We start from the raw sequence: 72,089 nt of genomic DNA on the forward strand, positions 1-72,089 counted from the left end.
CCATTCCAGAGCATTGTTTTCGGCACTCTATTCACAATGCGAACCCATGTGATGACTGTACGAGTCTGGCAGGTGTGTACAAAAGCTCTATTCATGTAGTAGCCACTCGTACATGCAAGAGCACAAGCTTGTTGTGGTTGGTAATCTATGTAAACGCTTATAGGCACAAAACGAACCAGTACCGAAAGGGGCAACATGGGCACAGCACTGTGTAGCTACTTTCTGTCCTTCTGTCCTGGTTTCTCTGGTGGACTATAAAAGTTTACATGCAAGAGTAATACATGATATTTCATAATGCATTGTGAGTCAATTGATCTTCTTCTGTTATTTCATCATTGTGAGTCAATTCATCCTTGCAATAATAAAAAGCAGTCAAGTTGTCTCATTGCTTACATCATTGTCTTATCATTCACTGCTGCCAACAACAACAAAGGATGCCTCTAATATTGTACCAGCAATTTTTGAAACCAGCACATCTGCATAAAAGACATCTCTTTGAATGCAGTTTGTGCACTTCTTAGTGTTGCCAGTCCAATGTAACATCAACTGCATGAAATACTACAATTCCTCTTCTTTATTGTGGCCATTATGCACTTCTTATCCGTATGTTGTAAGCAACGTGGAAGTACCTTCCACAGTTAACACCGTCGGAGGTGCATCACTTCTGTGGATTGAGATTCGCCTAGACTTTATCTTTCAGATTCAACTGATCGCGCGTAACGTGAGGTCCTGAAACTTAACTCTTATTGTTTCTGCCCATGTATATTTACATGATTGTAACTTTTACTTACAGTAGTCCTTACGCATCCTCAGCAAAACATATAGCACCATCTTAATGATCACGACAGTTCAGGAAGATACTTCGGCATCGGAGACGTTATAAATAACTCAGCTGGCTGTTGGGCTAGTTGGCACATTACTTAAGATAAACTAGACGCGGAACAGCCACCGCAACAAAAAGGACAGAAGGAACAGAATGGGCATTATTAATACTTGCAATGCTGTGCAGCTCCTTATAGCGCTTCTGGACGCCGCGGGCCCTGGGAACGAAGGGCCACCGCAGCCCAAGACGGGGTCGACGCGCATACTTGTAACGATGCGGGCGTCGTCCACCGAAACGTGCGTCGCCAAATCGAACGGCCATCCGCCTGTTCTCCTGCAATAAGTATGTGCATAGCTGAAACTTCAACACCACCCGAGTGAAACGCAAGCTTACCTGACTGCACCGTCATTCCGCGCCTCGAGCTCGAGCCGTCGCCACTCCGGCGGCGGCCTGCTGCTGGGGCCCAGGCGGTAAAGGCGCTCTGTCATCGTCTGTCACGGCTCCCATCGTACCTCCGGTAGTAAGTTGCAAACCACCCTCCCCATACAGGGACGATCGGTAAAAAAATGCAACATCGCGGCCCACTGTTCGCGATCTGCCGACATAACCACAGAACACCTACACAAAACAACCAGCGAAATAACGATGTCGGCAATGTCGACGCTGGCTTGGCTCGCTCGCTTATTGGCTAAAAAAGTTACTATGGCTTTGTCGCTCATCTCCAAATATGGCGCTGAATTGCAGACGATATCGTCCGCTTCACGACTTTAAAACTAAATGCTTCAGTTTCCCTTTATTTTTTTGTTGTTGCATTTACAATTGCAGAAAGAAACTGTTACTTAATTGCGCGTTTCTTTGTATTTTATGTCCACTTCACGTCACGTTTCGCAAGCATTTCATGCGTTTGCGTCATCATTGTGTACACGTCACGCCTACGTCAAATTCGACAGAAAATGGCGGAAGTCCAGGATAGCACCCCAGGGCCGCTGCGTCATGCCTCTGCTGCAGCCTATAGATTGCGCCCGCCCGGCCAACCAAAGACGGCATCGCCGTGCTGCTGGCCGTCTTCCCTCGCTTCCCAGCTTATACTTGTAAACCTCACTGTGGCACAGCTGGGAACGAGCAAGCTGACGCAGAAGCAAAAATGGCGCACACTAACGGCGAAGTCATATCAATTCAATTTTCCCGATATGACATCAATGGCTTGCTGTCTGAGTCTATGAAAACATCTATGACACGCTTATGGAATGACCCTAATTATCGCCAAGAACGTCTTTACAGACTTGACTCTGGTCGTACTTTTCGGCTTCCATTCCGGTTAAGAAGAGACCAGGAAACATTACTACATAGATTGCGGCTAGGTGTTGCGTATACACGAACATACCTTTGCAAGATTGGGCAGGAGCGAAACCCTAACTGGGAACTATTCACCGTCTGAGACTATTCACCACATCCTGTGCGTGTGCCCTCAGTACGCGACCGAAAGACAATCAAAGTGCGTCGTAGATCGTCTGGACACCCGACCTTTTTCGGAGGAGAAGCTTTTGGGTGCTTGGGAGCATGCAGACCAGGCCCAACGAAGTTTAAAGTGCCTATTGAGATTTCTCAGCGATACAGGTTTAGACGCTCGTCTTTAGAGCATGTGCGGCATAAAGACTTGTGCGCGTGTCCTGTCCCCATGCAAGACAGTGTGTACAGTGACTCATTGTTCCATACCATAGTTACCCATCATCACACCTCCCTCTTTCTCTTTCTTTCCCCTTCCCCCTTACCGCCGTGAGGAGTAGCAGGCTAGAAACCCGCTTTCCAGGCCGACCTCTCCTCCTTCTTGTCATTAAAACATCTTCTTCTTCTTCAGCACCGTCTCTCAGCAGAATAGGAAAGGCTACGCAGAGCAAGCCAGCTAGAAAGGGAAACCAGAAAAACATTGCTTCCTTATTGGTCTGCCTCTGATCACCCGCCTAGCGAAGCAGAATGAATGGAAGCTTCGCGCAAGGATTACTAGCGCGCAATGAGCGAGTCATCCACAACTCCTTTCTCTGAAATGCGCATTAGGTAATGTCCCAGCCGTCGCTTTCACAGACGGCTTTTACGCTGGGATTGTTCGAACAAGCAATTCCAGCCAATTCAGCCCGACTCTGTAATACATTTGCGAAAGCAAGTAGAAACTAAGAAATTAAAGAAACGCTTGGTACTGGTTCCGCCACTGGTTGCTGACTGGCTGAGAGGGTTGCCACCTGCCCGGTTGCTGACCGCCCCGGCCGGTTTTTTAGCCAGTGGGCCGTTGCAACTTCAAAGATGCTAAATATTTTTCGTCACTCACCAAAACTCTCACGCAATTTTCAACCAATTTCTATCTTGTGGCCATAAAAACGCGAAGTAATTGATCCCTCCAGTTATACCGATCATTTAACTACAACTAAAAATTTACATAAGTGGTTACGTGGTTGCACCATGAGCGTAAATTATGCGCCTTCGAAGCAGTGAAAGTTACGTCAATGTATGTTCCGAAAGACTGGAAATCTCAACCTGAGAACGAGAGCTGGTTCTTGGCCTTGGACGGCATGTATTAATAATAATTGCTGCAGCTTTACGTCCCAAATGGACGGCAGATATGTAGACGGCATATATTTTTATGCCAACAGAATAGTTGGTAAGCGCAGTGTTTTTTTTTTTTTTTTGTACACATACGCATTATTTTGACTTCTGACTAGGCAAACAATGTTGCAGTGCATGACATATTGCGTGTCAAAGACTGAATATGGTGTCTTTTTTTTTAGGATAAATTCAACCACTTGTATAAATACCCCTCCCCTACCCCCGCCCCCAAAGAGACGGTTTTTTTTTTTTTTTCTAGTGGTAAGGTGGCAACCCTACTGGCTGACCTGAGCCGTTATAGCCTTCGCCGCGCTGCACGCAGTTTGGCGAGAACGGACTTCAGTTCTGTTCTCGTTTTCTTTCAAGTCTTTTCCACGTGCAAGACCGAGCGACCGTGTGAGCAGTAGCGCAAGCGCTCCACGAACGTAGCCACGTGCGACGCCCCGATATTCAACGTCTGAGCGAGGTATCCTCACAAACTTGCGTCTCCGTTAAAGCACGTGGCACAAATTCGTGTTGCAGAAATACTGCCTTCGACGAAAGCGAAGAGGGCGATATGAATTCATTATATAACGACAATGTCGGCTCATGTCGGTTGGATACGGGTCACAGTACGAAGATACGGAATGCTTCACGACGCCTACATTACGAACACTGCACAGTCATGATGGACAAATTGAAATGCGAACTGGAGAAACAACGTGAAAGTAAAAACAAAAACAAAACAAGCGGTGTGTGTTATATAAGAATGCAATTGGTGCTCCTTTAGAAAGACTGCGGCACTCGGCACGTCGATCTTTCATTGAGGCGCGCCCACACGTCTCTGATATCTAGCCCTCCGATTTCATTTTCTGGGCTCGCGCTTACGAAACTTCTCTTGCGTGACATTCGTGCGCCTATACAGCATCGCCTCACCATCATGCCGTTGTATCGTAAGTTGTATGTTCCCGAATACTGACAAAACATTCTTATACCTAAGAACAGTTTTGTGATATCTAGCGCAGGGTCTAGTTTTCATCAATATGCTTTTACGTTGTAGAACTAATCGCGATACTTGACATTGTGTTGACGAAAGCGATCGGCCGATTGCAAACAACTGTTACCAATCTTACCAACGACAAGCTAGGCGAACATCCATCATCGGGCTCGCGCTCACGAAGAAGTTCTTATGATAAAACGGTTTCCAGGAACAAACGATGACAGTCATAGGCGACATCATTGGATGCAATCGACCAATAACAAGCTTTCATATAGCACGGTTAATTCAGAAGGCTTCCTCTTAGTTAGTTACTACTAGGCAGATTGCCTTCACTAGTGGCATGTTTATTTAGCGCAGGGATTTGTCCCACACCAAAAATTCTAGCGGAAATGACCTTTTGTTAACACGAACCTAGAGGCCGAACTCACAAAGGTCTTTGTTTGCAAGTGTTCTCTGCCATTGGCTAGCTGGCTTCCCTGATGATATTTACAGTATCAGGAGTGGCTCAAATACGAGTATTTTTAGCGCAATACGTTTTTGTGAATGCGGGCCGTAGTGTTTACACGTCAATCAATCGGTGCACAAGTCACTGCTGCATGCGTCCCTGACTCTTTGATAAACGTCTTCATTTGTGCTTTAAAAGCTGGACACCGCAGCACAAAGGTTTAATCAACAAAATTGTTCATTAGCTCTGATTGCCAGCCTCGGCCTGGCGGTCCCGACGGGGCAGTCGCCCGCTGCGCACTAGGGCGCGACCCGCAGGACGTCAATAAAGTTGTTTCAGTCTATCTGATTGCCAGTGGCCGGTCACTTTTGGTCAAACACCCGTTTTGGGTTTGGAATCTGACTTTACGAGCATTCTTATTCGTAGTATGTTTTGTGAATACCCGATCTAGTGCAAAGCTGTGAGAAGTCGACGTTGACTTGTTATGGCAGGCACAGAAAAGCTTTATGTGCGGACAGTGCGTCCAGATCTTTCACCATTAGAAATAGAAATTGGCGTACTAGATGCGACTGAATCCTCCTGTGATAAGTTTATTAGTTCATACGTAGATGAAGAAATACCTGCAACCTACTCTTTGCTAATAAAACTTGAACATAGCCTTTATAAGAGGTGGGTGAGGTATTTATAATGGAACGAACATGAACGTGCGCTTTAGTGGCAACACATTGTAAGACAAGATCACACTTTTCACATGGTCGCACGCAGATGAACTTCAGGATTTTGTGTCTTCAATTGATACGTATTTTCCCAGACGTTGCGAGCGCACCTAAGTTCATCCTAAAAAAAAATAATATGCCTGTACTTAAGCAGTGAAAATTATCTTATACTCCGCTGTTCCACGTTTCTGATGAGCAATTAAATATTATTCGATGAACAATATTTACTAGATTGCAATGCAAAGCTAACGGCATACAGAAACACCAGGATTGAGAATATCGTGATGGAAACACATTTACAATGATGAAAAAAAAGAAAAAAAAAGAACCGCTAAATAAAGGACAGGCATGATGCTAACGTAAGGTGCCAGCGTAGCACTATGACGAAGCTTTAAAAGCGGAGAAAAATGGTTACGCAAGAAGTGGTTTCTTCTTTAATTCTGCCGCTGCGTTTAATTTGGGCTCGTTTTCGCATTTTCCTAACTAGATAAGCGCCAACAGCTGAATTATATAAACGCAACACGTAATTGGTTTTGACACGAGTGCCTTCCGTTTGAACAAAACGATCTAACGTGACGCATGGATCAGCGCTGTAAGGCGAGCTAGAAAAAAAAAAGAACAAGAACGAGAAATGCAAGACAAAAGAAAGAATTAAAAACGGGAAAAGAAAGAGAGTGGCGTTCAAAGACACTTTTTCCTGGGGCCGCGTTAAACCGGGCTCACAAAGGAACAGTTCTTCGCTTAGGATTGCGCGTTGCTCGGAGAACCGCTCAGTTAAGTGCGGCACATGTGCCTTACCCGCGCGCTAGTTTTAAGTGTGCGAGTACGCTAGTTGATTTAATTATCCGTTGACAACGGTTTCTTGGATTTTAATTTCATCGAGCGGTGTGTAGGCCCCACGTCTTCTTGACACCGGCAAATCTTGCAGGTTTCTTTTGATGTTGCTGCAGCTGTTGGTCGTGTCGTGTTCCCATCACTGGTCGACCAGTACATCTCCGAAGATCTTAAAGTGACATTCATTCCTGGCTACTTTAGTAAATGAAATCAAAGCTCTATTTCTCTCTCTCTCTCTCGTGACAATTACAGTAGCCACGGAGCAGAAGCCACATTCAGAAAGTGGCGACAGCGCGCTGTCGAGTGTGCTGCCTCTTCTGAAAACGAAGACCATATATTGTTATTCTTACCCGGTTCTGTTGAGCATTACGTGCATTCGTTCAGAGGCTGCAACCAGGCATGCATACAAAATGAATTGTCAGTATGGGAGTGAAATACGCGCCCGTTAGCGAGAGCCTTTCCAAAGATAGGCATCATACTTAACCAGAGTGAAGTGCACCGTAAACATTAGCAAATCAATTCAAAACAGTTCAGCTCCAACCTGTGCGACAACTTTCGGCAAAATCAAGTTCTTTAGAGTATGTCGTTAAGACGTCTTTGATTACCTATTAACATTTCGCAGTGTGGAATTAGCTATTACCACAACCCACATCATGAGTTGATGCTTGTCATATAGAAAAGATGCTGAAATTCAGGACAGGTTCATGGTTGAGACTGTCTTAAACTTCGTGTCACAGCTCGTTACGACGTCATGATGTCAGATTTCGGGAAAGCCTTCTCGATCCATAATAATTATTTCCGAATAGAGACGTTCATTATATATGCGTGCTACAGCTGGAGTAACTTTCAATTGCAACTGCGTTTCACCTAAGGTAGCATACAACGACAGCACATTTTCTAGTCGGCGAGCTGGTCGCTGTGAGAACGTAATAAAAACGTCATAGCACGTGGCTGCTTCATTGCGCACTACTTTATCAGTAAACACGCAGCGTGCACGTCACAGAGGTTATATATGCCTCGTTCGCGAATATGGTAAACAAGACGTCTCGCAAGAGCTTAGTGCCCCTAATAAAATAAAGCCGAGCGGCACGACAGTTCTTGTAATTCAACGAAAAAAAAAAAAAAACTCATGCCCCTCTTGATTCTATCGTTATAGCCTCGTGTGTGCTTTCTTGGTTAATCCAAAAAAAAAAAACATGGCTGATCCCTCCGTCATAGGAATCGGTATAACACGAAAGTGAAACGTGTCTTCATAGAAGTAGTGCTTATGATATATGAGAGCTTGTACAATGTCTATTCGTGTTTGGCAGCTATAGCACCGTTTGACGTGGATGCACCCATGTTGACAGCATGTCTCTATCGCGACGACTAACGCCCATGATCATGATAAAACAGTTGAGGTAGGTGACGGTGTGAACATATATTTGGACACAGCGAATCGTGAATCGCGCGCAAGGATGATATCAACAAGCTCATAATCAACACTGGTACCCGGTATGCACTTCTTCAAAGCGTCGTCAATTAAGGAGAGAAACGGCACGGTGTGCGCTTTCTAGTAATGGGTAGCCGACGCCTGTGCTCATGCATACATAACACACACTGCACTTCAGCAACGCGGGAGGAGGTTCGTAGCCTGAGCCGCAAACGCGTGCGTCCCGCTGGCCTCTGTCTCGCAGGCGCTGCTCTCGCTCCACCAAGGCACGACATTCGCCCGTCGAAATCGCGTCCTTTCTGCAACGCATATTGCAGCAGTTTTGTTAGTCGGTGCTCTCGCATTTGAAGCAGTCGGCGGCAGAGAAATCCCGTTCGTGCACGTGGAAGCTGCACTACTCCGATGAGCCGACGCACGCTAACACGAATCCAAAGGCAAAGAACGTAACTGCGTCAAGGGTTCCTCGGCGACGCCAGCGCGGCCAGTCTACCTCTCTGGTATCGAGACGCTTTAACCATGACCTCCGATATCACTTGCAATCTCGGAGTAAGCGCTAGTAAGTGTCGATCGTGAAGCATTACTTCTTTCCACCTCTCACAGACGGCGGCACCGCCCCGCTCCGCCCGCCGCGAAAGAGAATGTGTGAAAGATATAAGGCGCGTTCGCGCCGTGCCTAGCATCTCCCGAATTGGCTTAGTCGGTAGAGCGTCGGGCGCTTGCCGTCGCGGCCGCAACGTCGTGGGTTCGATTCCCAGCGGGGTATCTTTTTCTTGGTTTTTTTCTTTCTCACCCGTTGGCGTCCATTTTATCAACGTCATATCCGTGACGGATGTACTTGGTGGACCCCGGCATAAAACACTTTCGTGTTAAAAACGGCAGGAAGTGGAAGATGGAAGCTGCGACGAAAAAATCCGTAAACAGGCGGTGGGTGCTCGAGCCAACGTTTCGACAAGTGGACTTGTCTTCTTCAAGGCTGGAACTGATTTCCTTAGCTATCGTGTGTATATGCTTTGTGCCCTCTCCAAAAGAGGGGAGAAGGGGTGGGGAGGGGGGTGGAGAGGCCACCGCGACGACTGGGTGAGTCATAAGGAACAAAAAAAAAGGGGGGGGGGGGACGGGAGGGTGTACGTTTCGCTGAATGATTGTCAATGGAAGCACGTGGCATTTTAACAATAGTAGGTTCGAAATGCCTAGAAGAAGGGATTAACTCTCATTCGTTTTCGTTGTGTATGTACCATATCGAATAGATTCCAGAGCCCCCTTAGAAACGTTAATGCCTACTGGCTGGAGTGTATTGAACTTGTGAATAAGGTATGACTCTGTATATTTTTCTGTCTCTTGGGGACCGGAAGTTTGACTGAAGTATGTAAAGTTTGAGATCTTCGAAGTTGTGACCTGCTACATTAAAATGCTGTGCCACTGCTTTGGGTAACTTTTTCGCTGTGTCCGCGCGATGCCCGTTTAATCTAACATTAACAGGTTGTCCCGTTTCGCCAATGTACCGTTTTTGACAATATGAACATTCGATCATGTAGATAACGTTTGATAACGTCATATTGTCAAAAACGGTACATTGGCGAAACGGGACAACCTCAGCTCACCCGGCTTGCTACTCCAGGTAACATACATACTGATGACATGCACTCTCAAACAACACGTACAGTCACAGACGCTCAAATACACAAAAAAAAATTATTCAAAGGGTTTCGTTGAGGCCTGTCGACTTCAGAAACACCAGCAGCGCTTTTTTAAAGACGATAGTCTTTCTTGGGATACTTAAACGGAGAAATTTTGGTCTGTCTTTCTGTCTGTCTTTCTGTTTGTCGGCACGTCCCTCGATTCAGCCACTCGGCCAAAGTTGAACCACTTGCCCAAGGGCCAGCCTTCTTGAACTGGTACGGCTGTTCATACTTGTGAACGTTGTCGATCAAAAAGTAAATATCATGCATATCTGATGTGCAAGATCATTAGGTAAGTATCAGATGGCGTGTTCCTTTAATAGAAAATGCATACATACGTAATTTTAAGGACCCAAGTTTCTTAAGCTGCGCTGAAATTTGCCTTCCTCCGTGCCCTCCACACGAGCTCATTGTTGTGTTTCGGTTTCGGTTCTGTATTACACTGTACGAATGCCATGGGTTGGTGTTGAAAAACTTTAGATTTGAGAAGGCCAAGAAGGTGAAAAAAAATATTTAAAAAATGAAAAAGCAGCGTTGTGGGCGGCCTTCAGGCTGCCGGTTGTGGGCGCCGCTCTGGCATTCCTGTTTTACCCAGGCGACGTGTAAATAAAAGAGTGTGTGGAGAGTACTCGTTGAGTGCGGACGTTTCTTCTGCTTCAGAGCTTCGCGCCAAAACGCGTGTTCGGGCTGGCTGGCGTCCCCACCGGTCGCGTTGGTCACCGCCGGTCTTCGCCTGCTGCTGCGCCGGGACTACCAGCACGCAACACAGCACTCATGTTTCCCGACGTATTGCCAGATGGCGTCCATATCTCACACAGCGCCTCTTCTATCGTCTTTACACGACATTTGCAGCGAAGCACGCAGATACGCGGCCAATTTTTTACGCATAAACGCGCAGGCGGTCTTTTGTTAACCTGTCAATCCCTGCAGTGGTTATGCTCCACGAACGCTCGAGGCAATACGAACCGCAAAAGCATAAATGGAAGACAAAGAAACGAAGAAGAAGAAACGAGACGATTGCGCGTGCAGCACGTGCATCTTCAGCGCTGACGCCCGTACAAGGTCGTATCGGCAGCCACCTTGTTCTTCACTGTCCTTTCTACGCTACTCCACTGACGTGAGTAAACCTCAACGTTGATTTATGCCCTTTCTAGCTACCCCGTGTCGTGGCTTCGAGATCTACAACGTGCACGGTGCCCGCTACTTTCGTTGGAGGCCGTAGCTCACGTATACTTTTCATACATGCAAGGTGCGGCCGGGTGCTCCTATTGCCTCGTCCACTGGGCTCCTTCCAGACAAGCATGTGGCCAGGAGAGAACCTAACTTCGGATTTTTCCGTCTCGTCCTTCGGCCTGGCGGTGCCGCAGCTGGTCGAGGGTTCGCATCCGCATCCGCAGCAGCAGCAGCAGCTCGAGCCATCGGGCAGCAACCACGACGTGAACTGCGGCATGCTCGGCTTGTACCCGTCCTTCCTGCAGGGCTACCGCACGCACCGGTGCTACCTCATGTGCCTCTGCGTGCTCGGCATGACGCAGGGCTTCGTCGTCAACGGCCTGGTCTCCGTGGTGACGCCCACCATCGAGAAGCGCTTCCAGCTGCTGGGCATCGAAGTCGGGGCAAGTAGACGAATTTTGTCACCATTCTGAGAGGCACTTTATTGCGTCACTGTATGCGATGAATTGATGTGCAGGGACTTATAGGAAACGACAAGAAAATATATAGGTAAACTGTATTGCGCGGCTACACGCGATATATGACCCTTGTCGAAAGCTGTTGCTCCTCCGACCGAAACAGTTGCGTACTGAAGCGAGGATCGCCGCAGAGTGGTTGAATAGGAGCCGATATGGCTTCCGTTGATATCCGCGCACCGAATCTTGCAGCTCGCGTTATCATAATGGAACGAGAAGCAACGCATGCGTTGTTCATCACGCCAGCGTTGTGAATGCCAGTATTCGCGGTCGTCGAGTGAGACGTGTGTTTTACCTCTGTGCGTAGACACATCTCATTGATTTAATTAGTACGCTAATGTTAATTGCAGTATTTAAAGCTGATACAACTACGCTACTCTTTGTAGCTCATTTAATGCATTGTTGGCGCCATCGGTGCTTGTCTTTCCGGGCGAAACTGTGGATTCTTTTACGAAGCGCGTTATCTTTTCAATTATTACACTGTGACAACCGAAGATAAGTCTTCTACGTCCAAGTCTTATATGTATTCTCTTATTACGAAGAGTCACAGTACTGTCGTCAATGAGTCTTTTCTTTGCGATGGCATCATAGTATATGTAGGTATCCAGGGCCTATCAACATCGTTCTACTTCTTGCTCTTACTTTCTCATGTTCTAGTACGTAGTTAAGCCTGTCGTACTACTCGTTAACGTGTACAAGTTGCCGTATAACCTCACAATACACTAGAGGGAAATCTGGCGCTAGTGTCCATGAAAGTTGCAACGCATGGCGTTTCAGCCAGCATGGGAATGATGGGTAGTACATGGATTTCCCTAAGCTTCGTTCTTTCGGCCCCGTGTGGCCTGTATCCACATACGCAAGACGAAGTTCAGCAAAAGTTCAGCAGTCACAATTCAACACCTTGGCCCTTTTAGGCTAACCAAATCAAATCAGCTCGCGAGGTACAAAACGAGCCATTCTTTCATCCGTAACGTAAGCCAAAACACAACAACAAACCAATCCACAAGTGAGTTCGAAGCCGCAAGCACGAAGACTATAGGCAAATCCATGTACTACCCATAATTCCCGTAGTGGCTAAACGATCGCAGCGCCACAGTCCTCTCGTAAATATTGTAGGCAACTCTATGCGAGTTGCGACCCGCCCCTTGACAACGTGCTCTGTGGCACATCGTAGATGATCCAGAGCATGTTCAACGTGGCGTCATGCATCATGACAACGCCCGTCAGCTACCACGGGGGCGTCGGCCACAAGCCGGTCATAATGGGCATCGGCGCTCTCATTGTGGCCACCGGCTCCATGGTGTTCGCCTCCCCGCACTTCCTGGCGCCGCCGTACATATCGCTGGGCAGCGGTTCCACCGACGTCTGCCCCCAGCGGGGCCCAGGAAAGTGCGGCGCCCTGGCACGGTCCGGCGCAACCAGCGCCAACTCCTTCAAGTACTTCTTCATGGTACGAACAGTGCTTCGTGCACCGTGCCGCGCGCAGGGAGAAACGCGGTGTGACGTTTGCATATAGCGACACATTAATTTGTGGAGTTTCAGGAGAATGGTAAATGCAAGGTGATTAATCAAGCACGTGTTCCAATGCCTAACCGACACTAAGGGAATGGAAAAATGTGGGATAGATGGAATACAGAACGAAAAATAGATACAACAACAAAGAGCAGTTAAGGTGAACACACAGAACATGAACACGCGCTTAGTCCACAAGCGTTCGTGAAGTCCAGTCGACTTTGGGAAGCACAATCTGGAGCTTTTGTGACCTTACGCATGTAGCTATGCGTGGGCCAAGGTCTCAGGTCTTTTCGTCCGAAAATAATCTCCCATCATGCATGGGGGCGGAGTTTAGCTTCTAGAACACATCTTCGAATTTTGATGGATGCCAACTTGCGCCGCTGAGGCGTATCAATCAATCAATCAATCAATCAATCAATCAATCAATCAATCAATCAATCAATCAATCAATCAATCAATCAATCAATCAATCAATCAATCAATCAATCAATCAATCAATCAATCAATCAAAATTGATCGGCGGTAAAAAACAACTCGATCACTGAACTGAGCTTTGTTTATGGATTACCTGCACTAGCCAACAGTAGCCGAAAGTAGCCGAAATCGCCAACAGTTAACAAACACTGGTCAACGTCAGCCTTCAATTAGCTATCTTGCGCCAACATTAGCAAGGACTAGTCGACGTGAGCCATCATTTGGCCTGTAGTAAGTGAGTAAATACGGTAGTTGAATTTGATCAGGAATATTGACCGTAGCCTGTGACATGATGTGGGTGGAAGTGGCCAAGGAAGACCTATGCCTTCGAAAAAAAAAAATCCTAACAACGTGATAAGGGCGTACATTTGCATCCCATACCTTTTGTTCTTAGTTATGAGCTTTGTTCATGATGTGGGCTGAACTATACCGTAACTGGAGGGGAGAGGAGGAGGAAGAGAGGGGACAAAGAGGTCTCCTGCACGTAAATGTGGCTCCTCCTTGACGCAGGTGGGGCACGCGCTGCATGGCGTCGGCTCGTCGCCATTCTTCACCCTCGGCGTGGCTTACCTGGACCAAAACACGCCATCGGCCAGCGCGTCTATCTACATGGGTAACTACACAACCTTGGCTATACAAGCCAACGCGAGCATTACGAAGTGGCAGAACGCTCATGTTTCGAACTAATGTTAAACGCTGTCTCGCTGTGATTACAGAAGTCTAGAACTCTGCTCCAACGCGGATTGTGACTGCAAACAAAGCAGCAAAAGAATAACTGGGCGAGGAAATATTTTGCAGCACATGAGAAGAACTCGGAAACAATTTCGCTCAGCTAAAAGCGCGAAACTCGCGGAACTGTCAGTCTCTGTTCGCTGTTTTTTCTGCACTGTTTCTGACATGCCGTCATTATATTAAATGTAAGGTGTAAGGTGCAAATTCAAGCGAGATAAAGTGCGATTTTATAATGGCATCATCACTTCAAGCGATATTGTTATCTTAAAAATATTAGCTCTTCTACGCGCAGATTCAGTAACTATAAAAAAATCACGCCATCTCCCGCTAAAGAGGACCATGAGGTGATGCGAAGCAGCGTTTCAGCATGTCGATCCCGCGTTTCAGAGGGCAAGTGGAGAGGGGGAAAGGGAGAGGAATAAAAGGGAGTGGAAAAGGGGAGTAGAGGGGAAGCGGAGAGGGGAGGGAGAGGGTGTGCGTGGAGAGGGTTTGCGCATGCGCAGTAAGGGTGGTCACGCCGCACACCACCGGTTTGAACTCCGCCGTAAGATGCTTCGCATCTAATAGAGATTTGCAAAATGCCGATCTGAGATTTTTTCCCGCAGGTATATTTTACGCCACGTCCGTCCTGGGACCTGCCATGGGCTTCATCCTTGGCGGTTACTTCCTTTCGAAATACACCGACATAACCGCCGATTCTTCGAAGTGAGTTCGGCTATTCGGGACCGCGTTGTGAGCACTATGATGCAATGAATTTCGGTAGGATATGTTACATACGGGGCGCCGTCCCATATGGCGCGCCACGAAAGAAAACAAACGTTTGAACAGGGAGCGTGGGTCCGTGGCGACATGGTTGAATGGCTAGACGGAGTGAAATCTGCCGCGTTACCATTTTACCATCAGGCGTTGTGTGGTCGCGTACGTGGGCATACGTTTATCGGGTCGGGGAGCTACTATATTTTAAGTGGCCTCAGAAGTGGGCCCGTCCTAGGAATAGTACAATGCTGGACTGCACTTAAGCGGCGAGACCAACCACGCAGGTGTACGACACCAGAAAACTCGGGAAACAAGATATGAAAAGGCTTGATATATTAAAGGAATTGTGCGCATTATGGAGTACACTCGTCACACTAGTATATTCTGGTACCTTTCGAAGTTTTGCTGCGCAGTAGGGCAGAGAAGAATCAGTAACCTCGCACACCTATGGATGTATAAACTACATATAAGCAGTTAAAAAAAACGCATGAGATGTTTACGGAAATGCAATTGACGTTTGGTTTGTCATTTCGTTTTTACCTGGGACGGCTCACTACTCTGCCGTAGTGGAGTACGTGTACTCTAAATCGTCAGCCATTTTTCTGAACGCACATTCGGAAAGCTGCATACGGCTCTCCCATATATGGTACGCCGTATTATCAATCGTTCAGATTTTGTTCAAAACGCAATGACGGAACTTCATACTACTCGTGTAGAAGCTTATACAGATTTAATCCGCCGTCGTAGCATAGTTGGTGGGGGTATCGTGCTGCTCAGCTCGAGGACACGGGTTTGATCCACGGCTACGGATGCCGCATTTCGATGGGGGTGAAATGCAAAGAACAACCACGTGCTCAGATTCAGGTGCACGTGCAAGGAACCCCAGCTGGTTAAAATTAATCTCGAGTTCCCCTCCATGGCGACAAGTTTACACTGGAAAGCAGCCACTGGTCTAGAAATAGTGTGCTTGTCGTGCTAACGGTCTTCAAGTTTACAAAGCGATTTGCGGAAAGCTTCTTCGGCTTTACGTGTACGGTGTGCGAACGCCCGAGGTTGTGGCATACGTTAGCCTTGTCTGACACAGAAACTGAATAATATGCAGCAAGGGTTTGCGGACGGTAGTCAACGCCAGTCGTTTAGATGGGGCAGGTGTGTCACTAGGCATCAATGTGGGTGCGAACAGGCATCGGCGTGCGCAGAGTTCTCCTATGGGGGGGGGGGGGGGGGGGGGAGGCAGATGCAGTTTAATCGCAGACCCCCCCCCCCTCCCCCGCTCTTTCTGATTCCGTCTCACTGAGGCCCTTACGATCATACAGCAGCGTAAAGACTGAGCATTATTATGAAGGGGAGGGCAGTCAACAACCCCCCCCCCCCCCCCCCCCCCGTGACCCTTCTGTGCGCACGCCGATGTGAACATGCCACGGCTTCAATGCGGGCCCTGTGCAAATTGTATGTCTTAACGTCCAGCAAATCTGCAATTGCTTTTGTGAGTTCGTTGTTACGGCCGATTTCTGACGAAAGAACGATCAACCATCATTTTTTGCCATATTTCTATTGAGCCGTTCAATCTGTACTGAAAGGGAGTTAAGGTATAATATTGTCTTTCTTTCCCTCGTTCAGGCTAGGCATGGACCCTTCGAGTGCCAACTGGGTGGGCGCTTGGTGGCTCGGCTTCTTCTGCGCCTCCATTGTCACCTTCCTCACCGCCTTTCCCATCGCGAGCTTTCCAAGGGCGTTACCGAGTACGACAAAGACAAAAACTTTTCTATACTAACAAATTTGTTGTACTTGCCCGTGTTTCTTAATGCGTGCCAGATCAAACTGTGTGATCTAAGAATAAGATATATTTGCGAGAAAATGAGCGAACCTTTCAACTGAACGTTTCAATCGTTCATAACGCATCCTTGATAGTCTGCGCACAAGTACTTTTGGTGCTTGAGAGCTGCACATAAATGTCTCTACTGCACACCAGTGTAGGTATTAGGTAGATATTCATGTTTGCACGACTGTAAATGCATACCGCAAATTCCCACCCTTTATTGGCGCAGCTGCCGTAGAACGGGCGAGAGATCTGTCGAGGCTGCAGAAAGAGAAGGCGATGAAATCCCAGAAGCAGGCGCCGAGCGAAGCCGATGCGCAAGCTGCACCAAAGGTCCAGGCTATACCAGATGCCCGGACTACTACGCAGGCCACCGAAGCTCCTCCGGCTGTCCGTGGAGCTAGGACTACACCGGTCATCCAGGCTAGTCCGGCTATCCAGGTTACTCAGTACACACAGGCTACTCGGGGCAACCAGGTTATCCTGGACACCCAGAATAAGCCGGGTTCTCAAGACGCGCAGGGGGCAGCTGACCACGATGCCTCTCAGGATATGCAGATCGCGATGGAGCCGATTGTTGGGAAGGCGCACAACAGAAGCCTCGTAAACCACATCAAGAGGCTCATATGCAACCCTATCTTCGTCTGCCTCACGCTCGCTGCGTGCGCTGAAAGTGAGTCGACTGGCCAGCAGTTTTTCTTAGCGTTAGCAGTACTACAGGATTGACGGTTGTATTAAATAGCTGCCTTCGCACTCTAAATAAGTTGGTAGAATAGTTGGCACGTGCTCGGTGTTCCACCCCTTGGCTGCGCCATTGAGACAGGGCGTGCAAACACAGACATGTGTCTGTGTCTGCACGCCCTGTCTTTTCAACATGTACTGTAGCCCAAATAAACATGAGTCAGATTTGATAACTAGTATTGTTCTTTAGATACGACCATTTTCCCACCTATTTACATTCAGCATCAGAGTAAACTGGGGTAGCCGATATTGAAGGTCACATTTTGAGAAAAAAAAAAAAGCTCGAACTGGGCACACCACGTAATGCGTCTGATGATTACCGGTGGTCAGATAGAGTGACGGAATGGGCGCCAAAAAAACGAAAAGCGCGGCAAGCACGGAAGAAAGTTAGGTGGGCTGATTAAATTAGAAAATTTGCAGGCCAAAATCGAATCAGCTCGTCAAGACAGGGTAAATGAGAGATCATTGGTAGAGGCCTTCGGCCCGTGGTGAGCATAAACAATGGTGATAATGATGACGGATATTCATCCAACAATACCCGTTAAAGGCGTGAATATTGCAGAGACTCTGGGTTTCAGGGCGGATTGAAGTACTAACTGGCCAGCGGTTGATTTAAGCAAGGGATGTTTAAAATATTTGTGGAAATAGAAGCAGTAATGAGATCGACAGAACAGGAGTAGCTAGAGGAACACGTAGAAGTACATTGTAGAAAACAGGAAGCTTGCATGAGAGAAAGGAACGAAGACAGTACACATAAGACCATGATAGCTGGAGTAACAGATGTTTGCAACGAACAGTCTAGGTGGATTTTCTGGCCTCCACTCCGATTCAAAAGGGATACTGTTGGAAACATCATTATCGAAACCTCGGTCATGAATATATTAGTTGCTGTCTGTGCTATCGGGTCAAATTTAGTCACCATTGTCATGAACTCTGGTTGCTTATTCGCAGCGATGATCGCGTCCGGGCTCACCGGATTCGCAACGAAGATTTTCATCTCCATGTTTGGCATCTCATCTAGCCAGGCGTCCACCCTTCTAGGTGGGCTAACGCTGCACCGCGGAGAAACTGAACGTCGCAGCGACAAAACTGCTGTTCTCTGAACGCGCAGTCACCTGTTTACAGTTACCATTGCTGTTCTTACGCGTCGACACGCAGTATTTACGAAACATGCTGACTGATGTAGATTTTGTCTTATTCTACACGATCTTAAGCTTCTGTACGATGATACAATTGATACGTAGCGCCATAGCGGTATCTTTGATACAGCTAAAAGGTTAAATATGTTTTGCCAGTGTGGTAATTTTATGTCTTTATATGGTTTTTTATGTCGCCTTATTTGGTCACCGTAACGCGTTTTCGAACCTCTGTCATATAATCCTAAACGAACGCGTAAGAGGCCTCTAGATGTCGCAGCACTCGACACGCTGCTGTCTCCGATAAGTGAAATGACTTTAACAATGTCTCTTATTGCGTCATGCTAGTCATCAGCTTTATCGATTTCAAATTTCTCGAATGCGAATTACTTTTGGCACTTCTCTATAAACAAGACATTCGGTATTTTTTTGGCTGTGTTATCTTTTGCAAACTAAATGTTTTACCTCATTTAACATTTTACTCATTAGCAACCAGAAGACATTGCTCTGTATAGTTACCTTAATACGATTATCACAGCTGCCTACGTTACTTGTTTTGAGTATTTAATGATTTAGAGAGAGCTATAACTGAAGACTTGGAGTATGTTCGAGGCAGTGACATAGTGAAGAATGAAATAACGCGTCCCCACGATTCCTCGGTTGCAGTTATAATCACTTAAAACATTGTAATTTTGTTCGATAACACTTGAATGTTTTTGTACACATGTTTGTCTCTGTCTAATAAAATGATTGTTCGCAACGTATTGCAGTTCGGCGCTGTAGATTATTTCGATGGCGTTGGATCAGGTGACCTTCACAGCCTTTTGATTCCATCAGCTGTGTTCTCTCGTGCACGACAAACTGCTCTGCCTGTGACTCGATCCGCACTGCGCATGCGCACTGCAGGCATCGTATCTGTGCCGAGTGCTTGCGGGGGAACCCTGCTGGGAGGCTACGCCATTACGAAGTTGAACCTCAAGTCGTCCACGATCGTGCGCTACTGCGTCGTGCTGTCCTTCGTACCGTGGTTCACGCTCTTCGTGTTCATGCACTCCTGCCCCAGCAGTCATAGCGCACTTGTCAACATCAGCACCTGGGGCGAAGAGTAAGGATCCACTGAGCGTTGTTTCGTGATGTAAGGTCTCGTTTACGGGTGTCAAATTACGGGAGGGGTTAGAATATAACTCTCAAGCTAAATATTACTTCAAGGTCCAATGCATTCTGGACAGAAAGCGTTATGTTCGAGGGTGTTACACTTGAAGGTAGAAATATGTCTACAAACAGGTTTTGTGGATGAACTATAAACGCACGCGTTGCGATTGACCTGACAGCTATGGCAAAGCGCTGCTAGGCGCGTGCTCGGTTCCCAGCCACAGAGGCCGCATTTTGATTGGGCTGAAATACACGACATCCAGCGTACTTACATCTAGGCGCAATGAACTACAGTTTGCCAAAATTGAGTCCTTGGCCACGGCCTACCTCGCAATACCGTGCATTTGGCAGGTACAACCCTAGCATTTAGTCCCAAACTGAAATGAGTTCTTTCAAACTGATTTGATTAACACATAAACTGAAATAGGTTGTTTTAAACAGACTTAAATAACAAATATTTAGAATATGGCCATATCTTTAAGAGCGCGTAGGATCGCTTCCCATAGTCCACGCCGTTACTTTCTTAATGTGGCGATGCTGTGCGCAGCCGGACGCTCACCTTCCGCGACCTGAGGCACAGCTGCAACGGGTACTGCAACTGCTCGGGCGTCGGTTACGACCCGGTGTGTGGGAGCGATAACTTCACTTACTACTCGCCTTGCGTTGCCGGATGCGGCCACGTGAGGAACTTCCGGAAGACTAAGGTAGGCAACCAATTCCGCCTCAGAACACGCAGGTGGCTGACGTAAGCCACGACCGTTTCGCTCGTTGCTAACGTATGCGCTCTTACGGCAATGTTGCTTTCATAATAGCACACAGCCTACATTATCCGACTTCTACCAACACATCACTTAGCCAACACTAGTCATCACTAAGGCAGCACTAGCCAAAATTTGCAATGGGTACTTAGTTATATTCAGCCAATGTCGTAGGCTATTAAGTCAACGCTATCCATCATTAATGATCATTTAGTGAAATCTAATCATTTTGTGACAGGGTTCTATTCTCGACATGTCAAATTCCGCCATATTGTCAAATTTGGTAATGGCAGCATTTTCAGCCAATCAGCGAGGCTGCAGCAGTCCTCTGGACAAATCAGACTTGACTAATGGTGGAATTTAATGACATTGTCCAGAATGCAACCCATAGTCGACATTGGTCAACATTAGCCCGCATTTAACCAACACTGATCGGCAATGGCCATAATTTAGTCAACGTGACCAGCCTGCATCAGTCAATGACGCAATCTTCCTTCGTGCTGCGTCGGTGCGCAGCTGTACGCTCAGTGCACTTGCGTTCGCGGCCCGACGCTGTTCATGGCTTCCCAAGGAGAGACCAACGAGACAGGCTACTACTACATGGCCAGGCGAGACCCGTGCGCCGCCGACTGCGGCCTCATCGTGGTCTACGCCGCCGCCATATTCATCGCACTCTTCTTCACCTTCCTCCTCATCGTTCCCGCCCTGACAGCGCTGCTGCGCGCACTCGACGAGGATATTAAGTCTACCGGAATAGGCGTCAACTATGTCGCCATAAGAATACTGGGTACGTAGGCGTGGTAGCTCAGCTCCTTCTCATGTTATGGCCAATGATGAGATGCCGAGATCTTTCTGCTAGTCGCGGTAGCCAAGTATGACGAAACTCAGCCTTCTTAACTCCTCCGGTCAGTTATTTCACACAGCCAATGTCATCAACCAGAACTTTAAAGATGCTCCTTTCAATAACTTATGGAAATGTGTGAAGCGTGCAGATAGTGTCTATATATCACCTATCATGGTGCGCATGATCCACACGTGGCGTACCAAAAAGGCCAACGTTAATTGCCAGGGTTTCGGATAGGTAAATTGTTTAGGCTTGTTTAATGTTTTTACGTGAGGCTAAGCTCTTTCACAACACACATTTTTGTCGAACCTACAAGCGGGGTACGGAATATCTTGAGTGTTGCAGAACGTAGCAGCCGCACGTTGGGCAAGTGTTCCAAGTGCATGACAACCACAGAGAATCGTTGATCCTGACGTAGCGGAATGTCTACGGATCTGTTGTATTTTTAACAGGCACCATTCCGGGCCCGATATTGTTCGGTCACCTGATCGACCGCAGTTGCGTTCTGTGGGAAGGCACATGCAGCGGTGGCTCGGGCGCCTGTGCCCTCTACGAGAATTCGGCCATGGGCATGAACTTGTTCCGCATTATGCTGAGCGTCAAGTCGGCCTCCATAGTGTTCTTCTTCTGCGCCTCACTGAGCATGAGGACGAAGGTACGCCAACTCGTATCGCTTGAATTCGTGGTAAATATTCCGAATCGTGCCAAGGCCCTCTGTATCAATATGCGATCTTTTAGTCTAGTTATCTCAAGGCTTTCGCCACGAGTCACACGAAGTTGGAACTCTTCGACTGACTTGCAGCTTGGTCGGAGAATTAAAAGCTCAGCGGCTACAGCTGACCGCTCCCACGTATATTTACAGCAGCACGACGTTCTCCTGATTAGGCATACGTTACGATCTGCTTATATAGCTCACGCCTGGCTGATTTTGTCTTAGAAGCAATAAAGTAGAGTTTTCATTGAGAAGCCGTTTTCAACCGGGATTATTCGTCGTGCGTACACCCATCGACGTGGAAGAGTGAATGTCGCAACCGCGGCGATGGCACGCTTATGGTCCGTAAGGTTCATCGTTCATGACGGGCAGCCGTATTTTGCCGGTGGCCACAGAGCAGGTGGAACGAACGACCGCGGTGGCGTTCAACGTGTCTGTTTCGCATGCATGCCGCCAGTTTACTAAAGCAATGAATTGGGCTAGTTGGTGCAATATCATCTTGAAATGCGCTTAGTACAGCAGTTACGGAAGCACTTAAGAACGACGAAGAAAGAACGTACTACGTCTGCTGGATCTCTCTCTCGACCTCATTTAGTCCTTCAGTAAGTGTTATAGTAAGCGCATTTCGACATGATTGTCCCCAATGTACTCTATAAATCATATGCACGTTACAAAAACCTGCACTCCCTTTGCTATACGCGCCGACGGGTGATAAGTGGACTCAAGATTACACAAACTTGTCTATAATCGGGTGCAATAATATGAAAAGATCTGATCTGCAGAAAATGTGGCACGCGAGTGTATTTCACGTAATCGCCCTTCATTAGTGTTAGGTTTTGGCCGCTCATAAGTCGATCGTGCAGACTGGACTGGACGGGACGGCGCAGCACGGTACGTCGTACAAAGCTTCTTTCTCGGCTCTCCCCCTGCCTGGTCTTTCGCTGGGCAATTATCAAGAGAAAGCAAACGGCTTCCTTTGAGCAAGCTTGTCTACCCCGATGGCCGGCATGGGTTGCGGTCAAGCGACCGTTCTCAGAGGTCGGCGGCCCGAATGTGTGGGAAAATGAGGAGGACATCCCCTGCTCTATGCCGTCGCTCGAAGCGACAGTATGCGTGACCCCAACAACGACCGACATGTGCTTTCGCAACAATGCAAGGTCGAATGCATGGGAGGCAGGGTCACGCAAACGCCTTTTCTTTCCCGGAACCATTTAACGACTGGCCCCGCAAGTTCAACTCGATGAGTACGGGAAAATGGCGTGAATGCATCTGGGCTAAGATACCGATGTATTTCGACCGTGAGAATCCCTGAGAGCGTGGGAAGGAGAGAGAGAGCCATGATGGGAAAGAGTGCCAAAACGCCTGTCTGCGCTGTAAAGACACTGCTGTCGAGATTAAGGACAGCCCAGTAGGGAGTGGCTTAATCTGAGGATAAACAGATTGGATAACAGAAGGTTGAGGCGGACCAGCAGTGGCCACCTCCCCTTTTCTTTGTTACCGCAAGGTACTTAAGACTGGACGGAATTCGTTTCCCTTCAGTCTCGGCTGTAATCACTTAACTGATCGATCAGTAAGACACCGTACGATGCAACTTCTGTCTGGGCCGTAACCACTTAGTGGTCGAACAGTGAGACTCGGTTCTTCGTATGTAGTAACAGTGTTCTAGGCTCTAACTTAAGAAAAGTTAAGTAGAAGAGTAAGACGCTGTTGATGTCTATGTTATCATCAGTGTGCTTCGGCAAGATGTACATATGACTGTAAATATTTCGCTACAATATACCTTCAAGTGTTTATTACCTCCAACCTGCCTCCTGCTTCATCGACGTCGATCATCTCCTTGACGGGACTTCAACCCACATCAAGGAGAAAACGAACAAAGGAAAAACATAACTTACAGCAGCACGACGTTCTCCTGATTAGGCATACGTTACGATCTGCTTATATAGCTCACGCCTGGCCGATTTTGTCTTAGAAGCAATAAAGTAGAGTTTTCATTGAGAAGCCGTTTTCAACCGGGATTATTCGTCGTGCGTACACCCATCGACGTGGAAGAGTGAATGTCGCAACCGCGGCGATGGCACGCTTATAGTCCGTAAGGTTCATCGTTCATGACGGGCAGCCGTATTTTGCCGGTGGCCACGGAGCAGGTGGAACGAACGAGCGCGGTGGCGTTCAACGTGTCTGTTTCGCATGCATGCCGCCAGTTTACTAAAGCAATGAATTGGGCTAGTTGGTGCAATATCATCTTGAAATCCGCTTAGTACAGCAGTTACGGAAGCACTTAAGAACGACGAAGAAAGAACGTACTACGTCTGCTTGATCTCTCTCTCGACCCCATTTAGTCCTGTAAGTGTTATAGTAAGCGTATTTCGACATGATTGTCACCAGTGTACTCTATAAATCATATGCACGTTACAAAAACCTGCACTCCCTTTGCTATACGCGCCGACGGGTGATAAGTGGACTCAAGATTACACAAACTTGTCTATAATCGGGTGCAATAATATGAAAAGATCTGATCCGCAGAAAATGTGGCACGCGAGTGTATTTCACGTAATCGCCCTTCATTAGGTTTTTTTTATAACGCCGTGGATCGTTACAGAGCCTCTCTTCAAGCATGCCGACAGGAGGGACACCACCTCAAGCTCAAGAGGCCGAAGATAACAGGCTCTGCAAGCAACAAGGAGATGGTGGCATTGCCAGTGTAGACACCGACGTCAAGGACAAAGGGAGCATAGATGGCGGGGACGAAGTGAGGACAGAGCCCGACGAACCGAATGGACAACCATCGAGCAAAGAAAGACTTATCTCACCTGACAAGAAAGAAAAAAGAAAAAGGAAAGAGAAAAGGCGCTAATTAAACAATCAATAAAATAGACTAATGATGCCTCTCAGGCAATCGAGGTATGCATAGAAATCGAAGAATGGCGGAATCTTTTTTTCTTCCCATTTCGGTCTATATCTTGAATCTTGAATACATAAAAAAGCGGATACAGAATGGAGAAATTGTGTTAATGTTCGGCTCGTATTCGCAAGTTAATTGCGCAAAGAATCGTTCGCAAGCGAAAGGTGATAGGCTTGTGCGGCTCGACAGGCAGGTCCTGCCAGCTTGAAGCAATAAACGCGAGACGTGTGCACGCGAATGCCAGTGAAAAAGGCCGATCAGCTAAAAAATGATTAGAGATTTCCTCTAATATCTAATGAAAGGACATCCATAATGGGAGGGCAGCTTCAGCAGGTGAAATAATCTCTGTCACTACCGGACTAGGGCCTCTCTCAATAACTTCCAATTTACCCCGGCTTTCACGAGCTGATAACATTTTAAAATAAGTTTTGGCCGGAACACACAAGATGATCACAACGTGTTGATAAATGTAAAATATATGAGGTTATATATACAAAAGAATAAACACTTTCTCGTTCGACGTGCAACGATGCTTGAAAGCTTGATCCCGTGAACCAGAGATGATCACTACCCGAAGGATCTGCTTCAAATGCAGTGGCGCAATACGTACGTCATATAAAATACAGGTATTTTTACAAAGCGCTGCTAGCGAGCAATACTTTAATCAAATACGTTCCGCGAACACAGCGGACGGTTACAATCTCGAAGGCAATTCGCAATGCCCATAGACTGTCACGCCACCGAGCGGAATTCAGGAGCGTCCTCTCGAGGAGGGTTAGTAGACGACAAAATGGCGGCACTATGCAGTCGCTCCCTTGTTCGGCTGTGCTAGCCTCAGTGTTAACGCTTTGGCAAGAAAGGAACACTACGACTTTGCATGTTCCCTGCATCAGTGAACAAACCGGGCCCTCCGTGACACGAGAAATCTGATTCGTTCTTGCGAGACGCGAAGTTTTCGTAAAAATACGTGGCAACTCGCGCTTTCAATGCTAGCCCACAGTGTACACATACTATCAGCTTCGCGAGGCTTTCTGTAGCCACGTAGGTAAGTTAAATGTTATCGTCTGACATATTCAGTTGAAGCTCACCCTGTTTTACTTGCATATATAATTGGTCAGTGTTTCTTGTAGTGCATGAGTCCCATAACACTGTACGCGGGAGGGAGGTCGCGCGGGCTCGCGATGTGCTCATGTATAACGGTATAACTGAGCGATCTCAAGTTGGCGATACATTAAAATAGGGCCTCTATTCTTTGTCAGCAAAGCGCTGTTACGAATCGTGCGAGCGACGTTTCAATCATTCGAGGACGCGTCTGCTCGACGCCTTTCGTGGAGCGAACGCTTTCCATCCACGCCGTCCTTCGCCAGTGTGTTGGGTTTCATAGCCACCGCTGCGCCGCTTGTTTTTGTACGTTTGTTGATAGGTGGCAGCACACTGCAAGCGATTTGCTTGTTGACCGGTCTGAGAGCAAAACCAGCAAAACGTTCTCCGCGCCCAGACGTCTAATTGTAAACGTGGTGACGCGGAGTGGTCGAAGTCGTTCGGCGGAGGAAATTCTTCAGATTGCTTTCAGCAGTGATGTTGAAAGAAACCATTTTGACGACGAGGATTTTTCACTGGACGTAGAAGACTGTGAAAGCACCGAGAGTGACAGCGACGATGAACCACCAGCTGCTAACTCACGAGGAGCGAGTTGCACTTCACGTCCCCTCGTGCGTTAATGTTCTTTCACGTTCGTAAGTCACTTTGATTGTATTTAATGTATAATATCCTTGAGCGAGATCAAAATAAAAGCATAGTTCCTCTTGTGCATTGCATGTATCACAATTATTGTGGATATTATGGAGCGCCGCATGCTGCCAACACGCTCGAGCTCGACCAACGAAGCGAAATGGTTAGAGCGGTGGAACGTGCAGTCACGGCCACAATCCACGCCTCTCGGCGAACTTCTTCGACGTTGCGAAAAGCATACGTGTTTATTCTTTTCGATATTCATGTTTCGATCGTGCTGATCGAACCTGCAACATGCCAGTGAAGTACACACGGCTAGAGTCTCAGATGGCTGTGGCACAAGCGCTACTGAATGGCATGTTAAATGCTTGTGTTCCGCTGAAGACGTAACTCCGCGTTTTCGACAGCGCAAGTAATGACAACAGGGTATTATCACAGAACACTTTTATGTTTGCAAGCCATCATCACGCGCAGCAGCGATGGCGCTACTCGCTGGCGGCCTACTACAGCGGCAAATCCGTCAGGCAGACTCGGTACGTACTACCTCGGAGTGCCGTTCCGCTCATACGTCAATTCTAGTTCATACAGGTTTATGTAGCACGCACAGGATTTCGCAAAGCATCGTTATGCACGGTAACGGAGCTGAAACATAACCTTTCACTTCGCAGCAAATAATTAGGTGGCGAGTACTTAGCACTTTCCATGGTTTGGGAAAGTATTTTAGTCTCATATCCATTTCAGCGCAGCTCATGACTTCATCCGGTGAAAGTGGCACGGTCCGTACGTCCGCACGTCCTATCTGTTCCTATGCTAACAAACGGGTTGACCCTCCTCCTGGCGCCATATTGAAAAGCACGGCGCGCCACCTATAGTTCGTGGGCATTGCGAATACCATGCGATTCCTTACGAGACACAGGCCAGGGAAGTAATTGAGTGAAGGTCTCACGACGTGTATCGTCTTAGGGCGTTCTGAAATAAACCGTTTGGTTATATAGTCCACGGCCACACCCCACAAGTGATCCCATGGTTCCAAGATAAGCGCATTTCCGCATTGGCAACGTTTGCACGCAGAGAGAGCCATGTCGTAAGCTTCATCTTACGGACGAATGTGATCCGGAAGTGCGCAAAAAAAAAATGAAAACAGTGGAGGGAAAAATTGACGCATCTAATAAATGCACTTCCACATTGGCACGGGGAGCAGCTGGTGAAAACGAAAGCGGTAATCCTGGCAAATTTGAAGGCATTGTGTGTAAGTGCGGATGCGGCGAGCGCAGAAAATTGTTTCTTGGGGCTATGGGCTTTGCGTTGGCACGTTCTTGCTTAGCTTTTATTTTTCTGTGAAGCTTCCTGTACTTAAAATTTTCAGCCTTTTATCCGTTTCACTAAAGACCAAGCGGTCTTTGAGAAAAGGTAAAAGCGTTATCGCCTACGATAACCGTGTCCATCGCAGTGCAGTAAAGAGACTTGAAGAAAATTGCGAGATGGAATTGAAAATACAACAAATGTTTGGCCACGAGATGTATATGCTACTGCTACAGCGTATAAAAACATCTAAGCGTAAAGGATATTTGTGGATTCATAGTTGTATTTCCTGGTGCTCCGTTTTGAGGTGAAACACGATTATAATGTTGATGACGATGATGCTAAACATGTCGACTTCTGCAAATGTGTTTTTTTAAGACACGAATATATTTTATACCGGCCTTATACAGAGAATCTACCAACATGACGGAAATGACGCTAATAACAGCGCACGATACTCCCCTAGCATGCCCGTTAGATGTCTCTTAAGTCCCTTCCTGCTTCTTCGTTAAAATTTGGTCCCGTCTTCGCTTCCCGACAAAAGCATGACACGATCAAATTTGGTAGATACTTGGTTGGGGCAGAATAAAAACTGACAGGGTCCATATGCACACACCTAAGACGACTGCAAGGCGAAAGCCACCTTCTTTTCCTTCTCAGTAGATGTACTGTTCCTGCCCCGGCACCCTCCGAAAACTTTCTGCACCTCACCTGGTTTTGCATTGCCTCCGTGATGGGCCCACCATTGACCAAGCTAAGATGCATGCGATGATGTCATCATGTGACGTCACGTCACGTGACATCACTGTGACGTCACCATGGCGTCACAAGTTTTCGCGATCTGTGACGTCATGATGATCTCATCACGTGGTGACGTTTTTTTAACACGAAAGTATTTTATGCCGGGGTCCACCAAGACTTCAATGACGTATTTCCGTCACGGAAATGACGTCGAAAAAATATACACGATCAGATGGCAAAGAAAAAAACTTCCGTCAACAGGCATCGAACCCACGACCGCTCGGTCCGCAGCAACAAATGCTGAGCACGCTATCCACTGCGCCACGGTCACTTTTTTCTTTCTTTATTGTACTGCGCCACGGACACAGACTCTAAAGGCTTTGCAAACGCGCCTTTTATATCTACCACTCTCTTAGTCGGCGGGGTGGTGTTGCCCTCTGGGAGCGGTAAAGGAAAGTAATACGTCATTACTGTGGCCTCCGCAATTAGCACCTGCAACGTGTTACACGTCCGTCCCATCGGCGCGTTTTCAATAGAAGCTCAATTTTGTCAATGCCTTAACACACCGCAAGGTGGCGACCTTAGCCAAGCGTCGTAAAAGCGTCGGCCTCGCTCACAGTTCTGCGACGCGCGCCTGACTCACCTGGCTGTAACGCCGCGTTCCCCGCTCACGCGCTCGCCCCTAGAAAAATCGCGGCCGGGTTACCGGGGCGGCACGACGCACTTTGCTTTTCCCTCTAGTCCGGCCGTGGTGTTCAATCACATTTTAACATGCCGCGAGATGGCGACCAAGTTCTGCGTCCAATATGCGACGCTCTTCTGGCTATGACACCTAGTTCTCTGATTACGCTTTCACCGTTAACTGTTACAGCTAACACGAGGGTTTGTTTAATCATTTAGCAGGGACGTTAGTCGTCGGGATGGAGATGTAGCACCAATCATCAAAGTGGGCACATCCACGTTAAACGGTGCTATAGCTGCCAGACATCAATGTACATTGTGTAAACTCCCTTATATCAATGTGCAGTAAACATTCAGTTACTTCTGTAAGGGCACGCTTTACTTTTGTGTTATTCCGATTCCTATGGCGGAGGGATCAACCATGTTTTTTTTAAATGCGAAGCATTTCTTAGCGAACTTCTGCGAGTTTGAGCGTATCTATCTATCTATCTATCTATCTATCTATCTATCTATCTATCTATCTATCTATCTATCTATCTATCTATCTATCTATCTATCTATCTATCTATCTATCTATCTATCTATCTATCTATCTATCTATCTATCTATCTATCTATCTATCTATCTATCTATCTATCCGCCTACGACTTTGTGCTCTCCTGGCCGTTTCGTTAATCGGATGTATACCAAAATTGGTATGGAATAACATGACCGTATTATGAACATAAATGACAGGTCATAACATGAAAATCATGACATGCATGTCATGAACAGCATGATTTACATTCGACGGCCTTGGGGCTCTTGCGGCCATTCCGTTAATTTCATATACACCAAAACTGGTATGACGTGACAAGAGTTCATGGCGAACATAATGACAGGTCCTAACGTGCAAATCATGACACGCATGTCATGTGCGGCATGATTTACATGACATGGTCTCGGGGCGCTCGCGGCCGTTTAATGAATGGATATATACGAAAACTGGTATGACGAGACATTTCGACATGACGAACATAACTGCCACCTGGTAACATGAAAATCATGACACGCGTGTCGCGCACGACATAATTTACATGCCACGCTCATGACGCGCTCGCGGCCGTTTCGCTAGGTTGATATACACCAAAATTGCTATTACGCGATGTGACTGTATGAAGAACATGAATAACAGGTGGCAACATGAAAACCGTGACATGATGTCATGTATGTCATGATTTACATGCCACGCTCATGGTGCATTCGTGGCCGTTTCGCTGGCTTGATATACACCAGAATTGGTATTGCGCAACGTGACTGTATGACAAACATATATGACAGGTGGTAACTTGAAAATTATGATATGCATATCATTTACGGCATGAATTACATGCCACGCTCATTGTCCGATCGCGGCCGTTTCGCTAGCTTGATATACACCAAAATTGGCATTGCGTGACGCGAATGTATGACGAACATAAATGACAGGTGGTAACATGAAAACCATGGCATGCATGTCATGTATGGCATGATTTACATGCCACGCTCATGGTGGACTCGCGGCCATTTCGCTCCTTCGATATACACAAAAATTGGTACTGTGCGATGTGACTGTATGACGAACATAAATGACAGGTCCTAACTTGCGAATTATGTTATGCATGTCATGTACGGTATGATTTACATGGCACTGTTATATTGCGTTTCCGGCCGTTTAGATAACTAGATATATACCAAAATTGGTATGGCATGACAGGAGAGCGTGATGATCATAAATGACTGGTCATGCAGTGTATATACCAGAATATACGTTTCATTGGCACGGTATATACCATATTGTGCATGCACGCGTGCATATGGCAAACATGCGATATATGGTGACCTAGATGCCATAGCATGAATGATTTCATTTGGCTCAAAAATAAACAAAGCGATGTATGCAGCTCTTTGCTGGCTGCTTCGCATTACATCGATTCCCACAGTGCGTGGGATCTGCCGGATTTTTATTTAATTATTTATACAAAGATGGTTACTCGAAACAAGTTTGAGGACAACGGGAAATGTATGTCGGTACCTGAAATGCCCCTTACATTCTCTCATTATACGCACTTTCAAGGTCAATACAGGTGAGACTGAAATGTTTTCATAGATGAAATTGCGTTTTTCACCTCCTGTACATGGAGTGTGAAGTCATCGGCCACATAAACCATGCTGGAAAGATTTCATTTCTTGGCGCGACACCATACGCAGAGGGAACAACCACTACGTAACCAAGAAACAATCCACATGCGCGAGCCATGAAACAGTGTTACGCCGATAGAGAGAAGGGGAAAAAAAAAGAGACCTAAAAAGGCAGTAGATGAACCATGCTCCTTGTCTATCGGATTCTTCTCACGTTGTGCGAGAATACGAACGTGATGTAGAGGACATAAACAGCACGAAGGGTACATTGATGCATGCCGCACAAAAGGCATATGCGCCAGCGATAGTACTACGACACAAAGTACGGGATACGCACCAAGGGAGCAAACACTAAAGGAAAACAAAATAGGGAAGGAGTTAGTGTAACGGAAAATGCCCTGCCGGCTTATGAAATGCAGTCTTCCTCCTACGACTATCATGTTTCCGCATTCATGACACGTGGTTAAAGGCGAGGGACGCTGCCGTTTAGCCTTAGTGTATACGTGTTTGTTACGCCTTATCCCCTGAAGGATTGTGACCTTTTTCGTCACGCAACGCTCACCATTCGGCCCCGTCTTAGTTACATATGATCGATCCCTTTTCCTATATGATCCGCTGGCGTAGCATCGGCGATGCCCTTGCATGGCCACAAAGGGGGTTTTTCGTATCAGGCGCTGTGCAGCCCTGATTTACTGCGTATTCGGCACCCTTCTTCCGAGGTTCATATATTATTCATGACCGCGGCGGCAAACCACCCAACCTTCTAACCAAGTCACAGATGCAGTGGCACAAGGAAGAGAAGCATTCACCGAGCCGTGTAATGAGATAGCCGCACATTCGCAGCACCGGAGCTTTGAAGTGAGCTCGAGTCTCTTCTAGGCAAAGCCAAGTTTTTGAAGGGAAGGGTGGTAACTATCATGGAATGAGTTTCCTTAGCGCTTCCTCGGAGCCTGTTATAAAAGAGGATCGCGCAAGCTGATAGGAACAGCTCACTACGCGAGAATGAAAGTAATGAAAACGACAGCGCGAAATGAATAAATTAACGCATGTAGGCGGGAAGAAAACTTGGAGGACGCTTGAGCCTCGCCTTCTAGTGTAGAACGCGATAGCGTAATCGGGCCTCGTGCGCATCGCTTTCTCAATTGCTAGGCTAACTTCGGTTCTTGGTGGATGCCTGAACCGTGCCGCGAGGAAACGAACGTCTGTGCGCGTAACATTGGCCGTTTCAAACTACCCTAGGATGCCTACTGCAAGTACAGTTGCGCAGTGCCTACTACGCCACAGTTCTTCCATTTGCGAATCAGCGAAGGGTCCACTATGCGTCCGTAAGGCAACACGCGAATCTACGCAGCTGCTAACTTTGTTGATGCTTTTGCAGCTGAAGATGATTAAATATGTCTGAGCGCTTTGTAACGGGCGGGCCTTCCAAACACCCGACCGTTGCGCAATTCACATGTTTTGACGCCTGGCGTCATTCTACGCTTCTGTCACGCAATATTGCATGCGTTAAGGAGACTCCTCCCGCTCCATCCCATTCATATAGTGTTTTTTCCCGAAGCAGCTTCAAGCAATGGCATGGCTCTGTGGCCGAACACATGCTCGCTACGCAGAAGGCCTGGGTTCAATTCTTACTCGAACTGAAGATTTTTATTATTTATTTTATTTGCATCTTTCTCAATTTTTCGGTCACGGACAACGTTGATTTTTCGCTCACAACCAACGACACCGACACCGACACCCACACAGGAATTTCTGCGAAACGAGCTCTTTAACGCTACCGCGTTAACAAGTGAACCTTTGTCACACCAACGACAAGGCTGCGTCTAGTCGGTACGTGAATAGCGGCCGTAAGAAGATACAGTGAAACAACCATGCGGACAGGATATGACGCAACAAAACGCGGCGAATACAATATAAGAATGCTCGACAACTGAGCAGTAGAAGCAAAATTCTATAGTGGATGGTGTTCGCGACATTCACCAATTTCGTCTTACACATAGCATGCCAAACAAAGCTTACGCCCTCGATGCCTGGCAGTAGGCACCAAAAAGCCTAGTAGGTAGATTTTGTCCGTTTAATTGTTTCATGTGAAAAGGACTTGTAACGGCTCTCACATTTGCTCACATCTCCGAGCGCAGCAGACTACTGCCAGCAGTTACCTCTAGTCTTTCGCACTTAAGTATTTTGTTCACACTCCTAAACACACATTCTGAACGAGCTTGTACCCCCCTCCCCAACCCCAACACCAACACCAACAACAACAACAACAACAACAACAACAACAACAACAACAACAACAACAACAACAACAACAACAACAACAACAACAACGACGACGACGACGACGACGACGACGGCGATGACGATGGCGATGGCGACAAATAAGATATACGTATGCCAACGCGACATGCTTCCATCTCACTTGGTTTCTGCCTCTGCCGCTTCTTTCAACTGGAGCTGTCGACTAAAATAGAACGGCAAAGTCTGTAAAGAAAAAAAATAAATAACAAATAAAACAGAGCACAGCTGAAGGTCGGCTCCTCGTCATTGGCTTGTTCGCTCTTGCGGAGGATCAAAGCAAGAGAGCAACGCTGTCGTCGTTTGATCGGCACAACCGGTACAGCGGGCAGGAAAAGCACGGTTTCTCTGCACACTGTCACCTAATGAGAGGCACGAATGTAGCACGGCCGCCTATGGCATAGAGTGACAGGCCCTTTTGCGAGAAAGATCGAGGAAGGAAGAAACAAACAGTCTCACTATAGTGACCTTTGTAGTCTGTCGCACTCGAAGAGGACGGAAAACTCATTTGCTTCGCATTGATCCCTATCCTATACGCTTTTGCACGAGAGGACTTCAATTGGGAGCTGGCGACGTTAGACTATAGCTGTATGCCTGACACGCTACTTCGTGTGTTTGATTAGGACCGGTTCACATAAAGGGAAGGGGTGAAGGAGTGTTGTCCCGGTGCATAAATTAGCGCTGCAGCGGCCACAGGGCAAACGCACGGATCCTACCACGCATACGGAACCTCTACGCCGCCGTCGAAAGCAATGTCGAGTAGCACGGTTTCAAGAGTTCCAACTTATTTTTTCCGCACGACGAAGCAGTGCGAAAGTGATTGAGCCCGTGTAGCGTGCGCGTTGTAGCGTTTCATTCGGCTACCCCTCTATCATAACCTGATGGACCTCGACAGAGATACGTGAATTCAGTGTATGAATATGTCTGCTATATATCTGAAGTTGTGGACGAAGGGGGCGTGGTTTCCATATTTCGGTAGATTTCTCGCTCGAAAATCTCGATTTGTTTTGGAAACGGACACTGCAAGTTTGTTTACTTGTTTCAGCAGCTACTTCATTTTTTTTTTCTTTCGTCATACAGAGTTGGAGTGTGTACGGTAACCCACGTGTGTTATACAGCAGGAATACTTCGAAGAAAACGCGCACAGCTTGTCGTTTCCCATCTCAAATTCATCTTTGTCGTTAATGATACTCTTCATTTATCAAACTCCTCTTATTATCAGCTCTGAAGCGCACTTGATAATTAGCATAAGAGTGGGAAAACTGCCAGCAGCGTTCTCATGACCACAAGGTCTGCATGCAGCAAGCGACACATCTCCTCCTTGCGCTCCGGTGGAACAGTTAACCATGCGAAACAATTAGCACTTTTCAGGAGTCAAGTATAGGACAGCACACATACTACTGAGAAAACACCACGCATCACTTACATGCAGTTTATTTCAAAGAACGTAAACTAACGTGTCAGTACGCCGCAAAATGCATAGCGACTGACCGATATGAAAAGGTGATTCCTAAACGCAACAAGAAACAAAGAGAAAACAATGCATCGCCAACGAAAATGAGCAGGATAACAAAGACGTTCGTGTGTATATTGTTCAACTTCGTGTCAACATCCACAAGAAGGTCACGTGACAGTTAGCATCAGCGTTAGCATCACTGCTGCAATGACAAGCTTATGAATGGCAACTGCAGACGCGAGTAGATTTTAGGAAATATCGCCGAAATATCGCGCACATATGTTTACAGCGGCACATTTTCTTTTTTGTTTATTTAAATGCTGTTTGCTTACGTTGTCACCACTGACGCCTTTGGCGCACAATAGTGGTTCGAATTATTCGTTTTCTATTGCGAAAAGAACTTGCCCTTATAGGTCATAGTTCTTGATGTGTATATTATAGCGTTACAATTGCTCCATATAGCTACCGCAGAAGTTCAGGTATATGTTTCAGTGTAGGTTCACGGTAGAGCAGCGAAAAGGATAAATTGTTTTAGGGTTGAACCCGCCGCGGTGGTCTAGTGGTTATGGTGCTCGACTGCTGACCCGAAGGTCGCGGGATCAAATCCCAGCCGCGGCGGCCGCATTTTTCGTGGAGGCGAAAATGCTTGAGGCCCGTGTACTTTGATTTAGGTGCACGTTAAAGAACCCCAGGTGGTCGAAATTTCCCGAGCCCTCCACTACGGCGTCCCTCATATAACCATGTCGTGGTTTTGGGACGTAAAAGCCCAACAATTATTATTATTAGTTGTTGGGTTGAAACAACGTGCTGTTAAAGGTCGTATTCATTATTTTGAAGCTTTGTCATTAAATGTTTCTTACAGAAGAAATACCTATACCCACAGTCCTTGCAGACGCTACGAAACACGTTAGGTACGCTCAAAACGTAGCTCTACAGTTGATAATAGGATTTGAGGTGGCGAGGAAATTCGCAAGTAGTAATCATTGCTAATCACTGCGACAGCCTGCGTTATTTTCAGCGTAAGAAACAGAAGAATTTGTATCGTTCTGTGGTGACGGCGGGGCCTTAGACCTCTGACGATAAGCAGCAGTGCTCCCGGTTCGCCTGTCGCCAATGATTAGTGCCTGTGGATACATGCAAATGCAAGTATAGAAGCACAGATCCCTCCTCTGAGTGGTGCGTGGCCGGCTAAAATCAGCACAGGGGTCCGCGCAATATTTATCATGAAGAACATGCCTTAGGAACACGCATGCGTGAGCACACTCACCTTCTCCCCTCCCGCACACGTGCGCACACACACACAAAATGAATTACAGTGAACCCTCAGATATCCCCGCTACACTCCGTTTGATAAAGCGCTAGACAAGAACAAAAAAAAAAGAAAACCCGCTAACTCTTTGCAAGGCCTAATGAGCCCACCGATAACGCAACTAGGCAAGATCACTCAGAGATTGGTCAGCATTGCTTTAAACGCACGCGTAACCTTCTCACGAATTGGGAGAGCACGTGGATGACCTGCTCAAGGAAAAAAAAATAAAATAAAGGTGCAGTTTTTTTCGGAAAGGCGATGCGTTGATGGCGAATAGTAATGCACCGGAGAACCACACGAAGACACGGTCCGTAGTTTTACCAGACCTTACATATTGCAGTAAACCTTCACTCACTAATTAACAAACGCGCTTATAAGTTGTTGAGATGATTCGCCAACAAGTCCACATTGCAACCATTTTAGTCATTTCATTCCTCACTTTCGTGCCTTCCTTTTTCTAACTCACTGGACTATGTCCCTAACATCACTCCTCAGCTTTGTAATCTTTCATTCATTGGGAAGGTTGCCCTTAGACACTGGTGTAGCAAGGGGAGGGGGGGATTCAAACACTCCCCACCTCCTCCAAAAATTCTCACTTTTGCATGTGTATGTATACACGCGCACAACAAACACACGCACGAACATACATAAATATTGCTAACCCTCCTCCCCCCTTCTCCCTGAGAAAAAAAACATTTCTGACGATGCTTAGACAAAACATAGTTCGCAAAACAAAACAAAATACGTGTCGCACGTAAACGAAAAAGTTAGTTGCGCGCGCATTAAAGTCTAGTAAGGATCGGTTGAACGGTCCATGAATCTAACTTAGCGAGTCAGGAGGGCAGGGCGACTCGGACGATGACCGGTTGCCCTGCTGCGGGGAGGATGCGCTTTTTTGTAGCCCCGGGCACGAACACAGCAAGGCTGTCACGTACACTTATTGCTGTCACTGCAGCCTACTAATTCTCCCACGGACTTTCGGTTCCCCCGCCTGTCTCGCTATATCTCTGGCATCATCTATAAAGCTGGAAGTGACGGTGCCCAATTCAGAGCGACATATATTCGCGCGAAGAAGCGGGACACGCTATAAGGCAGGCAGCTGGATATAATTGTGACTCATGGCGCTCGCGCACGGAGGCCCCGAAACCGTGAACCGTTCACGAGCACTCACGAGGCAATAAGTGCAACCCCCCCCCCTACCGCCATCTTCCGCAAGATCACATTGTATATTTTTCATACACTGCCGCAATATTTCAGTAGGACAGAACAGCCGTTAACCCTAAATTAGGCCTGTCACTTTGATGCCACATTTGTTTTATCTGTTTTGAGATATACGAAGTTTCGAGGTACATGCTAGCCGCCGCTGCCATCGTGGAACTGATTTTCCACGTTTGGGAAGCGCTGCGCCAAACCCCATTGCTGTTGTGAGTTGGCGTGCCAGGGGGGGGGGGGTGGTATGGGGGTTAACCCTCCTCCCCCACCCCTCGATTTCTATAGATTTACATTTTGTATGTGTATGGTGCTTGTTCACTCCCGAGTTCGCGACCAAATAAACGTCGTTCCAACCGAGACGTCATAATATATGCGCACACATACTAACACATGCCCAAAAATACATAAAGAAAGGTCAGACCTTCCTCCCCTTAAGAAATGTTTGGCTACGCCCCTGGCTGTTGTCATCAGCCATTCCCCTTACAGACGAAAGTGCCACCCAGATGTAAAAAAAAAAAAACAGTTAGCCCAGTTAGCCGCGTATGCATAATGTAGAAATGAACGAAGCGGCTGTTTGGGCTAGTCGGTCAAGCATCATCACCGGTGTAGAGCGCGAAAGTTAGAACAGGCACAAAGAAATACTCGGACGAGTGCAGACTTCCAACAGAATTTCATTATCGAAAGCATCGAAATATGCGTGCACAAATAAAACAGAGGCGCTGGTTATCGCGAGCAAACCAGATATCTCAGGTAGGAGAATTATTCTTGACGCATCCCAAATGTAAGCCATCCATTGCTCCGTCCGATAAGAGTTTCTGGAGAGCCTCATGTGTTTTCTGCGGCATTTTTAACTCACTCAGCAATGCTTCTTTCCTGCTGTTTAGACATTTCTTACGTTTAAGCTTCTACTCCTTTAGTCATCTGGTTTGGTCGCGATAACCAGTGCCTTTGCTTTCCTGTACACATGATTCGCCGTTTTCGACAATATAATTTTAGTTAGGAGTCAGCGCTCGTCTTTATTATTATCATTTTTTTGTCTCCTTTGTTAAATTGGCGCTGTACATCTTTGTATAAACGACATGTCTGATGAAGCTACTGCAGAGGCGATTCAAGAAATTTATTCTTTATGAACCATCGTTTATATAATCTTCGAATTTGCTACTTCTGCACTTTATCCTCCACAGCATATCTCCGCAAAGCGCCAAGGGAAAGTGCAAAGTAGATCGCCGGCATCCGCTGCAGACGCAGAAGTGGAGCGCGACCCGCCGCGGTGGTCTAGTGGTTATGGGGCTCGACTGCTGACAGCGAAGGTCGCGGGATCGAATCCCGACTGCGGCGGCCGCATTTTCTGATGGAAGCGAAAATGCTTGAGGCCCGTATACAGTTGAAACCCGCAATAACGAAATCGGCGGGGAAAGCACAAAATTTCGCTCTTGCGGGAATTTCGTTGGCGCGAGAATGCGGCAGAAAAGACATGGAATTTACAAAAAACACATTTTATTTCCAAAAGTCAGTAAGTTTGTCTTTTGCGGGCCTTACCATGCAGCAATTTCATGCATCTCGATCGGGAATCTCGTTTGCCACGGCACAAAGTTCACCCCATGCACTGGTCAGTGACGGCGGCACTGCGCTGTCACTAGTACCGTCATCAAGTGCACCTACAGGCGAACCTTCTTCTGGCTCCTCTGGATCAGCGCGGATCAGCGCAGAATCGTGGACAGCGAGCTGCACGCAACGCCGAATTCTTCGGCGATGTCAATTTTTTTTCCTGCCCTTTTCCACCTCACTGATGATTGCAGCCTTATCTTCCAGCGTGATGAACTTTCGCTTTTTTTGTTGGAGGCGGCATCTTCGCAGGCAGTGAAATCGGACGAAGCATTCGCAACACACAGTTCACGTTGCACCAAGCAACCAATCAAACGCTCCACAAATGGCTCCACACGCGACCATGTGCGCGCAAAGGCGACAAGGCCAAACACAGAGCCAAGCCAACGAACGAGACTCCATGAGGAATGTGGATTTGGCTACGTAGTCCGCGTTAACGAGCAGGTGTTTCGGCAAGCTATCATCATCATCATTGTCGCCAATTTATGTTTTTTTGTAAACAATGATGACGGCTGCGATATTTTTGCACAATTTAAGTGTAGCATGAATGCATTTCAGCAGTTTTCGAATGTAGTTAATGTTGCGAGAGTAGATTATTTGTGCACTCGTGTTTTAAAAATTTCGTTATTGAGGGACTGCGGTATGAATATCTTTCGTAGTCGCGAGTTACGAAATGCATTGACTCCTATGGGCGTTCGCCGGTGCTCCGAAAATATTTCGTTGCGGTGAGAATTTCGTTCCCTCGGGATTTCGTTATCGCGGGTTTCGACTGTACTTTGATTTAGGTGCACGTTAAAGAACCCTAGGTGGTCCAAATTTCCGGGGCCCTCCACTACGGCGTCTCACATAATCATATCGTGGTTTTGGCGCGTTAAATTCCAGAAATTGTTATATTAGGAGCTGGCATGCCAGGTTCTTTAGCTGGGGCGAAGTCCCGCGCCGTAAGCGTAACCTTAGTTCTAGAGGCGACCGCTACAGGCGCAGCTCGCGCGAAAGAGAAGTCTTCTTCCTCTTGTTCTTCGAGCGCCTTGACGATGATAATATCGCAGGCAAAACCCGATTATCTCCGAGCCAGCTCCTCAATCACCATTCACTTCGTGGATATGGCGTGATTTTGTTTATTAATTATTAGAAATGGAGCGCTTTGAGCACTTACATTGCCTTTATATGTATTATTCACCGTAGGCATACAAGTGATGGCTGGTGTATACCGTGCAACCCCGGTGCAAAGCCTGCGAGTCGCAGTACTCCGGATAGAGACAATTCCTACGCCAGAAAAAGAGTGTGCGGTCGAAACCAATGGCAAGTTTGCATCACCGAAGCGCCGAGTGCTCGTAATTTCTAATAAATAATAAAGCGAAGATCAAGCACCTCAAAGCGCTCGCAACTTACACGGCTGAAAAGCAATTCTGCACCACCTTGAGGCCCTGTATATGGTTTCGCAACTAACAGAGCTGATGTACCAAGCCCTGTGTGGTTACCTGGTATGGCACGTCGATAGCTTGCCACTCATCTCCCAGACAGAAACCGTTCGTGCGTGAGGGCGTTGAGACATTGTCTTCCGAGAGTCCCGTATGTTGCGAAATGCGTCACGTAAGACATTGCTTTTTAGATGACGCCAGTTTCGCAACGCAGCTTTTTTTTTTCTTCTTCACAGACGACTTAGCCGTATTGTTGTCACCAGGGGTGCTATTCTGGACTTCCGCCATTTTCTGTCAAATTTGACGTAGGCGTGACGTGTACACAATGATGACGCAAACGCATGAAATGCTTGCGAAACGTGACGTGAAGGGGACATAAGATGCAAAGAAACGTGCAATTAAATAGTATTTTGTATCTGAAATTGTTAATGTAACAACAAAAAAATAAAAGAAAAGTGAAGCGTTTAGTTTTAAAGTTGTGAAGCAGACGATAACGTCTGCAATTTAGCGCCATATTTGGAGATGAGCGACAAAGCCATAGTAACTTTTTTAGCCAATAAGCTAGCCAGCCAAGCCAGCGTCAACATTGTCGACATCGTTATTTCGCTGGTTGTTTTGTGTAGGTGTTCTGTGGTTATGTCGGCAGATCGTGAAGAGTGGGCCGCGATGTTGCATTTTTTTACCGATCGTCCCTGTATGGGGAGGGTGGTTTGCAACTTACTACCGGAGGTACGATGGGAGCCGTGACAGACGATGACAGAGCGCCTTTACCGCCTGGGCCCCAGCAGCAGGCCGCCGCCGGAGTGGCGACGGCTCGAGCTCGAGGCGCGGAATGACGGTGCAGTCAGGTAAGCTTGCGTTTCACTCGGGTGGTGTTGAAGTTTCAGCTATGCACATACTTATTGCAGGAGAACAGGCGGATGGCCGTTCGATTTGGCGACGCACGTTTCGGTGGACGACGCCCGCATCGTTACAAGTATGCGTGTCGACCCCGTCTTGGGCTGCGGTGGCCCTTCGTTCCCAGGGCCCGCGGTGTCCAGAAGCGCTATAAGGAGCTGCACAGCATTGCAAGTATTAATAATGCCCCTTCTGTTCCTTCTGTCTTTTTTGTTGCGGTGGCTGTTCCGCGTCTACTTTATCTTAAGTAATGTGCCAACTAGCCCAACAGCCAGCTGAGTTATTTATAATGTCTCCGATGCGCGAAGTATCTTCCTGAACTGTCGTGATCATTAAGATGGTGCTATATGTTTTGCTGAGGATGCGTAAGGACTACTGTAAGTAAAAGTTACAATCATGTAAATATACATAAGCAGAAGCAATAAGAGTTAAGTTTCAGGACTTCACGTTACGCGCGATCAGTTGAATCTGAAAGATAAAGTCTAGGCGAATCTCAATCCACAGAAGTGATGCACCTCCGAAGGTGTTAACTGTGGAAGGTACTTCCACGTTGCTTACAACGTAAGGATAAGAAGTGCATAATGGCCAAAATAAAGAAGAGGAATTGTAGCATTTCATGCAGTTGATGTTACATTGGACTGGCAACACTAAGAAGTGCACAAACTGCATTCAAAGAGATGTCTTTTATGCAGATGTGCTGGTTTCAAAACTGGCTGGTACAATATCAGAGGCATCCTTTGTTGTTGTTGGCAGCAGTGAATGATAAGACAATGATGTAAGCAATGAGACAACTTGACTGCTTTTTATTATTGCAAGGATGATGAATTGACTCACAATGATGAATTAACAGAAGAAGATCAATTGACTCACAATACATTATGAAATATCATGTATTACTCTTGCATGTAAACTTTTATAGTCCACCAGAGAAACCAGGACAGAAAGTAGCTACACAGTGCTGTGCCCACGTTGCCCCTTTCGGTACTGGTTCGTTTTGTGCCTATAAGCGTTTACATAGATTACCAACCATAGCAAGCTTGTGCTCTTGCATGTACGAGTGGCTACTACATGAATAGAGCTTTTGTACACACCTGCCAGACTCGTACAGTCATCACATGGGTTCGCATTGTGAATAAAGTGCCGAAAACAATGCTCTGGAATGGCATTCAATGTTGCATGCACTGCTGCAAAATAACACAGGCTGTTTACAGAGTCACTATGCTCTCAACAAACTAGTCCTGCTATGATTTGCGGCAGAAGCTGAGCATGCTTTTGCCTAACTGCTTGGTACAATTAGCATGCTCTCAATGAACGAACACAATGAAGCTTTTGTCAGAATACAATTTCTACAAGAACACAAGTACAGGGGATAGGTATAGGATCGAATACAATGCAAGTGGCTACTTTGTCATGAGAAACAGCAAGAGCTTCTTGTGTTTCACATTTCTGTGCACATCTCGCAGGAATGTAAATCCCATTACATCGAGTCGTGCCCAGCTGTGAACCACTACAGAGCGTGATCCTGCCTTTGCCTACCCGCCTGGTTCATGTCTACTGCAGCCGTATCGTCGCTATTGTTGCTGTAAAGGTCCGCATATTCTCATTCGAGTTCTTCAGTGCAAGGGATGTCGTCTGGCTCAGGCAGCTGCTGCCAAACACCGAGGTTGTGAAGCACGACGCAAACTGCGATGATCTTCGACGTGAAGAGTGGGCCATAGTACAGTGTTCTGTACCTCTGCAAGCACCGAAAGTGGGCCTTGAGGACTCCAGTGCACAGTTATACGACGCACCGCAGTGAAGAGTGGGTGCGGTGGAATCGGGCAGCAGAAGATCCTGCAGGATGTGCTCCAGGGATGGGGTTAAGCAGCCAAGGTTGAAGCGAGTATGCACTATCACCTGTGGAGGACAGTGTTCCAATTAGCATAATATGAATGTATACATGAATATGTACTATTCCTTTCTCACCTCTTTTAACTTATTCGAAGACATCGTGTCACTGATATGCACTGCTTTCCTTTTTTTTACAGCTAGACATATTCACAGAATTTCTTGTCTGGTTAGGTTACATAATTACGGCTTTTGAAATGCTCCAACGAAAAAATGGCTTTATCAACTCAATTCCTTCGTCAGGAGGAATGACAACGAAGCTACTGAACTGCAGCCCTTAACTTCTTTCATAGAGAAGAAGGGGCGAGTGACAGAAGGCGCATCTTCTTTGGTGGTAAGGGTGTTGTGCTTTCTTTTGATTGCATGGGACTGATGTGCGGCTGCAGAAGGTCAGCGCACTCAAGGCTTGGTTTCCCTTAGATTTTTTTTTGTGCTTAGGCCGTCAATGAAACGTGACAGCAGGTTTCTTTTGCAACCGTTTGAGTTGTTTTTAGTGCTTTTTATGAACCATGACTGAAATACCTTTGAGTTGTCAGTTGACTTATTTTATTGCTATATAGCACATGGCTGTGCTTGCTTATTTGTATTTTTTATACAAGTTGTCCTTTCTACACATAATTGTATTTATGAATGTACAACGTCTATGGCAGTTGTATTTGATGTATTCTTTTTTTTTAACATAGCCTCAGAGTGTAGCATTTTCTGTGTCATCGCATGCTTACTATTTATTATTTCACCACTTTATAATAAAGGATCATACAATCTCTTCATGAAAGTTTATTTCATGCTTGACCTTTCTATTGCACTATTAGTCTTTCCCATGACCATAGAAAGACAAGTTGCAATTATACACTGAGAGCAAGTCGGATTATTGTGTGCCGCCTCGGGTCTCAGTATGACTTGTTTTCTCAAATGTGTGCATGAGAGAATTTTTATTCAAGGGAACACGAGTGCCACTAAAGTAGATAGTGTTCGACCAAGGTAGCTGCCAGTAATAACATACGGGGCAGAAATTTGAACAAAGAGACTTGAGTAGTTAAGAACCATGCAACGTGTAATAAAATTACCATGAATAATGTTTTTGCTACACTGAGACACCACACAATCATTCTCACGCTTGCATACCAAGCAGCTATTCACCAACCTAGCCACGGCGTCCACTGCCCAGTCCTGGCTCACGGTGGATGTATTCCACATAAAGGCGTCGTGCACGGGCCCCGAATGCGAGGGCAGTCATCGGCAGGGTTGGTCACATACCTGCAGAGTGTTGTTTGCATTGGAAGGAAGTCGGCAACAGCAATACAACCAGCTACATGCAGAACAACTATAACTGTGTGGTCCAACGCACTTATTTCTCTCGAGTTGCTTTCGGAGCGCAGCTTCGACAGCTGTATCTTTCATTTCATATGTGGCAGTTACTGCATGACTGCATATCACTGTTTATGAAATTAGAGCGCAATCAGCACGTTTGATTTCCTTTCATGCATTATTTTTCTTAAAGCTACCACGATCAAATCTGAAGCTCGATGAACTTTTTATGGTGTCACGTCACCCCTGCCAAAACTAAATAGCGACGGAAACACCGTTTACCGCGACTACTGCGTTCTTTTCTATCACTGCAGTTGGAGCCACGGCAAATGTCGTTAAAATACTGGAGAGTGGCGAAAAGCTGTCTTTCACGTTCCTCCTTTGCATTCTACTAACGGCATGCGCGAGATTGAATAAGATGAAATTTGTTCTCACCACCATGACGCTGAGGGCGTAAAAGTTCTTGCGGCAAAAGTAAGCAGCCTTGTTGCCATCGTCCTCTTCATACGGCGCACTTATGCACACGAACGTGTCGTCGACCACCTCAACGCAGCCTTCAAATCTTGCATCTATGTGGACAAAGCCTTCCTTTTGGCAGGGAGGGCGATCCACTCATTGCCGAGGCGCTCGACGATCGCTTCCATGACAGCATGAATCGTGAGACCCACACTGGACTAGCTCGTCGCCACGTCCTCGTTGTTCGCGATCGCGTCGTGGTAACTGCCGGTGGCGAAGAAGCAAAGGGCGCAAAGCACTTGTAGCTCAACAAAAACAACAACAACAGTCATCGCTGTTCTCGTGTCCGTACGTCGCCTCTCCAGGTCCTGGCGAAGCTCCCCGCACAGCCATCGCACAGTGTCCTTCGTCAGCCGGCACCGCAGTTGAAACAATTGATCGGTCATCACAAAAACATCGCGGTACTCGCGGAATTCTCCTTCTTCCTGCAGCTCCAGCCACTACACAACAAAGGGCAGCGCCATTTTTCTTCGCTTATCTAGCGTTCTCTTGCGGCGAGAACCGCAAATTGGAACAAGCCAAATTAAACAATAACCTTTATTTTAACAAGCAAGCTTCACGTACAACACTTTATAATATTACTAACCGAAAACATGCTTGTAAAGTAACTCACGGAATGGCATCTACACATACGTATGTGAGGCTGCACATCGAACAAGCAACTCAATTTACAACAATATGGCGGCCAATTTTGGGCACTTCATCGTTCTCACATTTTAAGCTGCAAATTTGGCAGGATGCAACGTCACGCAACGTCAATTTGACGCTACAAAAAGTGAGATCCTGTGACGCAATGGGCGCCATCAGTGCAATGTCCAATCGTGTTGCAGACATGGCGGCTCTTCGTCATGCGAGCAGTAGTTTCGATAAACCGCAAGTTGACCGTAGGCACAGCTCAGTACCACATTTCGGTTTCGTTGTTTCACCCAAACCTTTATTTCTACATGACAGAGTACGGCGAAGCGTTGCTTCGGAAAAAATTTACTATTTTTTGGCACGTTACGTCATCGCGGATTCCTGTGTCGTAACGCCATTGCAGCGCCACAATGCGAACGACTTCGCGTGACCAATCAAATCATCAACATGGCGGAATTTGACAACATGGCGGAATTTGACAATGTCCAGAATAGCACCCCAGTTCGCTTCAGTGTTGGTACTTTTGCGGTATTGGTGGCTTAAACTGCCGTGTATTATCATCGGTCGACGTTTCACAATCGCGCCGCTCGATTACAAAAGTTTAGGAATGTATTTTTTTGGTTGTCAAGAATGTGCCTTAAAGGAAAGATACACATTTTTGCCAAGTTTGACAGGCTTTTAGAGTGACGCCGTGAGAAAGAGCGAAGCGAAGCTGAACATCCCCGAAACAAGGGCACACTTTTGCTACACACGTTGACGAGTGATTTCAGTAATCGCACGTCAACTATTTCGCAATCGGAAGCTCTCTAGAAGTTGTATCTTATCTGACGTGATGTGAGAACGCCTGGGACCATATCTATGAAGGATCACTTTTCTTCAATTTCTGTCCATTCACTTATCCGTCACGAGGCACTGGACCAGCTCGGCGATGGCGGGTCCGCGGTTTTGCTCAAGGCAGGCACAAGAAATATTTTGAAAAAAAAAAGCGTTAAAAAAACTAAAAAAATTATAGCGATGTTTCGATAACTGTTAGATACAGTTCATGTGCTCACGAGCAAGCTAATATTATTGTCAGCTAAACGTGCACAACGGGTACCGGACGCTCTGAATCCAATACCAGGAAGTCTTTGGCAGACGCAGTCTCTCGTCTAGTAATGCCAATTTGCAATGCGGTCAACATGAGTCCATTGTGCAGTGGGACATAATAGACCTGCGGTGCCGCATCTTGTACGTCCGTCAGAATGTATTCGCAAATCAGATTACGATAATTGAAATAGCGAGTTGTTGGGCTTGTTGGTTCAGCATTGAATTGAATTGAAATTTATTTCCCTCCTTTTTTTTACACTAAATTTGCAGACACTGTGTGGACCTATAGCTATAGGCTTGTTCGGGTCCAAAAAGTAACATTTTATAATATCCCTTTGGAAAAGCGTAACCAAAGAAAGGTTATATAATGTCGATTGTTGAATAAGGAATCAGTACAGAAACACTACAGTACCTGAAATAACCGCACAAAAGAAAACGCTATAACACAGGAAAGAACAAAAGCAAAACAAAAAATTACACCATCTTCCATTAAAGGAACCATGTGTGGGAGATGGTTCGCTTGAGCGGGAGATGATGTAATTTTTTTAGGAGCTGGCTCGCCAAGTCCCGCGCCGTAACCTGCATCCATCCATTCAAAGCGTCGTAGAACGCGAAGAGGAACGCTACGCGCGTCGTGTCTTCCCTCTAGCCTGGCCGTTAATTCTCACAGGTCGAGCGGGGAACGCGGTCGACAGGCGCGCGAGAGGGGGGGAGCGTAGGAGAGGAGAGGAGGGGGAGGAGGAGGATTCGCATGCGCAGTATGGGTGGTCACGCCGCACACCAGATTGAACTCCACCATAAGCTGCTTCGCATCTAAAAACACCTACGTACGTACTAAAAATGAAAATCAGTCTCATCTTGCGTAGAGGAGCGCAGGAGTGGTTCAGAAGGATGTGCACCTGTCCTGCGCACTTTCAGACTGAACCTAGGGCACAAAGACAAGAAAGAAGACAATACTGTCTTTTTTCTTGTGTTCTTTTTTGTGTCTTCGCGCTGTACGTCTACTGTTATGGATTTACAACAAGCCCAAGCCTCTACCCTTGCGAACGCATAAGTTTCGATCCAACCGTCAGCGCATATGAACCGTTTGTTTCTTCAACGTGCGAGGAAACAGCATTGTTCGGTACTCTAGCACGTATTTTACTCATGCTCGCGAGTTTCTCCTCAATTTTAATTTCTTGATCCCATTCCACCACAGCAGGGTAGCAAACCTCTCTGTCTTTCCTTTCTTTCCTTCTCCCCTCCTCTCTTCAAGTTCATCAATTTGTACTGTTCGACAAATGTTATTCCAAAACCATATATATATATATTTTGTTTTAGCTCTCGCGGTGCCTCCTTCTAAAAGCACGCGATCACTAATGGGAAGCCGACTTCTTGTACATATTACGGCTATCAATATTTTCTTTCTTTGGTTTAATCACAGAGTAAACACTTATGCAACCTGCGGGCCGTGATCATCCCGAGTGAACAACAAACGCGAAGGCTGCTTATTTTGCTCCCGGGAACTCGTCTGTCTTGCTGCATGCGAACACCTGAATAGCCTTTGGCAGTGGATTCGATGCAATCGGAACGTAAGCGAGCCAAAGGGCACACCGTCCGTCAACCTTCTTGTGGCTGGCCCCGGTTGATTGTCCAGCAGAGCAGGACTAATGTTATTGGACGAAGCGAAAACAGGTGGCTCCTCGACATTGAATCCGTGGCGTCCTCTGCGTCTATTTATACGGCGTACAACGAATGGCACAAAGAAAATAAAGAAGCGTTCAGTTGTGTACGCTGCCAGGAGGCGATGATGCAAACTGGGAGACCGACGTCGACGCATGATAGAGAATGCGGTCTGTGTTTCGAGACGTTCGGCTGGGAATACTATCCGCTATTTGTTAAAGCAAGGTCAGCAACCGGCCGACCAGGGATCACGCTTTAGGACCGTGATGCATTCTTTGTGGCACCGCCTGGAGCACGAGACAAGGACTTCTTTTGAACCATACAGTACTATCTAAGTCGCATTGTTAATTACGCCCCCTGCACGCAGAAAAAAAAGCCAGAAAAAAAGAAAAGCTTGCGCACGTTTTAAGTTTTGTTCCAATAACCCTACAATAAAAGGGAATGATTTCATGCGAAATCATGGAGCTATATATGCTTTTGTTACTGATCACCTACGATGCTCTGTTGTCAGTCTGTTGCCTTATGACCGGAAGACGCCAATGTCCGACCAGTATAATACACAACAATACCTTTCACCCGAAGCCATTCTATTGCTAGCATACGCTCAGCATAACCGAAACACTGGTAGGATGGCAATATTGGTCGTCAGAATATATACTGCAACCGGGTTACACTACCGCAAATGCCGCCATGTTTATTTTGTCTCTATTTTTGTGTCGTTCGAATCACTTTGTGCGGTTTTTCATTTTAAAGCGAAGCGGTTTACATCTAGCCCATGCGTTCGCGGGGGTGGGGGTTGGGGGGGGGGATGATTTTGGCCGGGCCGCGTCCGTATGTAGACAAAGTGCAGAAAAATATACAGACAAAAAGAATGGAGACGACGCAGCTCGCCGAAAGCGCTCGCGCGGCGGCTGCCTCGTGGTAGTGTCGTGGCGCTGCTGCTCTGTGACGTATACGACTGCGAGAAACAGGAGGATTCTTCGCCTCGGCTTCTCACCTTAAGGCGATAGCCTCTGGCAGTGACTGCGATACTATAGACTTCCGCGTGTCACGTTCACGCTGAAGAAAAAAAGCTAACAAAGCGGAGAAGCAGCAGCAGCAGTAGCAGCAGCAGCAGCAGCAGCAGCAGCAGCAGCAGCAGCAGCAGCAGCAGCGCGAATACAGACAGCGAAAGCTGGCCCGGGCACAAGTGAATAATGCGTCGAAAGGTCATGAGTCCTAGAAACAACGTCACCTTCTGTTGCCGCTCACGCCGGAGAAACGAGTTGTCTGGCGCGTTAGCCTGAACCAGAACTATCGAGTTCGTACCAGTTTTATTTTTATCTAAAACGCATTTTCTGTATATGCGAAAAACCGGAAATGCTCGAGCGGAAGTTCTTGGAAGAAAAACAAGAGTTTCACTCGTTGCTCGTGCCGCTAAAAAAAAAATAACTCGACATTTGTTCGCGTGAATGTTTTGGTTCGTAATAATTCTTTTCTAACTGAATACATTATGTATTCAATCTCGAGGTTGAGCTTAACACCCTGGTCCTTACAAAAGGAAGTTACTGTAACACTTGTGCATAATGTAGACAACTCCGATTATATACAAACTCGTCTCCGCGGAAACAAGCGAGGCTTCGTAGCCTCGAATTAACCGAGCAGAGAAAGATTAAAAAAAAAGAACAAAAAAAACAAGAATGAAGACGAAGCTCCGACGGAACCATTTTCTTACCGTTTTGCAAAACACCATGTGTCCAAATAAACGAGCTCTCCAGTGGAAACGGCCTTCGAGTAATAAAGCAAGAGTCATGTCGCGTAGACCGTCCTTATTTTCCCGAGTCGCACCCACCCGCTGCAGATTTTAATCTCGACGTAATTGGCTGCGCGCAGACACTCTGTTTGCTTATCCGTGTTTTACGCAGTCTGAGTAAACAAGAGCGGGAACACTGACGGAGCAAAAACAAGGTCGAATCTACACTACGCTCCAAGGCTAGAGTCGTCAGCTGGCCACGTTCCCATCAACATCACGGGCGCTATTAAAACCCAGGGGAGTATGAACCTCTTTTCGGCTCCTGTTACACACCTTTCACTCATTTTTATTTCGTTTGTTCCCTTTTTTGCACCTTTCTTTGTTCTTTCTATTTATTTCATTCTATCTCTTGCTACAACTCAATCGCTTGGCGTTCTATAGGTTCTCTTCGCGTGGTGCGCCTTTAATTTCTTCTCTCTGCAGTAAGTGACGCAAGACTGATGAACCTGCAGCGAGATATATCTAGCTGGGTAAGTTGGTATACGCTGTTAGAAGAAGCGCAGCTCAGTCAACGGGAAAGAATTTCAGTGCTGCGAGCCGTTACGGCCTCCTTTATCCTAGGCCCACGTCCCGTAAATGTTATTCACACGAAGATGCTGATGCAGAACGCCTGTATTGAAGAGAGAAGCGAGCATTGCTGCACGAACAAGCGGCATAATTTCACGGCTTACGATTCGGTTATTTTCCCAACCACTCGTTTTAAAATTCCTGACATAAACTCTACAGAAGCGCAGTCGGCTTACACAAAGATCTTCATACTGCAGTGCACTTGCAGCGATGGCGCCTTCTCAAGGAGCATAAGCTTATAGCGATCGTCAAAAGTAAGCATGGCTGCTGCTCCCGTCGCAATAGCTTGTCTGTTGAAACACGCAGAGGTATAAGAGAAGCGCTATCATGCTGTGCCTCCGCTGAACATGCACCAAAGCAATCTACAAGCAGCTGGCTTTCTATGGCCCGAATATGAAACGCTGCCTTCAGTTTTCAGGCATCGGCTAGCGTGCATAAAGGAAAGGCGCCGTCAAACTTTCAAACTGGATATCTTCCCCACTCGATAGGTCATATAGAAGCTCTTCTTACACTACAGATGTTCTTCTTTCTTTCTTTCTTTCTTTCTTTCTTTCTTTCTTTCTTTCTTTCTTTCTTTCTTTCTTTCTTTCTTTCTTTCTTTCTTTCTTTCTTTCTTTCTTTCTTTCTTTCTTTCTTTCTTTCTTTCTTTCTTTCTTTCTTTCTTTTCGACCCCTGGAGACCCCCGTCTAAAGTCTGCCGAAACGCGTTATGAAAGAGGTATGCCTTCTCTTTTGGCGAAGCGTGGGAGCTGGCACTCAACGGCTGTCTGGTACGATTGAGCTTGAATATCAAATACCACTGAGAGAGCAATATCTCAGTTCCAAGCCTTGCATTCAGCAAGCGTCGTGAGAGTTCAGACATGCAAAACGCGAAATGCGTCGCAGTGAAAGAATGCTCAACAACATACGCACGCACCGGAGGACTCGTAATGTAAACGTCAAGTCGTACAGATTTTGTGTATAGGCGCGACTGTGCATTGCGCACGTGCGTGGGGCTTTAGGGAAGAGGGGTCGGGCATTCAAAATTATGGCTCATCTCTCCGTCACAGGAATCGGTATAACGCGAAAGTGAAACGTGTCGTCACAGAAGTAGTTGATTGTTTATAGTGCATTGGTATATGAGAGCTTGCACAATGTCTACTGCTGTTTGGCAGATATAACACAGCTTGATGTGTACGCACCCACGTTGACGCCTAGTGGCACATCTCCGTGCCCAGCACTAATGCCATGATCCATATTTAACCCTTGCGGTAGCTGAAGTTGTCAAGAGATATACCTGGACACCGCATATGATGAATCCCGCACAAAGATGGCATCAACTAGCACATAGTGAACACTGATACTCGATATGCACTCCTTCAAAGCGTCGTGAAACGCGATAAGAAATGCGACGAGCGTCGTGTATTTTCTTTAGCCGGGCCGTTAATTCTCACAGGGCGAGTGGGGAACGCGGTGCTACAGCCAGGCGAGCGTCGGAGAGCTATTTCTCGATATGGATGGATGCTATGAGCGAGGCTTGGGCTAAAGCCGCCACCTCGCGCTATGTTAAAGCGTTGACGAAATTAAACTTCTATTGGAAACAGGCCGAATGGGACGGTCGTAGTAACGGCGCGCTGCCGGAGCTATGTGTGGCGATAACAAAGTTTTTTATTATTTTTTTTTCGAGCCAGGTGTTACACATGTCACCACCCCGTTATAAAGGGTACTCTCATAGCGTCCATCCATCCTTGCAAGAGAACTTTGAGAGGAAAGTGTGAAAAATAAAAGGCGCGTTCATGTAGCCTCCATTATATGTTTGGCGGTAGCTCTGTGGACTAAACGGCCGCCAGGCATCGTCGCGGACCGAGAGGTCATGGGTTCGACTCCTGTGAACGGGACTTTTTCTTATAGGTTTGTTTTTTTGCTTTGCCATCTGATGGCGTTCATTTTGCTGACGTATTTCCGTGACGGAAATACGTATTCGAAGTCCTGGTGGACCTGGCACAAAACAATTTTATGTTAAAATGGCACGTTTTCCGCATTCAAGAACGCGTTCTTGTTACGAGTTTAACGTCACGTTGTACTTCAGTGAAGAAGGAATCAATGTAGAAACGTAACAATGTTACGTGGGTTTTAGTAAATCGGTAATGCAAAACGAAACCATTCGTGGAAAATGCTATCTTAAAGGCATTCGTGGTGTGCCGTCACCAAATATATTGAAGAAGCTAACTGTTTGTACATGTGTCAATCGTCTCGTCTTTCGTCCTGGTTAACTTCGCACATGTCGCACCAACTTGCCCAGACAAAAGCACTCCTAAGCCATGTTTCTTGAAGCTCTTTTGTTTTAATATCTTTTTTTCTGTGGCTCAGTTCGGTAATCAATTACGTCTGCCGCGGAGCTTTTAGCAACGCGATATCAAGCAAACAAAAGGAGAGTGCCAGGAGAGATTAATGGTTCACAGAATTTGGTTTGTATGAGATAATTTCCTCACTGGGCTGAAGTACTCGTACACTGTCACGTACAAGGAGGTTGGTCACCTACACGGGTATCGACGCGAGAAAGCCATAAAAGTGCTCTTACGCTACCGAAGAGCGACCTGGGTGGTCAAGAATTGGGGACTTTTAAAGACGATAGTCTTTCTTGGGGAACTTAAACGCAGAAATTTTGGTCTGGCTTTCTGTTTGTCGGCACGTCACTCGACTCAGCCACCCGGCCAAAGTTGAACCACTTGCTTACCGCCCACCCATCTTGAACTGGTACGGCTGTTCGTACTTGTGAACGTTGTCGATCAAAAAATAAATATTACGTATATCTGAGGCGCAATATCATTAGGTAAGTATTAGGCGGTGTGTTCCTTTAATAGAAAATACATAGATACGCAATTTTAAAGACCCTAGTTTCTTAAGCTGCGCTGAAAATGCGAGTGCGCTGAAACTTGTCTTCCTCCGTGCCCTCTTCACAAGCTCATGTTGTGTTTCGGTTTCGGTTCAGTATTGCATTGTACGAATGACAGGGGCGCCGCTCTGGCATTCCTGTTTTACTCAGGCGACGTGTAAATAAGAGAGTTTGCGGAGAGTACTCGTTGAGTGCGGACGTTTCTTTTCCTTCGGCGCATCGCGCCAAACAGCGTGTTCGGGCCGGCTGGCGTCCCCACCGGTCGCGTTGGTCACCGCCGGTCTTCACCTGCCGCTGCGCCGGGACTACCAGCCCGCAACACAGCACTCATGTTTCCCGACGTATTGCCAGATGGCGTCCATATCTCACGCAGCGCCTCTTCTAGACGACATTTGCAGCGACATTAGACGACATTTGCAGCGAAGCACGCAGATACGCGGCCAATTTTTTACATGTGCACTGTCTATGTGCATCTAAACTTAACAGTCTACTTGTACGTGTCTGTGTGTTCGTGTGTGTGTGTGCGTGCGTGCACGTGTTTATATATGAAGTCTTGTCGCACATTATGACAACAGCTACACTAATAGTCTTGAAAGGTATCTTCATCTCCATTTTCATTCAATTTTTTCTTTCTTTTCTTTTATCTTTCGTGCCTCTTTTCCTCCTTCAATATTAGACGGTAGCGAAATGGCGATTACCATGGAATGAACGCCTTGACTTGCTATTACTTTCATCTATCTATCTTTCCATCCACACGAAGCACGAATGCAGGGCTGAAGAAACCTGGATGCCTCCACAGACCTCTTCACTTTCGGCATGGAGTTCAACATTTGGCCAGTGCGCAGTCCCTTTTTGGACACGCTTTTTAATATGCAGAAAGCCCCCTCCTTACGTTACCACGGCGCAATACAGAGAGGCGAATAGAGGTCGACAGAATGTTCTTTTTTAAAATCTCACAGCGTCTCTTATGCATTCACCTAAGACGAATAGAAGAAATGCCGTCTTCTTTTCCTTCTCAGTCGATGTATTGATCCTCCCCCGCACCCCTACCAAAGCGTTCTGCACCTAACGTGATTTTGCAATGCCTCAGAGATCGGAGGCATTGCAAGCTTTCTGCGCCTCACCTGGCCTTGCACTGCCTCCGTGATCGCCTCACCTTTGACTACGTGACAGTGTCATGTGAGGATGCCGTCATGCGACGTAACGCTACGTTACGTCACAGTGAGGTCATGATGGCGTCACAAGTTTTGTCGATCTGTGACGTCATCACGTGATGATCTTTTTTCACCACTCGTGCTGACGCCGACGACGGGCAATTTCCACGCTTGATGAGGCACTTAAGGCTTTCGCCTTAATATTGCTAGACGTAACTGCGTTTTCACGTATGATTTATTTATCCGTTGTTAGGTGCATTATACGTATAGACCCTTTCGCTGTTTACACACACAGCTACTGGACGGCTTCGGTTTTTGTGCGCCCGCGCAGCCTAGTAGAATTGGCGGGGGAACAAAAGCCTTAGAGAGTAGCACGCACATTTTCAACAGTTTTCTCCCTGTGTCTTGCCAAATATTTTAAAGAAATGTTCTAAGCTGCACACACAACATTATAAGAGTTAGTCCTTCACTTTAAGGCGCTTTCCTTTTACCTGAAAGCGGAAAAAGAGCTTTTCCTTATTCTGGAAGAACTTAAGAAACACGCTTTCTGCTTCGGCGTTAGAGAGTGAGAAATGAAGTGACCGGAAGTTTCTTGGGGTGCAACACCTGCTGCTGCTATCGCAATCTTGAAACCGACCGAAAAGGCGCTGCCAGCTTACGCGAGTGCTTATTAAAAAGTGCGCACTTTCACATGTTTACGGAAACTGTGTGCACGCCCTCTTAGTAGCCTTTTACTCTCATCAGTGCTACACTTTACTCTAGCGAGGAAGAACGCAAAGATTTGTGATATTGGAGTGCCTTTCAGAGGCTTTTCAACCTTTCGCACTTTTGCTTGTGTAACTCCGAGTATAGTCGGTGCAATAAAGGCGCGAGCCCCTCTTTTAATTACGTATCAAGACAAACACAAATATATAAAGAGAAGCAGTACTGGTAGCATGTAGGCGGCGTTTCATAGAAGTTAAGCTGCGCAAAAACGTTACTCAAAAGCAGAGTTCCCAAACATTCTGCTCTGCCAGCCAGCCGGGACAGAAATGTAATGGAGATTTCGCCGAAACGCCAGAAGACGCTTCACTCATTTCGAGGAGACGAGGACGACTAGAACTCAGTCCTTTCTTCTACGCAGCCCAAGAAACCTGCAAACCACATGCAGAGCAGTCGCGGTGCCTAGCGTTTTACTATACAGCCTACCAGGACGTCGCGATGCTTGGTGGGCTCTCATCAAAATGCTAATCATGAACCGTTTTCACCCAAGGCACCTTTCACGACAGCCGGCGTCCGTCGTAAAGTTTCCTTTTACAGAACGATCCTCTGCTGCGTAAACTACTGTCGTTAACTCCCTCTCCTGTGATTTATCATGCAAGGTGTTTGTTTTTTGTTACAGGTTTCTTTTCCATGCACTGCGAGCGTGAAATTAAGTAATATTCGTTGCCTACTATGGCTGTCTCCTGAGGAAAATTCTTGCAAAGTTCTGTGGAACATTAAAAAAACGACAGGCCTTCGCGGAACACGTAGCACAGTCACAGCGAAAGCTTGAAGAGCGGCCTTTCTAGAGCCCGTTGTAAACTCTCTTGGAGCAACTAATACAAGTGCAACTGCATGGTACCCACTACGCCATAAATAATAATTTTTGTGAAGTGGGAACACAGAGCACCCACTATGCCATTATTCGTCATTCTTCGGTGAATCGTGGTACCCACTACACATCTGTAAGGCATTATGTGCACTTTGTGCTGCGGCTGACGACTATGAGAATTATGGCTCAGCCCTTTGTAACGGGTTGGAAGCATTCAACGACCGACTCGTTGCGCAAATCGCAGTGTGTGACACCCGGTTGTTATTTTACTCTTCTACCACGTTGTATTACATACGTTAACGCGACTCCTTGCCCGACATGAACCCTGTATAGGATCTTTTTGCAAGGGAGTTTCAAGCAACGGCGTGGCTTTGTGGTAGAATACTGGAATCCCACGCAAAGGGCCCGGGTTCAAATCACACTTGATACTTCCTTTTCCTTATTTCGTCGTTTCTCCGTTTCTCATTTCGCGCGATAGCGGTTACGGAACCCGGCGGCGGCGGCGGCGGCGGCGGCGGCGGCGGACAACTACGACGCCAAAAACGGCTGTTGCGATCTCACAATAGCTTTCGCTGTGAAAAAGTTCTGCTCGCCGAAGACATGCGTCGACTGAAAGATTTGGCTGCCTAATAATTGGATGAGTTGGCAAGCTAATGCCTGATAAAATGTTTGCAGAAGTGTCAATTCATGCGGCGATAAACCTTGCTTATAGGGGCCTGATTCGAGGGGAAATCGTTCCTTCATCAACGATGTCTCCACACGAATACGCAAAGTATTTCTAAATGAAATATAGTAATGAAATGAAGAAAAAGAAAGCGTTGACAAAGCGCTGAACCTAAAAACATTCGTATATACACCACTTTGGTGCGGAATGTAATGTAAATAAGCGCGCGGCTGCTTATGACGAGAATTTTGACGAGTTGCTCTGTGTCACTGCAGCATGCAGTTAATGTGTGTTCTTGAGCGCCCAAAGGCTCTCGATTCAAGAAAAACAGGTGCTTTTTATTGCTGCAAGCATTTAGTTCTTTTTTCATTGTGTGACGCATGCCCCGTGAGAGAGATAATCGTTAATAATTAATTGCTTTGTAATTACAAATACTAGTCTGTAGTTTCCCAAGCATTTACGTCGCATTTGTCACACTTGGTTTTGTTAAGTTGGTGCCGTACTTTAAGGACAGCGTGTTGGTATCGATGGCTTAAGAACAATAAATTATAATTCGTAACTGAAGAAACAATAGAGCGTTAATTTAAAACTAGCCTTTCAGTCTTTTCTTTTTCTGACTCATTTTTCCTCTGTTCACGGAGAGGCTCATGTTTCTTGTGTTTGTAAGAAGCTTAATTTACCGAAATCGTGTAACATTTAATTCTAGTACTATTAAACTGCTGTTAGTTACCTGCATATCGGGTACAAAGGGAGAGCAATCCGATTAGGCAATCCAAAGCATAACTAGGATAAGTTACGTCACCCCGACGGCAAAGGAACTACAGATTACAACGACTGTAAAATTGTCGTTGATTGCTATCATGATTAATGTTCCCGAATTCACTGCGAATACTGTTTACCTGAACGAGTGCCACGCTAACGTCAAAATTACGGTCGGCGTACTTACTACGCGTTTTCCCCCGTGTGTCGGACGTCATGAGCGTTAATTCGTTTCGGTTCCGGTGATCGCGGAATTTGGAGTTCCTTTTCAACACCGGGCCAACATGCACGCCCACCCTGGTCTCCGTTCGTATCAGGTCACCATTCCTACGTTGTTTCCGCGGTAGCCTTCAGCACGAGTCGCTTTAAAGGCGTGTGTTTAGAAAAAGTTATTATCACAGACGGTTAACATCAATAACAATTCAACGTAACATTTGCTTGCTAGACATATGTTTACGAAAATGACATAACAAACTTCAGTTACATGGAATCAAAACACGAAATGACGGAGGCAACACGTACGATCGATGTTTATATATATACACTATATATATATATATAAACATCGATCTATATACATACAAACATATATATACACACACACAAATTTGTCACAAAAAGATTGATATACATATGTACATTACTCGTCGCTGCGTTTTTTTAGAGAACCAATACTGAACGCCACGTGGTGAATGGGCATTGATAAGGTTTCTGTGCGACACTGGCAATCACTCTGCTTCTGGCAATGTCCTCTGACTCTGGCAACGTCCTACTAACACACAGTTGGTCGGACATTGCCGGTGTCATAATCAGTTTGTGACGTCTTCATAGACTCTCCTCCTCCTCTGTTCTTTGGTGCCCCTTTCGCATACATCGGTTAACCTTCCTGTCTTTCAGCTTGTTTCTTCCTTCTGCTTTCGCCTTCTCAAACACTGGATGACCGACGGGTAATCTCATCTGGTTAAACCTCTTGTTTTACCTTTACCTTCCTTTGTCCTTGTCGGTGCCTCCATGTACAAACGCCTATAGACTATATTTATTTGTTTTTTTTTGTTCGAAGTCCCCACATAGAAGGTTAGTTGACAACAATCCTTTCCGTCTTTGGTCTTTCCCATTGAGACGCCCGCCCCGTGGCTGTTCGCTCCGTCCGCCCTTCCTGTCCCCTGAACATTTGTTTTCCTACGCTACTTCAGCCAAGCCTCGATATTTGCTCACTGCACGCCTTTGTTTGATTACGTGCTTCATTCCGACGGACTTACGTCCCTGGAATTTGCACTCTTGTCTCCGTAATACGATGCAGTACGCAACGTTGCTCAGCGTTGTTCAGTGGATGAACGAAGCTGAACGTTCCAACGTTGTTCAGAGGAACCTTGTGGCAGACAGTAGCACATTGAGGCACAAACTTTATTTGTTTATTCATTTCAATGCTGACACACTTTAGATCGAAACAATAGCAGGTAGGCATATTGTTACAAGGCGAACGTACAACGTGACACATCACATTTGTGAGATAACACTTGTACACCGAATGAAAAAAAAAGGAGATAAGTTACATGTGCCCGCGTAGTAAAGTATAATGAACAAGGTATTTAAATCTAACATTTACCATGCAGCTTCGTGAGTTAGGTACCTGATTTTCTATTGTCAATTGAGTGCACTTCCAACTTCGAGCACTGTGCACGGTTTTAGGAAGACGGGTAAAAGGTCACATGCCTATGCGCCTCCTATGTCTCAAAGGGAAAAGCCCTGCAGCAAAGGAGCGGAAACTAGCGAACCGTTTTTCTTTCTTCCTTTTTGTTCTTTATGTGCTTCCTACGTCCATTCGTCGGCGAAATTAAAGAGGACCTGTTGTGGGGAGAAATTTCAAGGTCCAAAAGAATGAGCTTGAGCAAACGCTGCAGATAGGTAGATGACTTTGAAGAAAGGCAAATGTTAGTGGTGAAAGAAGTGCTTCGTCACGGTCCTGGTTCCCGTTTTCTTTTTAGTGGGAGGGGCCTTGGGAGGCACCATAGCAGCGAACGTGCACTCGCACCTCTGGTTTACCCTTCTCTTCACATGACCATGAAGGGCCGTTTCTGGTTGCTAGCGAACTGCTTTGAGAGATTCTTGATTAACGCCTTCCCAAAAAACGCCCCTTTTCCTTCTACCCTTAGCGTCTCTACTCCCCTAAGAAAGTGTGTCACTGTTTTTCGCTTCTTGCCTAATTAGCCAATCAGGCCTGTTTCTTGCTTTCGTAGGTCAGAATATTACAGCGAAAGCTGTTATGATATCACAACAAGGGCCGTTTTTGGCGCCGTAGTTGTCCGCCGTCGCCGCCGCCGGTGTGCGTAAATACTATCGCTCGAAATAAGAAAAAAAATTTAAATAAGCAAAAAAATCCGAGATGGAACGAGGTTCGAACCTGAGGTCCCTGGTTCGTTCCCGGGTTTAGGCACCAGAACGAATGTAACGAAATAGACGAAGAGAGAAACAGAACCCGGCCGTCTGGCTGTACCAAAGGATTAGAACCAACTGAGCGTGCCAGCGCCCGTTGCAATTGCTCGTGAGCCTCGCCCCTTCGTTCTCTTTTATTTGCAACACCCTCTTCGTGGGAGCCCAGTATTCTACCTCAGAGCCATGCCGGTGCTCGAAACTGCTTTGCAAAAACACCCTATACAGGCTTCATGTCGAGAAGGAACGACATTGACATGTGTAATGTAGCGTGGTAGAAGAGTAAAATAACAACCAAGTGTCACACAACGCGAATTCTGTAACCAGGTGTCACACAATGCGAATTGCGCAACGAGTGGTTTCTTGAATGCTTCCAACCCATTACAAAGGGCTCTTCCATAATTCTTCATCGTCACCAGCCACAGCATCAACAAAGTGCACATAATGCCTTACAGGTGTTTAGCAGGTACCACGGTTCTCCACAGAATGACGAAAAATTGCATAGTGGCTGCTTCTCTACTTCACAAAAATTATGATGATTTATAGCGTAGTGGGTTCCTCGCAAGTGCACTTCTATTGGTTGCCAAGGAAGCCCATAAGGTTTCCATGATCCATTTCCTCAGGGTCTCAATAAAGTTAATTTCCTTTCTCTATCTCTTCCTCACGTTAGCGTATGTTATAAAGCGGGTTGGGAGAGTGAAATAACGACCGGACGTCAAACAATGCAAATTACGTAACTAGTGGGTCCTTTAAAGCTTCCATCCAACACATTACAAAAGGCTCAGTCATAATTCTTCATCGTCATGTCAGCCGTCGCATCAAGAAACTGCATATGTTATGACCTGTCACTTATGTTTGCCATACAGTCATGTTATGCCATACCAATTTTGGTAAACATCCAATTTACGGTACGGCCAGGAGAGCAGCGCTTGTTTGCGCCACGGGATACCACGTCTACCAATGCTCACTGCAATTTGACTGTTATTTTCTTTGGTACCTCGCTTCTCCGCAGAATGACGAGTAATGTCATGGTGGGTGCTTCCCAACTTCACAAAAATTATGATTTGTGACGTAGTGGGTACGCTGCTAGTGTACTTGTACTAGTAGCCACAAGAGAGTTTATAACGGGCTCTAGAAAGGCCACTCTTCGAGCTTTCGCTGTGACTGTGCTGCTCTTTCCGCGCAGGCCTGGCGTTTTTTAAGACCTTGAGCTCGCAAAGAGTGAGAGAGCAAGAGAAGCTAGGAATGGCAGGGATGTTAACCAGACGAACGTCCGGTGCGCTACCTTGCACCGGGGGAAGATATAAAGGGGCGAAAAGAAAGACAGAAGAAGAGAGAGAGATGGGCAGAATCACGAGCACATTTGGGAGGAGCACAAGTCTACAGGCGGTCGCACAGACCTGTTGACTTTAAGTAAGCCGGTAGCGCTTTCGTTGCCTTCTGCACCGAAATATTTGCAGGAATAGTATACCGCCATGTGACAACGCTGTTCACATTACTACTGCTCCTTCGTAAATCTTTAGACAAGTAGATATGGGACTCTGTGTAGAGGAAACAGGGTGCCAATAGGCTGAAGTAATGAAAAAAATGAAACAGCGTGAAGGATTTGAGAACTCATCATTTGCACATAGAGAGTATTTTGCGCAGATCACTTTCGCACGAAATCGATAACAGTAAGGAGGAACTACGACAGCGAGTTTGAACGGCGTGACCGTGTGGCCACATAGATTGTCTTCCGTACACATTGTGTTCACGCAATAGAGAAAGGGCGATGTAGAAGTAAAACGATCGCATATAGGTTGTATGTTTTCTCGTCACTGTGAGTACAGCCTTCATTGAACTTCTATCACCACAATCCAGCTTACTTATACTTTCGTTCACTATTTGCTGCAGGCAATGCATGCTCTTCGATAACGTGAAAACTCGGTGAACGTTGCTCGGTTTCTGCCGGAAGAATTTTCGCTCTGCAAGCAGAGCTGATAAGGCGCGAATGCTCTCGTTGTCAAGTCAGCGCCAACTGCGCACTGCTTGCTTGTTTTTTTTTGTTGGCCAGTATTTTACGTTTACTCGTACACAAATGCGCACAAGGCCTCCGACGAATCGCTTATGAGTGCGCAATAACATATACTGTATACTACACTGGGAAAGCAAAGGAACACAAATCAGCGAGCTGGCGTTCGCGCTAAAACGTTCCCGCAGTTCGCTGCGCTTGGTCTAAAGAAACGTGACCCCGAAGCGATAACGTTAACCAAGCGTAACTCGACTCTACTATGTGTGATACATGAGGAGGAGTACGAGGTGATGAAAATATCATTGAGAAAGCAGTGTCAATCTATTCACAAAAAGAACATCGCAAGCAAAACGAGCAAACAAACACTCAGGCCAGATAGCTTCGACAATGTAAGCGAGAACGCGTCGAAGAATATTAACTGAACGTTGAAAACGAGTTTTCTGAGTCGTTTTCCGAGGAGCTCCGGGGTTTTCCTAGCAGAATGCATTCACAGGGCACGCCGCCACTTCGTCGATTCGCACTCGCGGCACGTTCTTCGTGGAGTGAACCGGCGGTAATAACAAACGGCACAGCGACCATAAACGTTGGTTTTTCATCCTTTGATTCCTGCGTGAGCGGTGAAACGCTGGCTGAAAAATCCGGGCACGCCGCGGTGGTGTCGGCTTAGGCGAACGTATCTGCAGTTATCGCCTTTATGACGACGCGTTGCTTCTCGGGTGTAGCTTGTTTCTCCTTTTCACGACGTACGCGGCTTGCTGAGTCAGATAATTCAACCATCCGTTCGAAAAGTTACTGAACCACTAACCAGTGCCGGGTACTTTAACTACATGAATTACCGACTTCAAATCAAGGAACTGCCTTAGCGACGCAAACATGGAATTCAACGATCGGAGGGAGCCATTGGAATTGAAGCCATTTACTTGTTTAACGACCCCTAATTGAAGAACACAAACTACCACACGTTTTGAAACGAATGTGTTTTTCAATCAAAACGTACGTTTCTGCCATCGTGGTGTCGTGAGCCAACGTAAATAATTACGTAAATAAAAACGCACCTTCGAAATGTGACCATGACTCACTGGAACTATTAACTTGTACTCAATTGACAAAATTTAGAGGAATGTCATCTTGACCTAAAATATTGAAATGAAATATATATTTCATTTCAATGTACTATATATATATATATATATATATATATATATATATATATATATATATATATATATATATATATATATATATATATATATATATATATATACTACACATAAGAGCATATCCCTTCAAACAGTTGGCGTATGTAGTGAAACGCTTGAGCATATACACTGATAAGAATGTCCAACTTTCCTGACAGTTACTTGGTCCTTGTCTTAAGTAATATTATGCTCCGATATCATAAGTATCCAATGTAGCACTTAACCCGAAGCAGAACCATTGATTTCTATTTTTTAGAAGAAATGTCTATGAATATCCTTAAAAGCGGAAGTAAGCGTTTGACCGGAAGTGCTTGGAATAGAAACCAGAGTGTCACTTGGTGCTCGAGCTGCTAAAAAGTGCCTTGGAGTGTTCCATTTTTATGAAAATACAAAATTTCCTGCGTTAATTTTCCTTTCTCTACCTCCTTTGCAAGACCTTCTGTGGTGCCTTTCGTTCTTTTTTTTATTATTATTGACTAGCTCCTTCCGTAGGTTGTGCCTAAACAAACCAGAACCAGCAAAGCGGGTCGCCTTTTCAGCTTTCCGCCTCAATCTTATTCCTTTCAGATGTATGGGATGGACGCGCTGAAGAAAATACCGAAGTCGTGCTCACATTCAAAACTTCGAGCAGAAGATTAAAGGTTCAAGGAGTTGGCTGAAGAAAGGCTTTTCTAAAGCCTATCTGAGTTTCGAGCCGCACGAAAAAGTTTCGCGTCTATACTAAGAGGAGCACCTTTAATCCATCTTTTGTGGGCACTTGTGGGATCGACAGCGTTCAGGGTTGATGTTTTTGCGCTCTCAGATTTGAAAGCAGGTCATTCAGAAATAGGATTGTATTTTATCCACTCTTTTTATCGACCTCTACATCCACAACATTTTTTTTCTTGTCTTTAAGTATTTAGTTTTTACCTGCAAGGAATCCGATTGCTGGCATCTAGTCATATGCGTTCACCCTGTCGAAACAACTCCTCCTCCACCTTGAAAAAAAGAAAAAAAAAGAAACCCATTCTGCCTCTTTAGTTTGACTAACGTTAGTTATCACAGAAAAATAAACTATGGAATGTGGGAATTAAAAAACCTCCGGTACTGCTTAAAATATTTCTCGTTCAAACGCAAACTATAGCCGATGTATTTCAACCTGTTCTATTTTGTGTTTTTCTTAATAGAGAGAATAGACATCTTTATTCACAAGCTCAATCTCCTAAATAAAGATGACTGACCAAAGTTTACAAAAACAAAAATTCCTTTTAGAAGATTCTAGTCGAGATTTCGCAGTATTTAAGTTTATGTAACTTTTAGGTAAAGTCTCCAGTCTCGAAAATTTAACGCCGGAGTTGTGCTCTATGCACGCACGCATCGCATGAGAAGCATCTTGTTTTCCTCAGTGAGAAACGTAAATTGGTTTGACAGATGATCTCCGCCTCTGTACAATGCAGAGCCGACAGCACCGGGTATAGTGCTCCACTCACTGACTCTTTACATGTTTTATGTTATGTTTCAGCGCAAGGAAACACGAGGACGAAAAGGAAGACACGAAGGCACAGCGCTACTGACAACTGAGGCTTATTACACACGGTAACAGCATAAATACCAATGTACAAGCAAGAGGGAAAGGGTGTCAAAATCACGTTCGCACCAACACATCGCTTTACAGCAACAGCGCCACCACTACCGCGACAAGAACACTATCTCTTTTTGAGACAACGAAACAGATGGGCCGCCCCCTAGTCACCTAAGAAGGGGAGGGGGGAGCAAAGTGTGCCCATACATTGACTTAGTAAGGAGAAAGGCGCTGCGATGAACCAATGAAAAAAAGGAGGCCGACGAGTCCGATATATGGACGGCTACGTCTCGCCGCCATGCAAACGTGAAATTAGGCATAGAACTCAAGCTCGGCGCACCGATCGCAGACAAAGACAATTGAGCGGCCTCTTTCTTTGCAAATAAAACGATTGACTAAATTCAGTGTAACGTTGAAGAAATTGAACCATAATATGTAGATCTTACGCGAATTTTGTCATTCTTTTCGAACGCCTGTGCGTTTGCATGGAGGTAAAATATCGCCTTCGAGATAGGAGTACGGGAACCGGTTGAGGGTGTTTGCGAAGTACCGACGCAGACCCATTTTCAGTTATTTGTTGAGCAACTAGGCAAGCAACGACGCCAAGAGCTACTGCGAAAGGTCGGTACGATAACACGGGGACTTTCTGCAATACTTGAGCTCGAACGGAGCAGCGGCAAGCGCGAAGCTACCTTAAACAGAAACATGCCCGTGCGTGCGACGCGCTTTCAGTAACAAATGAAGTAAGAAACGGCTGACTCACTTGATCTGTCGAGCCTCTAAACATGATGATAGAACATTTGCAGCCAGTGGAAGAAATCAGAAAGCTTGCACACTAATTGCTGACCTAAAGCAGTCTGAAAACGGTTAGCAATGCTGGCGTCTGTCACGGCAGCCATTCAAACACATGGCGGTAGCAGACGATAGCAAACCCGGCGCGCTTTCATCCGGGCTCTTCTGCCGGCCGTGGCTAAGGGGTCACGTGAGTTTGGAAAACGGTAAATTTCGTAATTGAAGAAACACGTAATGAGCCATTTTTTTCCTAACGTTGTACAAGAACAAGTTTTATTCAACTTTGAGAACTTCTGCTTTGTTATACATTTTTATGAAACATAAGAAGACAGACGTCAAGGACAGCGTTCGCTCTGCGACTGTTTGTCGTCTGTTTCTTCCTTCGGCCGTTTGCTTGCACCCTGCACGTGAGTGAACTTTCATTGTAAAACGCTATACGGGCAAATAAGATCCGTTTACGAAGGTTTTGTTTTAGATACGCTTGATTTGCGCAGCCATATCCACGCTTAAGGCTCAGCCTCGCTCGACGCCAGCCAACACAAGCCTCGCATACACAAAAACCGTCAGTCCCATCATCAAAGAAAAGTTTATTGAACTAATACGCGCAAGCGCTAGATGTGCTTATACACAAAATACTTATAAATTGCGTAAGTGTAACTAATACAAACGTTAGACGCAATCTTACGCAAACTGCAATCATACACTCTATACGGTACTAAGCGACTATACAACAAAAAGCATGTGAACTAAAGCATCATACCTCTTAAGGAAGTGTAAAAATACGGAGAGTAGCATGAGGGGAGGGGGGTAAGGGAGTAGCTTGTTTTATTTTTCTGTACTCACTATGGCACTGCCGGAAATTCCAATCCCCCATTCAATACGTATATCGGCACAGTGCCCCTTGGGAAACTTGCATAATCACTGGTGCCAGATTTACCTCTGGGTATTATTGTGAGGGCTCTTGTGAGAGCTTATGCAATATCTCCTTTAGAAAGATGCCTGCGGCGTCGCTCGCTACCCCATTCCATTGTAGCCGCCTTGCCGTGAGTTGGCGTTGCTTGCCGAGGGATGGCGCCACGTTCTCCCCTCGTGTTTTCAATGGGGCTGGGTTGGTGTGGCGTCGGGGGTAGTAGTGTGCGCATGCGCCCATGTGTGTTGCAAGCGGCCACCGCAAGGATCGCCAGCTACCGCCTCCATTAGAAATCAGGAAAGAGGAAAGGGTATGGGCAGGAGGTTTTTGGCTCACGCGGCAGGCATCTTTCTAAAGGAGGCGTTGGCTTATGGTACAAGCTGTCTGTCAAGAGGTGTGAATGAAAACCTCGAAAGTGGAGGTGCTAATTACGGCTGAGCACTGAAATTTAGTTATCCTACGGTGGTCGAACTAGCTATCCTTTATGCACGTTCAGTTAGATAAAGAAAGAATTGAGCACATCGCGAATGTACTTTTGCAGGCCCTGTTGTAACAGCAGGAAAATTCAGTTCCGCAACATGTTACCCAGAATGCAGGTACTAAAGAACAAACTTATGTAAGCCTCCGTGCGCTGACTCAAAGTTGTGCGAATAAGTGCACTTCATTTATGTTCTGCGTACAAAAAAAAAAAAAAAAAACCGGTAGAACTGGCTGGACACGATCACTTCTTTATGCTTGATAACACGCGTATACAACGCGTTTACAGTCAACGTATTCTTTCAGATACATATTAAAGGGTTTGCCGAAATCAACACCGTCACCTAAAATCGCGCTTAAATGGCAGATCCATTCTTAGGAAGCCCGCAAGCTTAAGGAATGTTCTTGAATAGAATATAAATAAAAATGTCATCCGCCCGTTTTCTTTTAGCAGAACGGTAGAAAGGAAACTCATACATGTTTCTCAGAAAGAAAGCATTCAAACTGATAAAAATTTCGTCCTTGTCTGGGATTTGAACATGGCACCATGCTTCTTTTTTTTTAATTTTCTAACACGCCTTTTCTTTGTGGCTTCATTCTCATAAAAGGGAGGACAACATTCTTTTTGAATGTTTTTTAAAAATTGTTTATAAGTAACAGTCTCATTTTTAAAGTCCGCAGCAATGAAGCTGCACGCGCGCAGGAAAGAAACAATCAAACAGATGGATTGCGCTAAAGTCAGAAAAAAAGGGGTCTCGGCTCGCTGTCAGAACGTCGCTCAAAAGACACCGCGACAGTGTTTGTTTATCGTCAGATTGAAAGCAACTGCGCAGCACCTCCGGGGAAACGCATCTCTTTCTCGATAAACAAGACTTGCCTTGTTTCCTGGCCTGCTCGCTTAAATTTTGATTTTCTTTACAAGCCGGTTCACAAACAACGACTACAGACTCTATACCCCGCTGTCTCGTTTGATAGCCTGTGTAAGGTAGCCGAGCGAATGCTTTTTCTGTTAACCTCCCTTCCTGTCTCTCTCCCTCCTTCCCTTTCTACTTCCCTTTCTCACACCCTTTCTCCCTACCAAAGCATGGTAGCTCTGATGAGTGCTTTGAAAAGAAAAAAAGAAAAATTCTCGGTGGCAGATTCTCAATAGCAGAATCGATGGAGGCGTGTCTGTGTAGCACCAAATCTAGGACGCCGCGTGGAGTCGCTGCCAGACTTGTATTTTTCGACACTGAAAAAACAGAAAACACTGTATCGCATTATAACATCTGGAAAATGAAGACACTACGTCGACGACGACAAGAATAAACAAGTAAACATCTCCGGAGACGAGACACCCCATATCCTAGCGAAATTGGTGGTCCCTTCTAGAAACTTCGTATAGGTTTACTGAGGGAAAAAGGAGAAACAAAAAAGATATATTTTCGTGACAGCGCTGCTGAGTTCGGAGACACGGTGTGCGGTCGCCATCTTCAGCCAGACCTGTCATTGTGACTCGTTTTTTTTCGGCCGCACGTAGTTCCAACTTCTCTTAAAGTAGTGATATTTCAAATTCTTTCTGTTCCCCAGTGTGCTTTGTTTTCGGAGTTTTTGTGTCGTTCCAACGGCATTTTCTTATGAGAAAAGCCCATCCCTGCTTCGTGGAGACAAGGGAATCTTTGTCGCAGCTGCAGCGAAATAGGCAAGTTGTCTGGTAGATTTTAAGAGAAATGGAGTCCTCGCTTGGATGACTGAAGAAGAAAAAACTGTAGCATGCTCAAGAAACAACAACGAAAAATAGGATCCTGGATGCTCGAAAGAAACGCGCAAGAGAAAATATTTGTCTTGAAGTCAGCGATTGGGAGTCGTGTGTAACAGCCTGTAAGAGGTTGTGCCTTTCTGTCGTACTTGAACAAGTTAAGAAGTGTTATCAGGAAATTCAATACTATAGTAAAAACAGCAGCGGACATTTTTATTGATCTGTACAACACGCAGAAACGCCATGCAACTTCTATTGCAAGTAGGGACGAACAGGATACCGAAGCTCCACATGTAATCGGTGATGAAGTGTGAAGGGTGTTGTGATGTATGACTGAGAGAAAAACGGCGAAAAAACATTGAACAATAGTCAATTTAAATGAATGTAGAGGGGATATCGTAATCAAAAAGTTTTCGACCTTTAAACGTGTGACTGGCGAGCTAAACCAGATCTCATTGTTTAGCAGTGGCGAAGATCAATTACAACAGATGATCGAGGAACTTAACCCAGAATGTGTAACAGTAGCACTTAAGATTGTTTCGCAAAAGGCAAAGGTAATGTTAAATAGTAAAAAAAGCACCGACTCATGATAGATTGGCCATCTTCTAGAACACATTGAATAGTATATTTTTTAGAACAGTTACCCGCAGGGAATTCCAGTCACGAGCAGGGCCGGTATTTCGTAGCGATGCCCTTTTCCGATGCTAACGCCTTTTCGCGCTTGGCCAGTGGAGAGTGCGTTGGTTCGTCCATGTTGTCAACGGTATCAACCGGCCGTGAGTGGTGCATGACATGATTAGCATAGAAGTGGGCGTAAAATGCACGCTATGCAGGCAAATTCTTAGAACGTTTAGAACATCATTTGGGCTTACTATTCGCACGCCTGTTGACATTCTTCCATTGCAAGAGCAAAACAACAACAAAAAAACAAAGAAAGAAGCAGGAAGATTTTCAGCGTTCGCGATACGAAGTTGAATTCATAGTGTTTAGAATGACACAAACTTCAGCTAGCTGGTACGGATTCGTGATGAATTGAGGTAGGCGTGCAAAGATCAAGACAACGCACAGCGTTTGTGTTGTTTTGATCTCTTCTCTTGTGTTCGTGTCTGCAAGCCCTTTTATCACAAAGCCTGGCATGCATCCACCCCCCCCCCCCCCCCCCCAATTTCACATTTCCGTGTAGGGTTCATATTTCCGCATCACTAGTCAACACGTTCTGCTCAACTGTCGAGTGCGCCAGCCGCTAGAGAAATATACGACTCAACGCGTATCGAGTGTTCCGGTGTGTTGGCCCGCATAAAGGCCATGGCAGGTGCGAAAGGCATTTTGTTTACTCGTCGCGTTTGACGATTCTCGGGAGGCATTTGAAAGCCCTGCATCCTCTCTTTCTACAGGCTGTGCGCTGGAGAAGCGTCAGCTATGCGTAAAGTCGTGAACGTCGCTCTTTCTCGGGCCTGTTTCGTTCATTACGTACAGTAGTGTACAGCTGAAACCTTCCGTACAGTAGTGTATTTTGGATAGCTGTACTCTGCCAGCATTGACACCTTCCTTGAAGAAAAAGAAAGGGCGCTCGCATTGTCCAAAGGAAATAAAAAACAAAACATAATTTGACGTTTCGGGGCCGCTTCGAGCCCTTTGTCGACAATGAAGAGGGGGCAAAAGGGCGCGACTATTTATGTGTTAGGTGACGCAGAGTACGCATGCATATCTCGGGCAGATTACCCCTCGTCCGGTTAATCGCGTTAACCGGACATCTTCATTACGCGCAAAAAAAGTTTTCGATGGTGACGAAGCAGGTGTTTAAAATTTTTAGCAGGTGAGAAATTAATCTTTGTCTTACAATTTTGCTGTGAAAGATACGCAGTGATGCCGTAGAGGTTTCGCATAGAAGTACCGGGTGTCGTCATGACTAAAGTCCCTAGTCATGACACTTCACAACACCCACGCCGCGGTGGCTCAGTGACTGTGAGGTGGTATTCTAAATATGATTTTTTTTTCTATTCTTTTGTTTTGTAACATCTCTTTGCTATCTTCTTTTATTCCGCTTACTCATTTCCCTACAATGGCTAACCTCCCTGTCATTTCGTTTTTCTTTTCCTCCTCCTCGTTACCCCCATGCCTCTCTTCTTTCTCTCTTTGTATACACAAATAAAAAAGTCACAGTTTCGCCGCAAGGGCGAAGCAATGAATGCGATAGCAAGAAATTAATGATATATACGAAGTGAGGCTCGCCAATGGATACTCTCAGTTTGAACAGCGTTCCTGTTGCAAAGGCGGCCGAAGCAGCGAAGGAAACTAGCGTGCTTCAAGTGTCGAGCTGTGACACTTGATAGTTCGCGCTCATCTTCTGTTTGTTCGTTTAGCGGCGTCCCTTCAGCTCGAGTGACTTTCGTACGCTCGGTAACATGAGCGCGGACATCACGGTGAAAGCGTGAAACATTCCTCTTCCCCTCACCGCGAGAAAACCGCGCGAGCAGACAACGGAAGGGCAATGTTCTCGCTGCGCAAATATAAGAAGCGAGCGAGCTCGACGACGACTTTTAAATGCGCCCGTCGCGCTGCTAGCGCCATCTCGCTGGTAATGAAGAAAGCTTATTATCGCCTGCCGTCTGTGAGTCCGTCCAGCGGTAAAGGGTATGTATATAACGCTCGCCGTTAGCTACGTGGAGGATCTGCGTTTCGTGGCGTAGTGGATAGCGCCACTCGCTGCGGAACAAGAGGTCCCTGGTTCGATTCCGCGCTTCGGAAGCATTTTTCTGAGTTATTTTTCTTTGGGGCTTTTATATATATATACATACTTATACATATACGGTGCATGACGGCGACGGCAAAATCCAGCCGAGACTGTCCATATAATTGCTATCGCAATAATATGTTTCTGCAGAAACCGTTCGCTGTTCGTTAAACGGAAGAACTTCGGTATACACGAAGTTCGGGCTCTC

The 72,089-nt window shown here is 46.2% G+C and overlaps 2 protein-coding genes across 2 annotated transcripts; both read left to right on the forward strand.

Annotated features, from left to right (window-relative positions):
• Window positions 1-10,807: 10,807 nt before the first annotated feature.
• On the forward strand, window positions 10,808-20,268 carry LOC119389783 (solute carrier organic anion transporter family member 4A1). The gene is made up of 9 exons (XM_037657172.2): window positions 10,808-11,122; window positions 12,369-12,644; window positions 13,694-13,796; window positions 14,521-14,620; window positions 16,292-16,413; window positions 16,720-17,163; window positions 18,183-18,272; window positions 19,274-19,472; window positions 20,067-20,268. The coding sequence occupies exons 1-9, from the start codon at window positions 10,808-10,810 to the stop codon at window positions 20,266-20,268; spliced, it is 1,851 nt and encodes a 616-aa protein (XP_037513100.2).
• A 476-nt stretch (window positions 20,269-20,744) lies between these two features.
• LOC125758217 (solute carrier organic anion transporter family member 4A1-like) lies at window positions 20,745-24,690 on the forward strand. The gene is made up of 3 exons (XM_049415164.1): window positions 20,745-21,064; window positions 21,574-21,776; window positions 24,436-24,690. Exons 1-3 carry the CDS (start codon window positions 20,836-20,838, stop codon window positions 24,688-24,690), a joined length of 687 nt encoding a protein of 228 aa, XP_049271121.1. The 5' UTR covers window positions 20,745-20,835.
• The last annotated feature ends 47,399 nt before the right edge of the window (window positions 24,691-72,089 follow it).

The sequence above is a fragment of the Rhipicephalus sanguineus genome, chromosome 4, assembly GCF_013339695.2.
Source record: "Rhipicephalus sanguineus isolate Rsan-2018 chromosome 4, BIME_Rsan_1.4, whole genome shotgun sequence".
Lineage (NCBI taxonomy): Eukaryota > Metazoa > Arthropoda > Arachnida > Ixodida > Ixodidae > Rhipicephalus > Rhipicephalus sanguineus.

Coding starts and splice junctions, on each gene's coding strand:
- LOC119389783 (XM_037657172.2), top strand. CDS start 10,808: ATGTGGCCAGGAGAGAACCTAACTTCGGATTTTTCCGTCTCGTCCTTC. Junction 14,621..16,291: donor ATAACCGCCGATTCTTCGAA/GTGAGTTCGGCT, acceptor TCCCTCGTTCAG/GCTAGGCATGGACCCTTCGA. Junction 16,414..16,719: donor CTTTCCAAGGGCGTTACCGA/GTACGACAAAGA, acceptor TTATTGGCGCAG/CTGCCGTAGAACGGGCGAGA.
- LOC125758217 (XM_049415164.1), top strand. CDS start 20,836: ATGGCTTCCCAAGGAGAGACCAACGAGACAGGCTACTACTACATGGCC. Junction 21,065..21,573: donor TGTCGCCATAAGAATACTGG/GTACGTAGGCGT, acceptor TATTTTTAACAG/GCACCATTCCGGGCCCGATA. Junction 21,777..24,435: donor CACTGAGCATGAGGACGAAG/GTACGCCAACTC, acceptor GGATCGTTACAG/AGCCTCTCTTCAAGCATGCC.